This window comes from Tubulanus polymorphus, chromosome 4 (assembly GCF_964204645.1).
Source record: "Tubulanus polymorphus chromosome 4, tnTubPoly1.2, whole genome shotgun sequence".
NCBI lineage: Eukaryota > Metazoa > Nemertea > Palaeonemertea > Tubulaniformes > Tubulanidae > Tubulanus > Tubulanus polymorphus.
In genome coordinates this window covers 19631051-19689978 of record NC_134028.1, presented here as the reverse complement: position 1 = coordinate 19689978, position 58928 = coordinate 19631051, and the positions used below count along the sequence as shown (strand labels likewise).

Here is a 58928-nt window from a genome sequence, read left to right as displayed (position 1 = left end):
GACGGAACTGAGCCGTGATGGAATTCTGGGCCTGGATGGAACTGCGTCAATGTGAAACTCGGTCTGGATGGAACATAGTCGTTTCTGTACACCCTCATTAGCTGTTAAATGATTTTTATTTAAATTTCATCTAGTGTCGAGCTCAACTTTTCGGTACAACTAAATCCACACGATTCATACAGGAAGAGGATGAGGTTGATAGTGATAGATTAAAATCAATTGTCCAAGAAATGGCGTCACAGAAAAACAGGTACAAATATCACATACAAACCTCGCTCGTAAATCTGATGCTTAATTAAGCAATAACATTTATTAAATCGATTTATAGATTACGAGGTTTACAACGATTACTAGAGAAACAAGGGCTCATTATTCAACAATTAGGTCGTAAATTCGAACTGGAGACGAGGGATGTGCAACAAGATCGCGCGGAGAAGGATTCGTACATTCTCTCAGAAATAGGATTCGATCCAAAACCCTCCCCGTCTGACAGAAAACCCTTGATGCGAGCATTAGTTGATGTTTAGATTGCAGCAGCAGTCGATGCTGTTTGTTTTTAAAATGATTTCTATCCCGGGTATGTTTTTAATCGTAGATTTTAGAATAAATTTTTACCAGATAAGAAGAAAAATAGATAAGATTCGGTCGTTATTGTGGTCATAGATTGAGGAAACATCTGAAAGAAACGTCGAATATCTTGGTTGGAAGGATAAGACGACAAGACCCGTAACTTTAAGTCGATTTATTTATCAATAGAACAGAAAGAGCCCGAGTGAACTGTTGCACATGATGATTGATTTCTTGAAAAACTGTGGCACATAAGGACATGATTTTTTAAATCCACGGCCAGGGTGAATCGGAAGCCACAGGAACTTGTAGAATAAAACCTCCCAAACGAGGCATCAATGAGGCGTGGGTGCTGTAACGTTGCCACTTCTTGGATCAATGTAAACTTCACGAATCGAGCCAGTAAACCAGTCAACTCAACATTAAGAGTATGTGAATAACTTTTAATTCTTATCACTTTTTACTATAGCTTACAAAATACGTCTCTTAGAATCTTAGAACTAAGAATTTGCGAATTGAATTCATTACCTATAGTGTAATTCGTGTGATACCGAAGATTCTATTGTTATAGCACACTGCGTCCATAGTTTCTTTCAGCCACTGTCATTAGTGTTACTATGGATACATATCTTGATTGAATTTGTAATTAAACTGATTAAACTGTTTAGTCAGATCAAAGACAATTGCCGAGATGTCGAGATCAATTCTATGCAGCTCCGATATTGCTAAAATATATAAAAAAGCATGGAAAATTAAAGTACCATGGTCAGAAATTGTCAACGAACAGGAACTAGAATGGTTAAGGATCTAATGTCTATTTATTAATTGATGAGACCTGTTTTTCTTGGATATTTTGCTTACTTTTTGGGGTACATACCTCATTTATGTCTTAACAGAATGCCAAAAATCGCGGACAACAACTGAATATCCGATATATTTCCAGTTCTGTACCAATTAGATGGATTGGCAAAAAGACTCCTTAAGTCCAGTTGAATGAGAGAGAAAATCCTCCATTTTGTCAAATTTCTTGGATTTGAACATTGTTACCATGCCTACGCCACCCTGATTTAGTTGTTGAGACCCCACAAGAAAAATAACTTCATGTCGTAGGCATGGTGACAATGTAAAAATTCAAGAAATTTCACAAAATGGAGGATTTTCTCTCTCATTCAACTGGACTTAAGGAGTCTTTTTGCCAATCCATCTAAATGGTACAGAACTGGAAATATATCGGATATTCAGTTGTTGTCCGCGATTTTTGGCATTCTGTTAAGACATAAATGAGGTATGTACCCCAAAAAGTAAGCAAAATATCCAAGAAAAACAGGTCTCATTCATTAATAAATAGACATTAGGCTACTAACCTACTCAAGGGCAAAAAAACTGTCCACTCGATCTTTTAGTTGGGGCATTGCTACTAATAACAGCAAGTCTGACAGTGACAGGGCCTGGATGTGTAGCTGAAACGGAAGACGGTGATTTTACATCAACCCTAAACACGTTTATTGCATGTCTTTGCTGGTGTGGAAGAGGTAAATCGCGAGCATTTGATGAGATCGTAATACCAGCCAATAGGGTTTATGCAAAAAAGTGATAATCATTGTTGATCGGTAAATACACCTCCGCTGGAATACAAAACCATCAAAAAGAAAACCGAGGGTATGGCTTGATAAGCGAGGACGAAGGTGCGAAGCTGATGGCCGAAATTAATACGAAACAACGTAATGACGAATCAGAAAGGAGTTTTCTTAATAAAGTATATTTTATGGGGTGGACATTGCGATGCATCAACATTGTCAACAGGAACAAGAGGGCAAGATCTATGCTTGTGTTCATTCAACCAGAACCCATGTTTTAGGAAATGATTAACGGGGCAAGTCAACAATGTGGTGAAACGGATTCTGGGATAGGTTCTTGTTCATCGTCTCCAAACCAATGATCCAACCGTCGAGCGTTTGTAAAGATATTTATAAACTGTTGTCACAATCAGGATTAGAAAGTTTCATTCCCATATTCGAGGCAATTTAGAATGATTTCAAATTCTAAGGAAACGGTTTTAAAACATTCCCCAGAGGCAACAACCGCGTTCAACAAAATTCGTGGCGAATTTGTAATGTATATGAACCGAATGTACGATTCACACTCGAGTGACGGTATGTATCTTAAAACCTCTTCATGTAGAAGGTTTGAAAAAATCATTGATAAAGAAAGTTTATATATAAATTACCACTATTTGTTCATTTGAATTCAGTTTGCATAATGACAGAATTCTCAAAAAATTTAACTCAGGATTTCAAGTCTCCTGCTATTTCAAAATAACCATTATTAAAATACGGGTTCGTGTCTTCAGTTGCACTCAAAATCATGTTTGTTCCAGATGAAAATATTGAAGAAACGAGTCTCGTAAGTTCAAAAGATGCTATGCACATTCTAAGGATTGCAGTCATCTTAAGTATCCAAAGTCAATACCTACATCACTTTTTAACGGACAAAGAAAATGAATTCCGATTCAATAAAACGATTGGATTAGAATCCGCCAGTAATAGGGAATAAGTTGTTTCATACCAAAGGTCGAAAGGTCAAGCTCATAAAAAATGAAAAAATAAATTCTCGCAAGCTCGAATTTATTTTTTCATTTTTTATGAGCACCTTCAACCTTTGATGTGAAACAACTTATTCCCTATTACTCTTAAAATATTCATATTGAGTAAAGTGTTAGCATAATAATCTAGAAAAATAAGATCAAATATAGATTTTGAATAATAAAAAATCAATTTTCAATATAAAAAGTGTGAGTAAAGCGTGAGTAAAGTGCAAACATAAAATGTGTGAGAAAAAGTAACGAGTAATTAACGAGTTGCTAGAATTAAAATCAATTTTTAAACATAAAAAGTGTGAGTAAAGTGTGAGTGTTTTAAAACAGTGAATATTTATATTTATATATGTTAAATTCTTATTTTCAGTATAAAAACAACGAGTAATTAACGAGTAAAATAATTCATATTTAAAACAGTGAATATTTATATTTATATATGTTAGATTCTTATTTTTAAACATAAAAGTAACGAGTAATTAACGAGTGAAATAATTCATATTTAAAACAGTGAATATTTATATTTATATGTGTTAAATTCTTGATTTTTAATATAAAAAGTAATGAGTAATTAACGAGTGAAATTATTCATATTTAAAACATTGAATATTTATATTTGAATGAGTTTTAACAAAAATTTTGTTATAAAAATGAAGAAAGAAGAAGAACCCAACTTTAAAATCGAAATCAATGAAACCAATAAATCATTTTCACAGTTTAACATTAAGAATTATATTTCAGCAACAAATTTAGTGTCCGCAAGACATTATAAAATTGAAAATATTACTGTAATTAATCAAATATTATCAAATGAAACATATTCAATTACTGAACTAATTGATACTTTTAATAACGGCGCTAAAAATCCTAAAATATTCAATACAGTTTTTAATTATAAAGGAACTTTAGATGAAAACATAATTAATATTCTTAAAACTCCTTTCAATGAAAGAAAAAGTAATATAATACTTTCTAAAGATTACAATGATTTGATTTTGATTTATGTGATCTTAAATATTTGCCTATTACTTCCGTCATCGCCGCCAAAACGTTATATCATGTAATTGTTCAACAAAAAGATGTGATTTTACAGGTAGGCCTAAATTAAAATTTATTTTCTTTTAAACATACAAATACAGTAGAATATAACCTGGTAACCTTCATTTGACATGAAAACATGAACAAATTTATGATTATTTTAGGCAGTTAAAAGCTTTTCAAGAAATGACACAAAAACCATCAAAATGAACAAACCAATAAAGAGTTTCGACGCAAAAGTCTGGAGAGTTGCTATTCATTCCCGTGGGCCACTGGTTACTCTCCGTACGATCCAGAAAAATCTTGCCGACGAGCAGTCACAGCTTCAAATGTTCAATGTAAGTTAGGCCGACTCAATTTTTCCATTCTTTTTAGTTGCCCTATAGGCCCTATGACAGAAAAATGCCCAAAAATGTCTCCATTTGAGTGTCCAAATCTATACCTACACACAAATTCATCAATATAAATTCCAATTCTTTGGTGGACAACGCCCTTTATTTTCTTGATCCTACCTTTCATCATACCCCACATACCTTCAATGCCATTCGAGCAAACATTTTCGACAGATTTGAACTCTTTGGAATGATTAACAACACCACGGTTATACGTTTCATTTAACGTCGAATATGCCGACCAACCATCTGAATAAATTGTGCAGCCACTTGCAACGTGCTTCTTTATAATCGGCAATAAAGTTTCACGATTTCTACGGTTCACATGAAATTACAACATTCCGTGTTCCACGTTCAATGATTCCAAACACCCATGTGTCCTATTTTCCGTTTCCTTTGTTTGCGTCTTCTTCCGAAAAGTGATTCATCAATTTCTGAAATTGATTTTGCGACATCACCTTTTATGATGACAGGATTACGCCTTAGAAAATCGCTACAAACTTCACGCAACCTGTCATACCATTTCATGATGGTCTTCACGTTCAACTTAGGTTCCAATTTCTGCACTTGAAAAATCTGTAGATCAATTGCAAATCCATACACGATCAACAGAGCAGAACACAACGACAGTTTGGATCCCTGTAGAAATTATGAAATAATATTTCATAATAGACTATGCAGCCTAATACACGCTAACCCGGCCCCTAGATCTCAGCCCCTATCTATAAGTGTAATTCACGGGCACACCCGGTCCCTCGACCCCAGCCACTTTATATAAGTGTAATACACGGGCACACCCGGCCCCTCGATCCCAGCCCCTTTATACAAGTGTAATACACGGACACACCCGCCCCCTCGATCCCAGCCACTTTATATAAGTGTAATACACGGACACACCCGGCCCCTCGATCCCAGCCACTTTATATAAGTGTTATACACGGGCACACCCGGCCCCTCGATACCAGCCACTTAATATAAGTGTAATACACGGACACACCCGGCCCCTCGATACCAGCCACTTTATATAAGTGTAATACACGGGCACTCCCGGCCCCTCGATACCAGCCACTTTATATAAGTGTAATACACGGACACACCCGGCCCCTCGATACCAGCCACTTTATATAAGTGTAATACACGGGCACTCCCGGCCCCTCGATCCCAGCCACTTTATATAAGTGTAATACACGGACACACCCGGCCCCTCGATCTCAGCCACTTTATATAAGTGTAATACACGGACACACCCGGCCCCTCGATCCCAGCCACTTTATACAAGTGTAATACACGGACACACCCGGCCCCTCGATCTCAGCCACTTTATATAAGTGTAATACACGGACACACCCCGCCCCTCGATCCCAGCCACTTTATATAAGTGTAATACACGGGCACTCCCGGCCCCTCGATCCCGGCCACTTTATATAAGTGTAATCGGCTAAACTCGTCCGATAAAAAGGATAATTTCTATAACATCAAAAGAATATTCATTAATTGGCTGGCTTATATATAATGGAATGCAAATTCAACAAAAGCCACCACATGCACATTTATCTGATATACTTCGTCTCTCTATTCCAGTAAGTCTGCAGGAGCTGAGCAGGAAAAACCTGGGTCACTTGAAAACACTAAAACAAGCAGGAGCTGGAAGATCAACACTATTTTTCTTCAAGAAATTGCCAGACGCACTTTTCGAAAAAGACAGTCTGTTCAGATGCACAGACACAACTTTAGACGTATATTGGGCAAAGTTTAATGATACGAGTAGTATGTCCGAGGCCATGAAAATGTTAACGCAGGTCGACGACACGGATGAGACGGATGAATCTTGAACCTGATCAAGTAACCGTAATTGCTTACCTAAAATATGTGAAGATTATCCAATGATTTGATAACTTATTATGGGTGGTCGCTCTTCGTCGATATTATGGCCGATATTATTTATAATCGTTTCAATTCATAGACTTATACTAAAAGCATTTATACAATGACAAAACTGGAAAACCTTTTAAACGTGTGAAACCCAAAGATACATAATTCGCCGAACATTCAGTATGTTATTGCTATTAATCATAAGTTATAAGCCAATGTCAGTTTGTCGGTATGTCGGTTTGTCGGTATGTCGGTTCGTCGGTTCGTCGGTATGTCGGTATGTTCGCGCGTCCCTATGGCGTAATGTCGTAAGATTCAATCAGTCCAATATTGGCGGATTAATTCCAAATACCAGTCCAATGTGATAAGTCTCTGCTGGAACTATTTAATGCTTTAATGGACTTGAGCCAAACGTTTTAACCGGGTTTACCTGCAATACAATAAGAATTAGACAACGTTTTTCAATCGGCCAGTAGGGGCGCAGTAGTGCCATCTGCTTTTATCTAAGTGCAAAAGTTTAGTTGAATCTCTTAAAATCTTGCCAAGGTTGCCAAAGTACTTTTAACATCATCAACATGCAACTTATGGAACTTAAGAAATACAAATACAAACAATACTAAAAGTTAAAGCACCTACGTAGTAATGAGGTTTAAGTGCTGCCATTAAGGATGTCTCATGATTTTGATAATTGATTGAAAATACATGTGTATATTTTTGTTGTTTTTCTTTTTAAAAAACTTGATATTTCATATATCTGTTGTCCCGATAATTAAACTAAAACCAAACTAAAACCAAAACTAATATTAAAGCTAAAGCTAAAATTGTTTACTGTCGGGGTTTCGAACCTGATACGCGTGACTGATACATTTACGTTGATGCATTATATCACAATAAGTCCCTATGAATTAAGTCGATATGAACAGGCACTATGAGACTAATCAATAACAGTTAACTTGAACTGACTAGTATCGGATTCAAACCAAACCGGCGGTTTCTAATTTGTTGGAATGGGACCAAATTTCTATTTCAATGGAATAGGGAAGTATCCAGTTACCAGGCTCCATTTTGAGGTGGTCCCGCATTGTTGGACATAATTTAACATTTTTAAACTAAAACCTCTAGCGCGATGAATTGTTGTCCATCCCTCTATTGGCACAAAAACTTATTAATCGTTAGAAAGGTGACAATTTCTATTTTCTGATGGTTTTTATTTTATATTTCCCGGCTGCAACAATCGAACACCATTACAGTTTAAAAAGATTAACGTCACTTTTAGGAAGGTGCCTAAAAAATATAGGTAATTTCGTGTCATTGGCTGTAACTTTTTCATTTATTGTGATACAATTTATGATTTTTCACTGAAAATACTGTTTTATCTGAGGATATTGTTGATACTATATTCGTAAAAATATCTTCTTAGAAACACGCGTGGCCACCGGTTGATTCAAGAGCAAAGAGCGCGCGAGTGGCTGACCGTCGATTTTCTGCATACGCTGCATTCTCCAAAAAAAGCTGTTTTTTGTGTCCCTCAAAATGGAAATTAAATAATTGAATATCGACACCAGAAAAACTCATGTTCAGTAAGTATTTTTACCTGTGCAAGATCGGTATATTATCCAATGTATATACGTCATCACTCCATACATGGATTGGAGGAATGTTGTGACGTATGAATACGTCACAATCTATGAATTCCAAGCCATGTGTGGAAAAGGGCCTGCACACGTTACTAAAGAGAAAAATATTTTAAAAATGGAGCGTTTATAGTTTAGGGAGTTTTCGAAAGCTTAAGATGTTTAAGAGAGAGAAGGAGGCTGGAGAAAAGAGATGGGAGGTTTTAGAAATGAGGGAGCTCGAGGAAGGAAGATTGTACACATCTGGTTAGGAGAGAATATATATGAATAGATAACTTAAGGAGTCGTTCAAATTATATACGGGAGCATTATAAAAAGCAAGAACCAGGACTGAAGATCCGGCCTAGAACACAGTAACCCCTCACAAAATCACGGGTAGAGATTCGCAACCACAACAGTGGTGCATTATCTAGTGGAGATAATCAGTGTTAGAACAATATGCATTATATGCAAGATGAGTGCTTTGACCCTGACCGACCACCATACAGATTTAAGGCTGGCTTTTGTTGACAAGCAATGCGACGCCTACCGACTCCTACCGACGCAACTGAGAGCAACCGCGATCGCAGCCCAGCTTATGTCGACTGCGCTCCGATTCGCAGCAACTTAGGTCGACTAAAGATATATCGATTACTTCACGCCCCGCTACGCGGCCCAATCAGCAATCGATATATTTTTTAATTTTATTCCAATTATTATTAAAAATTGGTAATATTTTCATGTTTTTCTAAATTCCCAACCTTTAAACCTCGAATATAGAACAAGAACAAGACTTATCCAATAATTACATATATGATATGTTATATATAACAATTTATTATTTTAACAGTCTAACAATTTAACATTTTAACAGTCTAACAATGTAACGTTTTAGCAGTCTAACAATTTAACATTTTAACAGTCTAACAATGTAACATTTTAACAATCTTACGATTTAACATTTTAACAGTCTAACAATTTAACATTTTAACAGTCTAACAATTTAACATTTTAATAGTCTAACAATTTAACATTTCAACAGTCTAACAATTTAACATTTGAACAATTTAACAGTTATTCGTTAACTAATTTCAAAATATTAAACTATTATATATTTGAAACATACACCTTAATCTTATTTCAATATAGAATTATTATTCTTTCCATAATTGATACGTTTGATAATTTGATAATTGTTTGATAATGCTTTGATTTATGTGATCTTAAATATTTACTTCCGCAATAACAATACACTTTTCATTAGGATTAAACTTTTTAAATTCATTATCTAAATCACATTCAATACCAATATTTGATGAATTTTCAATGTAAATAATTTGTTTATCATCAAAATTAAAATAATATAATTGTCATTTTTCAATTCTTTAGTTTATTATATCATTATAAACTTTAGAAAGTATTAAATCATCATTTCATCCATTAAAAGGAGTTTCAAGAATATTTATCATTATTTCATCTAAATTACCTTTATGACATAAAACTGTATTAAATGTTCTAGGATTTTCAGCGCTATTATCTAAAGTGTCTATTCGTTGAGTAATTAAATATGTTTCATTCGATAATATTTGATTAATCATAGTAATATCATCAATTTTATTTTGTCATCCATACACTAAATTTGTTGCTGAGATATAATTTTCAAAAATATATCGATTACTTCACGCCCCGCTACGCGGCCCGCTCAGCAATTGATATATTTGTTCAATGAATCTAATTTTGAATTTATCTAATTACTTACGAGATCCTCCCAGTTGTTCCCCTGCTATGTCGGTTACGATTACTGGCAACTGCAACGGCTCAGATGTGATAAGCATTTTTGAGAATAAATTTGAATTATTTTGAATTATTGGGAAATATATTTCTTTTAGATCTTTATTTTTCTGATTCTGTTTTGAATACAATGTGCTAGCGACATCATATAAAGATGGCCACCCACACCATGATTCTACCAATTTCGTTTCTCCTCCTTGGTCCAGTCATCTGCCATGATGAAGGTTTGGTTTACTTTTTGAACTACTAGAATTTGAAAGTTTATGACTGATTACGAACGACGCTAACTAGCGGTCATAATTTGTACTGTGTAATATGCGGTCTCTTATTGGCTAGAACCCCTACGCTCAGTTCCGTCGCGTTGCATATGAGCTGTCGGTTGCGAGAAACTGTTCGCCTACCGTAGGCCCGAGAAGAACATGGCCAACTAGCCGGATACGGCTTGCGACGAGTCAGTAGGCGTCGGGTCGCCGTCGCAAGCCGGCTTATGTCGAACCGATAGAGCAGAAACTGGCGGCCTCTCGCTAGCGGCCGCTAGTTGCCGCTTATCGGCGATAAAATATCCAGCTGCGTCGGTAGGCGTCGCGTTGCTTGTCGACATAAGCCAGCCTTTAGATGTACACCTCCACGTTGCCGTTATGTAATCTCAAAACCCATAACTTAAGTTATTATCGTGATAATAACTTGTCAAGAATAATTGATAAAATTAATGATGAAACATAGGCTGTAGTTATCGCAATCTATGAGAAACAGATGTTGGTAATCGGAGATAACATTTTCTCGGAGGTCAATATAAGCAAACACCAGAGGCGCGTTCGGAGTAACAAGTCTCGGGAGCCAAAGGTAAGTGCCGTTTTTGGTCATTGTCAAGTCAGGGAGTATGACTTACTTAGTTTTTGTGATATACCAGGGGCCAGTTGCACAGTCGTGACTTATGTCAAAAAGTGGTCTTAAATCTTAAGACTGGTCTGTTTATGTGTATGTGATATCCCCAATAAGCGTACAAATATATTTTAGAGCGAAGAGTTTCAGCGAACTCAAATTCATTTAATTTCTTGAATTGCCTAATAAAATTAGCTTTATGATATTATTGAAATAGCTTTATTTTGTTTAATAGATAAAAGATTTGTATATTAAATGAGTATAGAAAGTACTTAAGTTTCAACGATACATATCAGAATCCTTTGAAATGTAATTTCGAATCAATTATCGAAGAACTGCCGATACCGATAGAATGAAGGATTCGTCTGAAAGCGGCCTGATTTTAATAATACACGTATAAGGTGTCGGTTTAACATACATCACTAATTCATTGATTCATTGATGTTGAAAGTCACCTGATATTTCATAAAATTAATTCCTGAATTGCGTTTTCATACCAGGACACATTTGTTCCTCTATAAATGGGAGACAGAAAGATCTTCTTGGCATCAATAAATAACCGAATAAAACCATAAAAAACAACATGAAATAAAGAATTAGTTGATGTTTCAAAAGAAATTGAACATAACATAATGAAATTAGAACAAAAATAAAAACTAAATATGGTGAAAAATAAGAACAAATTTAAGTTATTGTAATGTAAACACACCACCAGTATTTAGAGTATTTCTACCCAATAAATGGACTACATTGAAAAATGATGAATTATAAAGTAACCTTTTTATGCATTTTGTTTTCATCGATAGTTAGTACAGCGTATTAGTAATGCAATTATTGAACATTTTAATGCTTCATGGTGAACTGGAACCATTCACAAACTGATTAGGCATGTGACCCTGAAGACTATATATTCTCCACTCTGGACACTGAACTGAACGGACGTACGTCAGCATCGCTCCTAAACGTTAAATGAAAAGAAAATCAAAAAGCTCTGCTGGATCTCGAGGATCGGAAGGTGCTTCACCGCCAAGCAAAACAACAAAAAGGTGGAGGAGACGAAAGTGACGAAAACAACTCTTCTGAGGGTGCAGAGGAACAGGATACGTTGAGTGAAGGTTTTGACTCTACCACAGAAGTGACAAGTACGATCTACTAAAAGAAATCCGACAAATAAAGAAAGGCCAAGAGGATCTAGGTAGCTATGTGCGATCTGAAATATCTAAGCTAAAGCGAGAGTTACTAAAACAGGTGCAAACAAAATGGATCAAAAAGCTAGACTGATCAGCGAGGAAATTGACAATCAATGTACAAATATAGGCAAGCTAGAATCACGTATAGTACATATCGAGCGAGCCAACACAATTCACCAGGCTGAACTTGATAAGCTGCGCGCTGTTGGAGCGGAACGGCCCAAAGACCAAAAGACCGCCGAACAAGATGACGTGTCAGTGGTCACTGAGGCAATAAGATACACCTCTCGCTTACGTCATAGACCGGGTCTTGTCAAAATCGCGGAAACAACTTAAACAACGTACTAACTTTATCAAAACTGCTTCTAAATACCTCTAAGCGAATTCGTTGTATCATGAATTCTGAATGTTTTTTCTATGTGTGTGTATTATCGTCTATGTATGTTAATCATTTGTTGATTAGCTGTTTATACGTAAATCGCATTAATTATTGTAATTTCTATACTTCGATTTTGTTTCTGTGCTCTAAGCAATTGCATTTTTGTCGAGCAATAAAACATGTTCTATTCTATTCTATGACATTTTAGACTGCATTTGTTTGAAATTGTGCAGTTAAGATGTTTTAGACAAGGAACATAAGCTAATGAACATGTCTTGCTTCTGCCCACCATTGGATCGAAACTCTGAAAAACCTCCCGCCCTCGTCTCCTTGGAAATATGATAATACAAGTTGATTTCCACTTTTTTATCTTAAAGAAGCTCATGATAAAAAAATTCGCCCTACCTCGTCATATCAAGAAAAGAGGTTTGAATGAGAAACAAGATATCAACTTTGAACGGCCTGAGTGGTTACTGCTTGGAACCACGGCACGCTCGCATTTTGAATTGTGAAAGCTCTTTGTTATCATCAAAGTTGTTTCGACTAAACATGGTTCTATCGGTACTTTCGTACACAGTAGCCCACATGGATCCACATCAAGTATAAGTATACCCCTAGGTGGTCCTCCATCAAAATACCCGTACGAACTGATGAGAGTAATTTCGAAGAAATCTTTGTACGCCTGCAAGTACAACATTTTAACCAGTAGTCGATCGCTGTTTATCAGCTATATTTAATATTGTTATTACCGTTAAGGTATTACAGATGAACAAATGTTTTTTTTTCTGGTGCTTACTCGGCCTTTGGTGCCTCTAATATTTGTCATTGTGTAGCGATGATCATTATCACTAGAGTTGCCATAATTCTTAAGTACTACCCTACACACAACCCTAATTAAGCCATAAGACCGTGGCTGCTTTCTCTGAGCAACGTTTTACTCGACAACCTATTGCCACAAATACCCTGAAAAAATTAAATTTTTCAATTTCAAAGGCGTTGGTTAATTTATTTATGATTAATTTTATTGTTTCTAACTTTGTAGACAATAGAAATTTGGTCCAAGGTAATTAACTTACTATTGAACTTTGGGTTCCTAATGTAGCCACCAGGGGCGGGTTGAAAACGACGTTAACGCGTTAAGAGCCTTCGTTTCTTAACTTGATTGCTTTTCTTAAAAAGGTCCTACATATTAATTTAGCTTCCTACAGTTATGTTACCCGTGGACTCCAGTCTCATAAGCAATGGATTTGAAAGGTCTAAAGTTGCGGCCTAACAAACGACCGGGCTTTCTACGGGTTATTCGCTAATAATAGATCACGTGTGTCTATCACTACAGATGAGTTATTTCCTAACGCTGTGTGCCACGCCATTGGTCGTGTCGTTTATGATGTCATGCGCATTATCGCAGGATAACGATAGTACGTTTTATGGTAATGGGACTGTGTTATCCATTGGATTTATTCAAATACCGCGATTTTAATTGTGAATATCTTCTAGTTAACTAAATCCAAAAATTTTATATTTCCAAAAATTCAGTTAAAGAATGCAAAACGACTACGATGGGTAGAGAATACAGGGGAACTTTGAATCAAGCGCGATCCGGAAAAACGTGTCAAGCCTGGAATTCTCGATCACCTCACAAACATGACCGTTACAATATGCTCTCCGACCGGAAAACGGCTGCGAATTATTGTAGGAACCCCGACAATACAACAGGAGGACCCTGGTGTTATACCACTGATCCCGCGGTACGTTGGGAATACTGCGACGTAAGAAGTTGTCCAGGTAAATATATCCTCTGTCATGAGGTCAGTAGTTTAAAGGTTTGCTATAAGTAAAGTTAACCATCAGGGGCAATAATACGGTAATGATCCTACAATACAGAAAAAAATAAGCCCGAAAGGTTTTCTCGAATTACGCTTTATTTGACATTTTACTGTATCCTATAAGTCAACTTCAGAAACTTTTCAGTATTCCCCAAAGTAGTGAAATGTTGGAATAATGTATAGCTCAAGAAAAGCTTTCGGACTTATTTCTCTTTTCTATTGTGAGATGTTTACTATCGCTCCAACACGGACACAGTGTTTGATCAGGATCATCAGGGGCCAGTTGCTAAGAATTTGATTGAAATTAACTGGGAATGAATGCCACAGCGACAATTGACACTGTAGTATAACTATTTGTTTACTCACAAACCTCTTTGATTCTGGCTTCTGATCATAATACGGTAAAATGTAGTTTCATTTTCACTACGTCAATTATCCACAGGTTAAGTTCAACTCACTTTTGGACAACTGACACCTGTTGTGGTTTTGACTTTCATTCGCAGGAACGTTGAATAATATAATAACTTAGTAATTCGATATTATATTCGTACCTGTGCATATTTTGTTACCACAATCAATTGCAAAATTGTAGCTGTTGAGATGTTCTATGATTGTGGTGAGTTTCCAGGTCATTGGTTTTTGTATATGGTCACCAGGGGAGTTGAACATTGGAATTGCTAGATTGTTGAGCATTTGAAACCACTTTCCAAGTGGGTATGGTGTACTTTCATACGCACATTATTATTCTGAAGACATTGCATGTGGCCAACCAATAACGACATCTGAAAGGAAGACAGCAAAACTTGTTTGCCTAGTTAAGAACTTTCGGACTTATTTTTCTTTTCTGTATTATGAGATGTTCACTATCGCTCCAACACGGACACAGTGTTTGGTCAGGATCATAAGGGGCAAGTTGCTAAGAATTTGATTGAAATTAACTGGGAATGAATGCCACAGCGACAATTGACACAGTAGTATAACTATGGTTTTACTCACAAAAACCTTTTTGAATCTGGCTTCTGATAATACTACGGTAACAATGTAGTTTCATTTTCACTACGTCAATTATCCACAGGTAAGCAAAGTTCAACTCATTTTTGGACAACTGACACCTGTTGTGGTTTTTACTTTCATTCGCACGGCGTTGAATAATACAATAACTTAGTATTTCGATATTATATTCGTACCTGTGCATATTTTGTTACCACGATCGATTGCGAAATTGTAGCTGCTGACATGTTCAATGATTGTGGTGAGTTTCCAGGTCATTGGTTTTTGTATATGGTCACCAGGGGCCGGTTGCATAGTCATGACTTAGATTTAAGACCAGTTTAAGACCAACTTAGTTCTATAGCCAATCTAACAACTTAAGACCAGTCTTAAGATTTAAGACCACTTTTGGACTTAAGTCACGACTGTGCAACTGGCCCCAGGGGAGTTGAACTGAGAATTGTTAGATTGTTGAGCATTTGAAACCACTTTCCAAGTATGTATGGTGTACCTGGACTCCTAGTTACTTTCATACGCACATTATTATTTTGAAGACATTGCATGTGGCCAACCAATAACGACATCTGAAAGCAAAACTGAACCTACAAACAAAATCCTCATTCTGTCATTTCCTCATGATAAGTGATTCATATGACAATGGAAGGTTCCTGTATGTCGATTTGTGCGTTTAAGAGATATTTTCGGATAATTCCCTGGCCACAACGGACAAACAAATGCGCTCTTGTTTAGTTAATGTAGTTGTATTTCTGAGTTAACATCCTACGCCGTGACAAATTTCAGTTAAAGAATGCAAAACGACTACGTTGGGTAGAGAATACAGGGGAACTTTGAATCAAGCGCGATCCGGAAAAACGTGTCAAGCCTGGAATTCTCGATCACCTCACAACCATGGCCGTTACAATATGCTCTCCGACCGGAATACGGCTGCGAATTATTGTAGGAACCCCGACAATACAACAGGAGGACCCTGGTGTTATACCACTGATCCAGCGGTACGTTGGGAATACTGCGACGTAAGAAGTTGTCCAGGTAAATATATTCTCTGTCATGAGGCCAGTAGCTAAAAAGTTTGCTGTAAGTATAGTTTATTGTCTGCGGCCATAATGCGGTAAATATCCCACAATACAGAAAAGAAATATTAATTCTCGAGTTTTCTCTTCATTTGACATTTTACTGTATCCTATTAGTCATCTTCAGGAACTTTTCAGTATTCCCCAAAGAAGTAAAATGTCGGAATAATGTAAAGCTCAAGAAAAGCTTCCAGACTTATTTTTTCTTTTCTGTATTGTGAGATGTCCACTATCGCTCCAACACGGACACAGTGTTTGGTCAGGATCATCAGGGGCAAGTTGCTAAGAATTTGATTGAAATTAACTGGGAATGAATGCCACAGCGACAATTGACACAGTAGTATAACTATGTTTTTACTCACAAAACCTTTTTGAATCAGGCTGCTGATGATACTACGGTAACAATTTAGTTTCATTTTCACTTCGTCAATTATCCACAGTTTAAGCAAAGTTCAACTCACTTTTGGAAAACTGACACCTGTTGTGGTTTTTACTTTCATACGCAGGGGCGTTGAATAATACAATAACTTAGTATTTCGATATTATATTCGTACCTGTGCATATTTTGTTACCACGATCGATTGCGAAATTGTAGCTGCTGACATGTTCTATGATTGTGGTGAGTTTCCAGGTCATTGGTTTTTGTATATGGTCACCAGGGGCCGGTTGCATAGTCATGACTTAGATTTAAGACCAGTTTAAGACCAACTTAGTTCTATAGCCAATCTAACAACTTAAGACCAGTCTTAAGATTTAAGACCACTTTTGGACTTAAGTCACGACTGTGCAACTGGCCCCAGGGGAGTTGAACTGAGAATTGTTAGATTGTTGAGCATTTGAAACCACTTTCCAAGTATGTATGGTGTCCCTGGACTCCTAGTTACTTTCATACGCACATTATTATTTTGATGACATTGCATGTGGCCAACCAATAACGACATCTGAAAGCAAAACTGAACCTACAAACAAAATCCTCATTCTGTCATTTCCTCATGATAAGTGATTCATATGACAATGAAAGGTTTCTGTATGTCGATTTGTGCGTTTAAGAGATATTTTCGGATAATTCCCTGGCCACAACGGACAAACAAATGCGCTCTTGTTTAGTTAATGTAGTTGTATTTCTGAGTTAACATCCTACGCCGTGACAAATTTCAGTTAAAGAATGCAAAACGACTACGTTGGGTAGAGAATACAGGGGAACTTTGAATCAAGCGTGATCCGGAAAAACGTGTCAAGCCTGGAATTCTCGATCACCTCACAACCATGGCCGTTACAATATGCTCTCCGACCGGAATACGGCTGCGAATTATTGTAGGAACCCCGACAATACAACAGGAGGACCCTGGTGTTACACCACTGATCCCGCGGTACGTTGGGAATACTGCGACGTAAGAAGTTGTCCAGGTAAATATATTCTCTGTCATGAGGCCAGTAGCTAAAAAGTTTGCTGTAAGTATAGTTTATTGTCTGCGGCCATAATGCGGTAAATATCCCACAATACAGAAAAGAAAAATTAATTCTCGAGTTTTCTCTTCATTTGACATTTTACTGTATCCTATTAGTCATCTTCAGGAACTTTTCAGTATTCCCCAAAGAAGTAAAATGTCGGAATAATGTATAGCTCAAGAAAAGCTTCCAGACTTATTTTTCTTTTCTGTATTGTGAGATGTTCACTATCGCTTTAACACGGACACAGTGTTTGGTCAGGATCATCAGGGGCAAGTTGCTAAGAATTTGATTGAGATTAACTGGGAATGAATGCCACAGCGACAATTGACACAGTAGTATAACTATGTTTTTACTCACAAAACCTTTTTGAATCAGGCTTCTGATAATACTACGGTAACAATTTAGTTTCATTTTCACTACGTCAATTATCCACAGTTTAAGCAACGTTCAACTCACTTTTGGACAACCGACACCTGTTGTGGTTTTTACTTTCATTCGCACGGCGTTAAATAATACAATAACTTAGTATTTCGATATTATATTCGTACCTGTGCATATTTTGTTACCACGATCAATTGCGAAATTGTAGCTGTTGAGATGTTCTATGATTGTGGTGAGTGTCCAGGTCATTGGTTTTTGTATATGGTCACCAGGGGAGTTGAACATTGGAATTGTTAGATTGTTGAGCATTTGAAACCACTTTCCAAGTGGGTATGGTGTCCCTGGACTCCTACTTACTTTCATACGCACACTATTATTCTGAAGACATTGCATGTGGCCAACCAATAACGACATCTGAAAGCAAGACAGCAAAACTTGTTTTGCCTACCACAACTGAACGTACGAACAACATCCTTATTTTATCATTTCCACACGATAAGTGATTCAAATGACAATTGAAGTTTCTGTTTGTCGATTTGTGCGTTAAAGAGATATTTTCGGATAATTAATTCACTGGCCACAACGGACAAACAAATGCACTCTCGTTTAGTTAATGTAGTTATATTTCTTAGTTAACATCCTACGCCGTGACAAATTTCAGTTAAAGAATGCAAAATGACAACGATGGGTAGAGAATACAGGGGAACTTTGAATCAAGTGCGATCCGGGAAAACGTGCCAAGCCTGGAATTCTCGATCACCTCACAAACATGGCCGTTACAATATGCTCTCCGACCGGAATACGGCTGCGAATTATTGTAGGAACCCCGACAATACAACAGGAGGACCCTGGTGTTATACCACTGATGCCGCGGTACGTTGGGAATACTGCGACGTAAAAATATGTCCAGGTAAGTATATTCTCTGTCATTGTCAAGGGAAACCTGGCACAACTGTGGAAGTCATGAGGCTAGTAGCTTAAAAGGTTGCTGAAAGTATAGTTAACTGTCTGCGGCCATAATGCGGTAAAGATCCTACAATACAGAAAAGAAATATTAATTCTCGAGTTTTCTCTTCATTTGACATTTTACTGTATCCTATTAGTCATCTTCAGGAACTTTTCAGTATTCCCCAAAGAAGTAAAATGTCGGAATAATGTAAAGCTCAAGAAAAGCTTCCAGACTTATTTTTCTTTTCTGTATTGTGAGATGTCCACTATCGCTCCAACACGGACACAGTGTTTGGTCAGGATCATCAGGGGCAAGTTGCTAAGAATTTGATTGAAATTAACTGGGAATGAATGCCACAGCGACAATTGACACAGTAGTATAACTATGTTTTTACTCACAAAACCTTTTTGAATCAGGCTTCTGATAATACTACGGTAACAATTTAGTTTTATTTTCACTTCGTCAATTATCCACAGTTTAAGCAAAGTTCAACTCACATTTGGACAACTGACACCTGTTGTGGTTTTTATTTTCATACGCAGGGGCGTTGAATAATACAATAACTTAGTATTTCGATATTATATTCGTACCTGTGCATATTTTGTTACCACGATCAATTGCGAAATTGTAGCTGCTGAGATGTTCGGCCCAAGTGTAGAATACGGAGTAATAGTGCAAAGGTGTAGGAACATATTCGATAGGTTGGTAGTGATTCGGTTCTTCATTATTTACATGGTATACTGGGTGACTGGAGGACCGGCCGAGTGGATGACTGGCCGACTGGACGACCGGCCGACTGGATGACTGGTTGACCGGATGACTGGCCGACTGGATGACTGGCCGACTGGACGATCTTCGTCTCCGGTCCAACTAACGCCGCAACCACGGATATCAGCGCGCTAAGGGACATAGTCATGTGACAGTTGCATGCTTTCTCCATTGCCTCCATGTACTCGTATAACTCCTTACTAAGCATTGTTTCCCAATCAAATTGAATTGAAAACGCTGCCTTGTACAGTTTCTGCACAGACTGCGGCGAAAATTTCGACATTACTGTGCATTGAATTCTGTCGACTGATTATAATGCCCTCGACACTAGAACGTGTCCTGGTAGCAAGGTCCCGATGAAATAAAACGAAATAACAACACATTACAGTTACAAATTGTAAATAAGAATTCACTATTGACGAATATGTGCATACATGTCATTCAATTGAATTGTTGTCACGCTATTGTGGGGGTACACAATACCAATATCCGTGAATATCTGACCATATATATCGCCATGTTCACCCCCGAATCTGAATCGATATGTGAACTCGTCTAAGTAGTTTCCCAACATAGATGATACACACCCTTTTCTGCCTACCACTTATTGTTTCACATTGCCCCAAACACCTTCGATCATATTGGTGGCGACACCCTCTTCGGACTTAAATGATTTTGTATGGTTCACGGTACCATGTTTGTAACCGACATTGTCAAGGCCTGCATATGATGCCCACATGTCCGAATAGATTGTGGCACCACGCGCTACTGTTCGCTGAATAATAGGGGTCAAAGTCGCTGCACTCCTATCGTTCACTATTTCCAGATGGATGTTACGGGTTCCACGCTCAACTAGCCCGAATACCCAACCATGTTTTTGCACGCTATGCCGCGGTGGTACTTGCGTTTCTTTCCAAATTGGCTCTCGTCGGTTTCGATGACGTCATCCTCGATTTCACCGCCCATAAGCACCGGCTTGCTTTTTACCGTTACGGATAAAACCTCCTGTAAACGATGAGACCACTCCATGATCGTTTTCAATCCAACATTCGGTAATAGTTCGTGGCACTAGTACTGTTGCAGGTCGAGCGCGAAACAATACACTATCATAACCAGATTTTGCAGTTTGACATTTGAATTCGAGAAAAATTAGCCTTTCCGGACAGATTGTTTACTGGCACATATTCCGCAAACCCAATTCGACAGGTTAACTTTCAGTTCATATCACAAGAGCAGTAAATGCAGTGAGAGCTGCGCTTCAAATTATATTGTTATCCTGAAGAAACTTGATCGTTTTATCCAAACTACCAGTTATTGTTTGGACGAATTCAACAACTCCAGGCGCAACAGGTCTGGAACTTTCCATGGCTATAACACAAATGCCTACTTGCTCATTCGACCAGTCGACCAGTCCCCAGATCACCCAGTCATCCAGTCATCTAGTCGGCCGGTCACCACGGTCATTCAGTCATCGAATCGACCAGTCGGCCAGTCGACCAGTCCTCCGATCATAGTTATCCAGTCGACCAGTCGGCCAGTCGACCAGTCCTCCAATCATACAGTCATCCAGTCGACCAGTCGGCCGGTCGCCCAGTCAGCTGGTCATTCAGTCGACCAGTCGTCCAGTCAGCCGGTCGTCCAGTCATCCAGTTGGCCGGTCGTCCAGTCATCCAGTCAACCAGTCATCCAGTCATCCAGTCATCCAGTCAACCAGTCATCCAGTCGACCGGTCGTCCAGTCATCCAATCAACCAGTCATTCAGTCATCTAGCGTATATACTCCTTTTCGCGGAGGGATATCAATATAGCATTTGTACTGGAACTACTTAACCGGATTCTACACTTGGGCCAGATGTTCTATGATTGTGGTGAGTTTCCAGGTCATTGGTTTTTGTATATGGTCACCAGGGGAGTTGACCATTGGAATTGTTAGATTGTTGAGCATTTGAAACCACTTTCCAAGTGGGTATGGTGTCCCTGGACTCCTACTTACTTTCATACGCACACTATTATTCTGAAGACATTGCATGTGGCCAACCAATAACGACATCTGAAAGCAAGACAGCAAAACTTGTTTTGCCTACCAAAACTGAACCTCTAAACAACATCCTCATTTTATCATTTCCACACGATAAGTGATTCCTATGACAATTGAAGTTTCTATATGTCGATTTGTGCGTTAAAGAGATATTTTCGGATAATTCACTGGCCACAACAGACAAACAAATGCACTCTCGTTTAGTTAATGTAGTTATATTTCTTAGTTAACATTCTACGCCGTGACAAATTTCAGTTAAAGAATGCAAAATGACTACGATGGGTAGAGAATACAGGGGAACTTTGAATCAAGTGCGATCCGGGAAAACGTGCCAAGCCTGGAATTCTCGATCACCTCACAAACATGACCGTTACAATATGCTCTCCGACCGGAATACGGCTGCGAATTATTGTAGGAACCCCGACAATACAACAGGAGGACCCTGGTGTTATACCACTGATGCCGCGGTACGTTGGGAATACTGCGACGTAAAAATATGTCCAGGTAAGTATATTGTCTGTCATTGTCAAGGGAAACCTGGCAGAACTGTGGAAATCATGAGGCTAGTAGCTTAAAAGTTTGCTGAAAGTATAGTTAACTGTCTGCGGCCATAATGCGGTAAAGATCCCACAATACAAAAAAGAAAAATTAATTCTCGAGTTTTCTCTTCATTTGACATTTTACTGTATCCTATTAGTCATCTTCAGGAACTTTTCAGTATTCCCCAAAGAAGTAAAATGTCGGAATAATGTATAGCTCAAGAAAAGCTTCCAGACTTATTTTTCTTTTCTGTATTGTGAGATGTTCACTATCGCTTTAACACGGACACAGTGTTTGGTCAGGATCATCAGGGGCAAGTTGCTAAGAATTTGATTGAGATTAACTGGGAATGAATGCCACAGCGACAATTGACACAGTAGTATAACTATGTTTTTACTCACAAAACCTTTTTGAATCAGGCTTCTGATAATACTACGGTAACAATTTAGTTTCATTTTCACTACGTCAATTATCCACAGTTTAAGCAACGTTCAACTCACTTTTGGACAACCGACACCTGTTGTGGTTTTTACTTTCATTCGCACGGCGTTAAATAATACAATAACTTAGTATTTCGATATTATATTCGTACCTGTGCATATTTTGTTACCACGATCAATTGCGAAATTGTAGCTGTTGAGATGTTCTATGATTGTGGTGAGTGTCCAGGTCATTGGTTTTTGTATATGGTCACCAGGGGAGTTGAACATTGGAATTGTTAGATTGTTGAGCATTTGAAACCAATTTCCAAGTGGGTATGGTGTCCCTGGACTCCTACTTACTTTCATACGCACACTATTATTCTGAAGACATTGCATGTGGCCAACCAATAACGACATCTGAAAGCAAGACAGCAAAACTTGTTTTGCCTACCACAACTGAACGTACGAACAACAGCCTTATTTTATCATTTCCACACGATAAGTGATTCAAATGACAATTGAAGTTTCTGTTTGTCGATTTGTGCGTTAAAGAGATATTTTCGGATAATTAATTCACTGGCCACAACGGACAAACAAATGCACTCTCGTTTAGTTAATGTAGTTATATTTCTTAGTTAACATCCTACGCCGTGACAAATTTCAGTTAAAGAATGCAAAATGACAACGATGGGTAGAGAATACAGGGGAACTTTGAATCAAGTGCGATCCGGGAAAACGTGCCAAGCCTGGAATTCTCGATCACCTCACAAACATGGCCGTTACAATATGCTCTCCGACCGGAATACGGCTGCGAATTATTGTAGGAACCCCGACAATACAACAGGAGGACCCTGGTGTTATACCACTGATGCCGCGGTACGTTGGGAATACTGCGACGTAAAAATATGTCCAGGTAAGTATATTCTCTGTCATTGTCAAGGGAAACCTGGCACAACTGTGGAAGTCATGAGGCTAGTAGCTTAAAAGGTTGCTGAAAGTATAGTTAACTGTCTGCGGCCATAATGCGGTAAAGATCCTACAATACAGAAAAGAAATATTAATTCTCGAGTTTTCTCTTCATTTGACATTTTACTGTATCCTATTAGTCATCTTCAGGAACTTTTCAGTATTCCCCAAAGAAGTAAAATGTCGGAATAATGTAAAGCTCAAGAAAAGCTTCCAGACTTATTTTTCTTTTCTGTATTGTGAGATGTCCACTATCGCTCCAACACGGACACAGTGTTTGGTCAGGATCATCAGGGGCAAGTTGCTAAGAATTTGATTGAAATTAACTGGGAATGAATGCCACAGCGACAATTGACACAGTAGTATAACTATGTTTTTACTCACAAAACCTTTTTGAATCAGGCTTCTGATAATACTACGGTAACAATTTAGTTTTATTTTCACTTCGTCAATTATCCACAGTTTAAGCAAAGTTCAACTCACATTTGGACAACTGACACCTGTTGTGGTTTTTATTTTCATACGCAGGGGCGTTGAATAATACAATAACTTAGTATTTCGATATTATATTCGTACCTGTGCATATTTTGTTACCACGATCGATTGCGAAATTGTAGCTGCTGACATGTTCAATGATTGTGGTGAGTTTCGAGGTCATTGGTTTTTGTATATGGTCACCAGGGGCCGGTTGCATAGTCATGACTTAGATTTAAGACCAGTTTAAGACCAACTTAGTTCTATAGCCAATCTAACAACTTAAGACCAGTCTTAAGATTTAAGACCACTTTTGGACTTAAGTCACGACTGTGCAACTGGCCCCAGGGGAGTTGAACTGAGAATTGTTAGATTGTTGAGCATTTGAAACCACTTTCCAAGTATGTATGGTGTCCCTGGACTCCTAGTTACTTTCATACGCACATTATTATTTTGAAGACATTGCATGTGGCCAACCAATAACGACATCTGAAAGCAAAACTGAACCTACAAACAAAATCCTCATTCTGTCATTTCCTCATGATAAGTGATTCATATGACAATGAAAGGTTTCTGTATGTCGATTTGTGCGTTTAAGAGATATTTTCGGATAATTCCCTGGCCACAACGGACAAACAAATGCGCTCTTGTTTAGTTAATGTAGTTGTATTTCTGAGTTAACATCCTACGCCGTGACAAATTTCAGTCAAAGAATGCAAAACGACTACGTTGGGTAGAGAATACAGGGGAACTTTGAATCAAGCGCGATCCGGAAAAACGTGTCAAGCCTGGAATTCTCGATCACCTCACAACCATGGCCGTTACAATATGCTCTCCGACCGGAATACGGCTGCGAATTATTGTAGGAACCCCGACAATACAACAGGAGGACCCTGGTGTTACACCACTGATCCCGCGGTACGTTGGGAATACTGCGACGTAAGAAGTTGTCCAGGTAAATATATTCTCTGTCATGAGGCCAGTAGCTAAAAAGTTTGCTGTAAGTATAGTTTATTGTCTGCGGCCATAATGCGGTAAATATCCCACAATACAGAAAAGAAATATTAATTCTCGAGTTTTCTCTTCATTTGACATTTTACTGTATCCTATTAGTCATCTTCAGGAACTTTTCAGTATTCCCCAAAGAAGTAAAATGTCGGAATAATGTAAAGCTCAAGAAAAGCTTCCAGACTTATTTTTCTTTTCTGTATTGTGAGATGTCCACTATCGCTCCAACACGGACACAGTGTTTGGTCAGGATCATCAGGGGCAAGTTGCTAAGAATTTGATTGAAATTAACTGGGAATGAATGCCACAGCGACAATTGACACAGTAGTATAACTATGTTTTTACTCACAAAACCTTTTTGAATCAGGCTTCTGATAATACTACGGTGACAATTTAGTTTCATTTTCACTTCGTCAATTATCCACAGTTTAAGCAAAGTTCAACTCACATTTGGACAACTGACACCTGTTGTGGTTTTTATTTCCATACGCAGGGGCGTTGAATAATACAATAACTTAGTATTTCGATATTATATTCGTACCTGTGCATATTTTGTTACCACGATCAATTGCGAAATTGTAGCTGCTGAGATGTTCGGCCCAAGTGTAGAATACGGAGTAATAGTGCAAAGGTGTAGGAACATATTCGATAGGTTGGTAGTGATTCGGTTCTTCATTATTTACATGGTATACTGGGTGACTGGAGGACCGGCCGAGTGGATGACTGGCCGACTGGACGACCGGCCGACTGGATGACTGGTTGACCGGATGACTGGCCGACTGGATGACTGGCCGACTGGACGATCTTCGTCTCCGGTCCAACTAACGCCGCAACCACGGATATCAGCGCGCTAAGGGACATAGTCATGTGACAGTTGCATGCTTTCTCCATTGCCTCCATGTACTCGTATAACTCCTTACTAAGCATTGTTTCCCAATCAAATTGAATTGAAAACGCTGCCTTGTACAGTTTCTGCACAGACTGCGGCGAAAATTTCGACATTACTGTGCATTGAATTCTGTCGACTGATTATAATGCCCTCGACACTAGAACGTGTCCTGGTAGCAAGGTCCCGATGAAATAAAACGAAATAACAACACATTACAGTTACAAATTGTAAATAAGAATTCACTATTGACGAATATGTGCATACATGTCATTCAATTGAATTGTTGTCACGCTATTGTTGGGGTACACAATACCAATATCCGTGAATATCTGACCATATATATCGCCATGTTCACCCCCGAATCTGAATCGATATGTGAACTCGTCTAAGTAGTTTCCCAACATAGATGATACACACCCTTTTCTGCCTACCACTTATTGTTTCACATTGCCCCAAACACCTTCGATCATATTGGTGGCGACACCCTCTTCGGACTTAAATGATTTTGTATGGTTCACGGTACCATGTTTGTAACCGACATTGTCAAGGCCTGCATATGATACCCACATGTCCGAATAGATTGTGGCACCACGCGCTACTGTTCGCTGAATAATAGGGGTCAAAGTCGCTGCACTCCTATCGTTCACTATTTCCAGATGGATGTTACGGGTTCCACGCTCAACTAGCCCGAATACCCAACCATGTTTTTTGCACGCTATGCCGCGGTGGTACTTGCGTTTCTTTCCAAATTGGCTCTCGTCGGTTTCGATGACGTCATCCTCGATTTCACCGCCCATAAGCACCGGCTTGCTTTTTACCGTTACGGATAAAACCTCCTGTAAACGATGAGACCACTCCATGATCGTTTTCAATCCAACATTCGGTAATAGTTTGTGGCACTAGTACTGTTGCAGGTCGAGCGCGAAACAATATTTTCATTTTCATTATTTTCATTTTCATTATTTTCATTATTTTCATTATTTTCATTATTTTCATTATTATTTTCATTATTATTTTCATTATTATTTTCATTATTTTCATTTTCATTATTTTCATTTTCATTATTTTCATTTTCATTATTTTCATTTTCATTATTTTCATTTTCATTTTCATTATTTTCATTTTCATTATTTTCATTTTCATTTTCATTATTTTCATTTTCATTATTTTCATTTCATTTTCATTTTCATTATTTTCATTTTCATTTTCATTATTTTCATTTTCATTATTTTCATTTTCATTTTCATTATTTTCATTTTCATTTTCATTATTTTCATTTTCATTATTTTCATTTTCATTTTCATTATTTTCATTTTCATTATTTTCGTTTTCATTATTTTCATTTTCATTTTCATTATTTTCATTTTCATTATTTTCATTTTCATTTTCATTATTTTCATTTTCATTGTTTTCATTTTCATTATTTTCATTTTTATTTTCATTATTTTCATTTTCATTATTTTCATTATTTTCATTATTTTCATTATTTTCATTTTCATTATTTTCATTTTCATTATTTTCATTTTCATTATTTTCATTTTCATTATTTTCATTTTCATTTTCATTATTTTCATTTTCATTATTTTCATTTCATTTTCATTTTCATTATTTTCATTTTCATTTTCATTATTTTCATTTTCATTATTTTCATTTTCATTTTCATTATTTTCATTTTCATTTTCATTATTTTCATTTTCATTATTTTCATTTTCATTTTCATTATTTTCATTTTCATTATTTTCGTTTTCATTATTTTCATTTTCATTTTCATTATTTTCATTTTCATTATTTTCATTTTCATTTTCATTATTTTCATTTTCATTGTTTTCATTTTCATTATTTTCATTTTTATTTTCATTATTTTCATTTTCATTATTTTCATTATTTTCATTATTTTCATTATTTTCATTATTTTCATTATTTTCATTATTTTCATTATTATCATTATTTTCATTATTATCATTATCATTATCTTTATTATCATTATTATTTATTATTATTATCATTTTTATTTTCATTTTCATTTTTATTTTCATTTTTATTTTCATTTTCATTTTTATTTTTATTATTATTATTATTTATTATTATTATTATTATTATTATTATTATTAATGTAGTTGTATTTCTGAGTTAATATCCTACGCCGTGACAAATTTCAGTGAAAGAATGCAAAACGACTACGTTGGGTACAGAATACAGGGGAACTTTGAATCAAGCGCGATCCGGGAAAACGTGCCAAGCCTGGAATTCTCGATCACCTCACAACCATGGCCGTTACAATATGCTCTCCGACCGGAATACGGCTGCGAATTATTGTAGGAACCCCGACAATACAACAGGAGGACCCTGGTGTTATACCACTGATCCAGCGGTACGTTGGGAATACTGCGACGTAAGAAGTTGTCCAGGTAAATGCGGCCATGAGGTCAGTAATTAGAAAGTTAAGTAAAGTCAACCGTTAGGGGCCATAACATGGTGATGATCCAACGATACAGTAAAGAGAAATAAATCGAACAGTTTTCTTGAGTAACAATTTATTCGACGTTTTACCGTATCATATGATCGTCATTAGGAAGTGTTCAGCATTTCTGAAGATGACTATTAGGATGTAGTTAAATGTCGGAATAATGTATAGCTCAAGGAAGGTAACCAGAGGCCAGTTGCTATGAAGTTGGTTGAAATTAACTAGTGAATGAATGCCAGAGTGACAACTGAAATTGTATACATTGTAGTGATCTACATTTTCAGCTCACCAACTTTTTGCATCTGGCTTCCGAGAATACCATGGTTACGATACGGTTTTATTTTCACTACATCAATTGTCCACTGGTTGAGTTCAACTCACTTTCGGACAACTGACAACTGTTGTGGTTTTTACTTTCATACGCACATTATTATTCTAAAGCAAGTTGCCAACCAATAACGACACCTGAAAGTAAGACAGTAGAACCTATTACGCCTACCACAACCTTACTGCACCTACAACAACATCCACATTTCATCATTTTACACGATAAGTGATTCATATGACAATGGAAGTTTCTGTATGTCGATTTGTGCGCATATAGAGATATCTTTGGGACAGGCGCAGAGTGCTACACGACACACACACAAGCTCGTACAGTACACTACTCAAGGTGATGCTGTAACGCGTGCGCGTTTGACATGAAAATAGCCTGAATAATCGTAGCAGAAGATGAGCGCTGTGTTTTCTGTTTGATAGAATTTGTAATAAATTGTAATTTCCTGTGACCTGAAAATATTAAGCAGCAAACTAAAAGTATAGGTCGAGGTCTGAATATTGTAGTCGTAAATTCCAGGATTTAAAACGATCTAATAACCGATTTCTTCTGTACCGGTATTTTAACTTCCGCGGCCAACATTGGAAGAGGTTTCCATGACCCAATATTCAGCCACCCTCTGATATGTGACATCATATGAATTTTAGGCCATCCCATATTAATGGTCTGTTTACCCGACCGACCCGACTTCAAAGGTACCGAGTGAAAACTTTTTTTCTGGGATTCATTGAAATAAATTTTATTTTTGATAAAAACGGCCGACCGACCCACTGCCTACGTATGAGCTACGTATTATATCGTGTGAAAACATGCCTTGTCAATGTGGCCTAATTCAAGTTTTCCAGGAAACTGGCAGTGTTCCAATAAGCTGCCATTCATTCTCATAGTGACTATATCAAAGCTGGTAACGTAAAACCGCGCACATATTCGATGTACTGTTTCATTTTTAACACAGAGATGACGCTCTGGACGAAGTTATAATTTTAGAATCATTCTCGAAATCTACGCTATTAGACAAATTTCCCGTGCACAACGTAGATGATTTTTGCGATATTGTTTCCATGTAAAAAGGTGATAAATTTGGTTTTTTTTTGCCCAAAAATTTAGCAAAAAATGTTTCCTTACCTACCGACTCATCCTGAAAAGTTGAGTCGGTGTTACGGCAAACAGACAATTATTTTGGGATGGCCTTATTTGAATATTTTTTCATATTGTGAAATATAATATAATATTTTTTGAAAATATAAAATAATTTCCCTGCTACGCCTACCTGTACCCTACAAACTTTTGGACGTGGACCGTAACCAAATGTATATCTTTGGTATAATTTGACTACAAAATAATTCTTTTAGAAAGATAAAATACAATATAAACTTGTGGAACTTTGAAGTCACGTATTAAAAAGATCTTTCAAGCAATGCCCTTACTCCAAACAACCTCTAGCTTTCAAGGTAAACCACACTTTGCCCATGGGCAATTTATTTTACCTGCGACGAAAACCACTGGGAAAATCTTTATCTCACGTATAGATAACTCCTACAGTAGAATTATATACGATAACATTTATTGAAACGAAACCACAACGGCTGTTGACTAACTACAGCCATCATCAGGAATGACCAATAGAGAAGAAGAAGTAACGAAGCATATAAACTCGCAATACATTAGCATAAGCGCCAGAAACAAGAATAGACAAAACTAGTATATAATAAGAATGGGGTACCGTAGAACATAAACGAATCCAGTTATGGATTTTATGTAACTATGCATCATCAGTAGGTGTAATACACTCTGACATACGTTTGGTAACAAAAGGTGTTTGACATATTTATTGAATGTGTTTTTTTCTTTGTTACAGAATAAAAACTGCTACAATACGATACCTTACAATACACCCGTGCCTGAAGACTGTGTAGAAATCTATAACTCTAATGGAATGACATAATGACTTTGATAATCTATCATCCTAGATATACACGGAGGGCTCGGAAACTATTTCTTTTAAAACATAAACTAATCTTGACCCGTGTGTCTCATTTATAGCCACGCTTTGGGTCCTCTGAAATAATGCTTTATACGTAGTATCTAACTGGATTTATACAAAGTGAATAAAACTACACAGGCTTTCTGCTGCAAAAATGTCGTCCGTACTTTTTATTTGTACAACACATTTCTAAAAGAAACGTTTTCTAGCTTCACTGTGTTGATACAAAACACAAATACATACAGGGTTTCTGAGCAACGCAACATTTATTCAACAAATTCTACGTTGAATGGGTGTAAATGACTGTCAGGAAAATAACAATAACTGAAATGTACATGTATCTCACATTTACGCAACACTCACCAACCACCGATCGTTTGGCTGAGAGAAGGTTAAGGATGGACCAATGTTCTCCAACAGTGTTCGTTTGGTTGTTTATTCGTGTTTATTCATCTTGGGTGCATAAGCTCCCTGGTTTCGTTACTTTTGGTATAAATCCTCTCGGAGAAAATTACTAGTGTAGAACACATTACATCTATGAGTCCATCGTTTTAATCTTCACAAAATCTCCCTTTCTTCACTACTCACTGTCTCCCAAAACTAGACTGAAACTACTCTCTCTCCAAAAACTAAAAACCATCCCTTTTCGTATCGTTTTAACTGACGAGTCCTCACGTTTTAACTGACGTGTCCTCACTTCTATATAGCCTGGCATCAAAATTTGTGACGTAGTTACTCTTCACAACATGCCACCGAACTGTGTATGACATTTCCACGTACCTACACTCGTCACACGTTACGAGTACTAGATATAATACTTGGATTTAGCCATAGCTCAAGGCCGCGCTATATGGAGTTTCCCTGCGTAGATAGATACGTCACTTTCACCTATCCTCTATTCTATACATTATTTGTGACGAAAGCATCTACGTAAATAGGAAGTCTGGTAACAGCATGAACTTGGGCATCCGTTCATATCCCCAAACTGCCACCCAATACCAGGCACAGTGGTTATTTTTCATCTAATATAGGGATTTTCCCTGTCATTTAGGGAACATCTCAAAATTTCAAATAGTTGCGGCAATTAGAATAACTGTCTTATTCCATAATAACTATCGCAATTTTGATATGCTCCCTTATTTGATCGGTAGATTTGGTTTGATCCGTGTTGGTGTCCCTAACAAACCAACCCCACCTGCTGGGAACGAAACACAGGGTTTTACTTAGAAATCGGAAATCGAAGTACAGATATAGTTGTGTGGTCGGCGGTCGAATTTTAATCGAAGTATATGATTTACGGAAATTTCTGTGCCACAGAGGTTATTCGCAGAAAGATAGCAGGTTGAGATGCAGCAGCAGCTATCCGTCGTGCCCAGGCATCCTCGCTTCCACCAGCCCCCTGGCCTCAGGAAGCGTGATTTCATTACTGACGCTGTTGCGCATGACGTCATATATCGATTTGCGAAATACTTCCTTGTTCGGTAAAACGTTCGCTGATTGGGTCCATTTAACGGGAAAACCAACTGAACGCAGTCTCAAATGTTTTGTGACTTTCTCAAAATGTATCAAAAATTTAACTAATTTTTAGTTCATAAGTCCTCAAATATTCATAAATGAACAGTTAAAAATTGTTGAAACATGTCGACTCTGCCGTAAAATCAACCTATTAACAGTCCGGAATTTGGGATAATATCGGGCTTTAGAGAACATAATGCCCCCGAGGTCTTCACATTTACAGAAAAGATTACGTAAGTGATTCACGCGCAGCTCGCGATAGGCGCACAATAGAAATCTGAGCCGCGCGTTCTTTGAGTGTCACCAATTAAGAGGACCGCTATTGTGAAAATTGACTGCGGGAGGAATATTCCTCCCAATGTCAATCGATGGAAACTTGACCATGGGGTCCGATATTCAAAGAATTGACTTTGGGAGGAATATTCCTCCCAAGGTCAAACGAAGAGAATTTGACCTTCAGGTCTGATATTCAAAGTATCGACGTCGGGAGGATTGTTCCTCCCTATGTCAAACCATGGACGTATAATCTAGTTTATACGTCCATGGTCAAACGAAGGAAAATGGACCTGGTCTGATATTCGAAATATTGTCATTTGTCCATTGAAGGAAAACGAACCCGAGTCTTAGATTCAAAGTATATTGACTTAGGGAGGAATTTTTCCTCCCACCACTAAATGCTGTAACCTGAAATTTTAGAAAGATAGGTGTTTTGGGTGTAATTAGTTTTTTTAAAGCCATAAAGCCGGTAGATTTATGAATTTCGAGTGATACGATACACAGTGTTCGAGGTAATGAGACGGTATGAGACATAGGCCTACATACAATTTTAGAAAACTAAATAGATTTTTTATTTTCTTTGTCTAACAGTAAATTGCTATAACTTTGTTGACAATCAACTGTAATCAGATTGTAATCAGGCCCTTCTCGATAAACATGTAGAGGGGAAATCGTAATTAAAACACGTGCATAACATAGAAATTAAGTTTTGATTATACAGGGAATATATATGTTTATATGTTTTCCTCTCGAAGTTTACGTACAGCTTAGAATTTTAAATTTTTGGGCAAAATTAATAACTGATGATAAATTATCGTCAAAGGTTTACAGTTGTGTTTATAATAGCTATATTGATGGTCAAGCTAACTCTTGGATGGATTCTGTGAAGAACATTTTGCTCCGAAATGGGCTCGGATATATTTGGGAAAATCAAATTATTCCAAACGTGAATTACTTGAGTCTGATTCTTAAACAGAGATTGCAGGATCAGTTTATGCAAGTCTGGCATGCAAAACTTACTGATTCCACTATGGCTGTTACGTATCTAACAATCAAATGCCGTTTCGAAATGGAAAAGTATCTAACTGAATTAACCCCTAGGGACCGGTTAACTTTATGTAGATTTAGATGCTCAGCTCACAGGCTACCGGTGGAAGTTGGGCGGTGGCGTGGAATTGCCCGTGCCAATAGGCTATGCCAAAAGTGTGATTTAGTGGCGGTGGGGGATGAATATCACTTTTTACTCGTCTGCCCGTACTTCCAGGAATCCAGAGCTAGATATATCCCGGAGCGTTATTGGAGATTCCCCAATAACGTAAAGTTGTATGATTTGTTTAACTCAAATTGCCAAACTCTTAAAAAATTGGCGTTGTATATACGCAAATGTTTAATACATTTCTAATGTTAAATGTTGCAATGTCTATTGTAAATTAATTTTGTGCTCTGTGCAATTGTATAATTGTGGAGTAAATAAACTTAACTTTATTAGGACTGCTTACAAATTTTCACTAGACTGCGATAAATCTAAATAGCTTAATACGGCACGAGTTTAGCTAATTTACGGGTTTAAAGGTTCATTTTCAGAGTCAATGTACGTAATTTGATAAATGCATTCTTTAAATGGAAATTCTATAGTAATCGATACAAATCATTTATATTAAGTGTTTTGTGTTAATTAAGAATGGTCATTCAAGGATTAAAGATCGTTATGAAGCTGATACATTTCATTCGTGTGGATTCTTCTCTCATCACTAGTGTTAATAGGAGATTCGCGTGTCACGCATGATAAAAAAAAATTATTCGAGTCGTATTTCTTTCATTTACGGTAGCAAATTAGCCATCGTCATAGTGAGCATTATTCTCATTTATACGTAAAAGTGTATTCGGTGTGAGGGTTTGTTTCTTTCTTCACTCCTTTATATACAATTCAGAAATAGGAGTTGATAAGGAGGTTTTTACTCCTAACCGAACTCAGTTCCCATTCAGTTCAGTTCAAGTTTATATGCATGGAGATCTATGAAATAAGGGAAAATACAATCCAGCCTACTAGCCACTGAACGTTAGCTCCCAGAAAACGTCAGGAATTTGCAGAGAGAAAACATTATGTTACAAAAATATCGGATAAAATTCATTCTAAACATGCGTTACTAAGCCCAGAACTCCAGATATCGGGATGTTAAGTCTAAGGCAGATTTCTCCCTTTGTGACACAACCATTTAATTACTGATGTGACCATTATGTTTAAACACCTCTCACAATCAAGCTTAAGATTAAGTGGCCTGCGGTATGAATGATTTAGTATTGATTCATATAGGAAGCATTATAGTCTTTACATTGAAATTAGTTGATAGAATGCATCTTACTTTTTCTCGACTTAGAAATTATTATTTGATCGACATACCACGGATTCGGAAACTAGTTGATTAAAAGCACAAACGCATATAGTCGCTATCCTGGTAATTAAATCGACTTAAAAATCGATTGATTGTTATTGATATGATGAAAGTTGAAAAAGAAAATCAACGTTTTTATGAGATATATGTTTCGTTGTTCGTGATATTCAGCATACACCAATGTCCAGTAAAATTTAACAATTCAAAGTTACTACAAAACTTGCAAATTCTAATGTTTATTTAGCGGCAATTTTCCCCCTGCCATTTTTCCAACGTTTATCCAAAGATTGAAATACTTCATTAATACTAAACTAATACTAAAAGTTATCGCACTGGTAAAATAATATTTCAAATTTCAAACAGTATTTCAAAGATATTTCAAATAAAAAGTTTCAATAATTTATCGCATCGCACAGCAAAATCCGTGAAATACATTTTTGATTTACGGGTGCCTCATAGGCCTGTCATCGCTTGTACAATGAATTCTCTTTAATTGAGCAATATTTACTTAGGACTTAATCACTGACTTTCTATAGATAATGAGCTATACAAAGCCTAAACCGATAAAATTCAGTGGCTTGTTATTGTCAGTTTGCTTGTATACCAAGCTTCGCTAACATAAACGATGATGTTGCCCTTTTAACTGAAATCTTGACGTATCAAACCATAAATAAATAAAACTGCAAAAATTGCTTCAATCGTTTTTACGCATGAGGAATCGATCTTGATTTGAAAGGCACTTGTTGACGTGTGGGGAAAAATTGAAAATTTTCACAGAAATCCTTTAAAACGATTCCAGTTATTTTGGACTTAATTTTGCAATACAAACGAAAACATACCAGCGGCAGCAAATCATAAGCTCTTTAATGGGTCTTCTAAGGGGATTTTTACCGGGGAATTTCGACCATTACCGTGTAGACGAGCCGGTAACAAAAACCTTTGGAAACAACAAATTATTCGCTTGTATGAATTTACGCCACTTTTGATAGGATTGCCTAATCAAATATTTCAATCATGAAGATGGCGAGTTGACTGAGCCCGAGGCGCAAGTCGATAGTAGTTATATAGAAACAACAAACGTAATGTATTTTCCTTAAAAGTGTTTCATCTATAGAGATTTAATACAACTTGTCAACAGTTCAATTTCTATAATGCGATGACCTATGTATGAAAATATGTTTTCTGTTTGTTTTACGCGTGATCCAGGGGGATAATACCTTCGCCCAAACGTTCTACACACACATGATACAGTTTAATGAATCCGAAATATTTCCAGGCCTAGAGTTCATGCTGAAGGATGAAGACTAAGAATATCTTAGCAATATAATTTTTAGAAAGAGATTTTTGTCCACTGAAGTTTAGAATAGCACGCCGGACTCTTTGTTAGGATCGACCACAGTTCTATAGTGAATTGATTACAAGTAGTTAATTTAGCAAAACAAAGTAAATTGTACATTACAGTGCATTGCTAAGGGTTAGTTGTAAAAAACCCCAGAATGTTGGAAAAATGGCCAAGGAAAAATGGCCAGGAAAGAATGGCCAAGGAAAAACTGGCCAAGGTAATTTGTCTAGGAAAAAATGGCCACGGAAAAAAATGCCAAGGAAAATTTATGAGAACTACTGCCAATGTTAATAAAACATAAAGCTTTCAATATAATGACATCACATATTTTTCATGGGGCTTAAAACAATTAAAATCGGTATTAATGAGTTCAGAAATGTGATGAACTTGCATTTCATTTCATTGCATATAATGAATATATCAAGAACTATCATGCAAGTGGTCAATGAATAAACTTACTAGTGATTAACTTAAACTTAATAAAATAACTAAGTCAATAATTCAAAACATCTAAGTAAGCGAGTAAAAATCCCCTCGGTAAAAATCCCCAATTCTTCAAATTAGGTAATCCCCTCCCTTTGAAGGGATTATAAGTAGATACAATCTTAAGGTCAATTAATTCGTATTATTGATACACGTATATCCAATTTATTCATATTTTACTGTCGAACACCGTAAGGATATCAATATACCCATACAAACTATGCTATTTAAATTAAAACATACTACAAATTAACGTTTCATTGATACTAAATTAGTACATATACATGTAGTTATTGCACAGCTTAGTAAAGTGGTTCATCGCGCATTTCAAATATATTACACTAGCTTGAATCTAAAATATTTAATATCAAAAGTACGTTATTTCTAATAATTCATGGCATCGCACAGCTGAAATTCAAAAATAGTCCAGTTCGAATCTTAAGATATTACAAATAAAAGTTTATTACTCTTATTAATTCTTACAATTTATTTTATCCGTAAGAATTTATCGCAACGAAAGATTTCATTTAAAAGTTCAAACATATTTCAGTCTCATTGCAAATTCGAGAAACATCGTGCTTTGACATGTTCTTGACAATCACCAAGTATGAATATTTGGGGGATTTTTACCTAGGGTATGTTTACCCAGGGTTTAGATTTTTTAGATTTCTACATAGGAAATCTTTACCAGGGGATCTTTTTTGAACGGATGAAGGTATTTTGAAGGAGATATTCTGGGGGATTTTTAATTGTCATATCTAGCTACAGTAGATACTTTGATTATTCGCTATGTTACTTATTACATATCACACAAATCCGCGTATACGCTAGAATCAATACTGTTAGCAAAAATCACTAAGAATCGCAATTTGCTCATTTTGTGATATTTTTGAAATCGTCCAATTTTATTGCAGAGATTCCCCGATATATCACGAGTAATGAAACAGATATCACGTTTAAACGTAGATTTTTCTTTTATTTTGAAATCCATAGAGCAAACATTGGAACCTAATGTTATTGAACATAAAGCTCCCAACCCTCCCTGCATTTATACATCGAGAAATCCAACTCGACTTTAATAGGCTTTTTATCATGGTGTAATATAGCTTGTGCAACAGGACGTCACTGATTCATTACGTTAATTGTGAGGTGTTTATACATAATAGTTTCGTGAACAATTCATATGGTGGGATCATAATCGGGAAAGATCTGCCTTAAAGAATTCATCGCCTTAGGGAGTTTGAGCTTCTCGATAAAATTCCCCAAAAATAATTCAAAATCGCCCTATCCAATATCTAAAGGCCATTCAAAGCAATATATTTTGTCAATTCTTTTTGAATTTATCCATAATCAATAACATATTCTTAATAGTAATGATTTTATTATTAGGAATCTGATCTAATATATTTCTAGTTGTAAAACGTAGCTGTCGGATTTACGAGCAATTATCACATTAATGAGATGATCGCTCGTAGGTCGGATGGATGGACATATTAGTGTGTACCGGTTTACAGTGTCTTAAATCAAAGATTCCATTTGATATCTGTCGTATTTCTATGAAAGAGTACAAACAGAAATATAAACCCTATACAGGGTACAAATCAGAAGTTAAAACTAGGACAATTGCTAATTTGCAAACATAAAGGGAAAGATTTCTCTCAACAATCATGACCCACATAAGCCGCGATCACACGGAGACGATTTGGCCCGGGCCAAATTAGCACCGATCAGGCTCGGGCCAAATTTGGTAATTAGAGAGTGCGTTCACACGTAAACCATTCACTCGATACTAAACAATGCTCAAACAAAGCGAAGAGGATCATTTACGGTTGCTAGTTGCAATTCAAACGCAGTCATTTGTCTGGGCCAAACAGGCTCGGGCCCATTGGCACCCGTGTGAACAGTTGGTCCGGCCCAAATTTGGCCCTGGCCTAAAAAAATACACGTGTGATCGCGGTTATAGAGACGATTTGTCGGGGCTAAATTGGCTCGAATCAGGTCCGACTTAAATTTTACGCATGGCTTACCAAAGAGCGCGCAGATTTTCATGTTCAAATTCATTTGACATTCAAATTCAAACCCATTCATTCGTAACTAAACAATGCTTAAACCATGGAATCTAAAACGAGTCCATACTTAAACCAAGCGAAGTGACTGACTTCCAGAACCAGTTTAAATCAACACGCTTAATTTGACTTAGGTCTGGTCCGTCGTTTTTGGTCGGGCGATTAGGCACGGGTCCATTTTGCACCCATTACTGTTTTTTTTCGCCAGATCTCTCCGTCCCTACACCTTTTAACTTGATTTTTATCATCCACGTATTTAAATTTCGATTCTTTCAGCTTGTGTTAATTTTATACTCATGCAAAGCACACTGATTACAATTTGCAGCAGTGCGCTATATAATGAAATAAGTAATATTGATTGTTAATATCAATATTAAGTGTGAATTTGCAGTTGAAAAATAATTGATTTGATTAACAGTATAATTTGATCTAGACCTCCCAGCGTCAATCAATGAAGAAAAAATTTAACTAGTCAAAGACTCAAGATCAAGTAAAGAAAAAGGAAGATGCATTCTGACAACTGATTGCGATGTGAAGACTATATAAGCCTTATTATTAGAACCTGCACTACAGCTATTCAACTTTCTATAAATCATTCGTCGCAGACCCTCAAATACAGTGTACATTATCACTAAAATTGCCTAAATATGTCTGGTGTCGTCGCTATAGTAAACTACTTATTAAAACAATTATTACACCAATATAATTAATATATACACCTATCATTCTAAAAGTTCAGGTTTTAGCGTTTAGTCGTTTGGAAGAACATTCATCCCAAAGTCTATATTTCGAATAACAGACCAGGTCCAGTTTCCTTCGTTTGACATTCGGAGGAACATTCCTCCCGAAGTCGATACTTTGAATATCAGACCTGAAGGTCAAATTCTCTTCGTTTGACCTTGGGAGGAATATTCCTCCCAAAGTCAATTCTTTGAATATCGGACCCCATGGTCAAGTTTCCATCGATTGACATTGGGAGGAATATTCCTCCCGCAGTCAATTTTCACAATAGCGGTCCTCTTAATTGGTGACACTCAAAGAACGCGCGGCTCAGATTTCTATTGTGCGCCTATCGCGAGCTGCGCGTGAATCACTTACGTAATCTTTTCTGTAAATGTGAAGACCTCGGGGGCATTATGTTCTCTAAAGCCCAATATTATCCCAAATTCCGGACTGTTAATAGGTTGATTTTACAGCAGAGTCGACATGTTTCAACAATTTTTAACTGTTCATTTATGAATATTTGAGGACTTATGAACTAAAAATTAGTTAAATTTATGATACATTTTGAGAAAGTCACAAAACATTTGAGACTGCGTTACTGAAGCCTAATGTCGTTTGTTACAAGCGCTGTGATTGGCACGACCGGATTCTGGTCGGCTAGGAACGACTCCCACGACTCGAGAGGTATATATATATATACGTACGAACGTACATACATACATACATACACGCATACACGCATAAAATAAATGCGCCCACCGCAATAAATCGACAGTTCGGCAGTCGTGATGAATTCGCGGGAGGCATCCGCGAGTTAATCTAATTGAAGTAACTATCGAAACTTTGAGATGCTCCCTTAGCTTTATTCGTGATGCCAGGTTAGTTTCGATAGGGCTCTTCTGGGTAAAAAATTGATGAGTTTAAATTCGAAGCTGTGGCTTCTTGACGGGCTGTCCCTATGGGCGACGATTCCCTAAACAAAATCAGCTTTTCATCTATTCGTCTGTCCTTCGATAAAATGTCTTAGTATACCGTCAAAATGTCATAGTGTAACGTCAAATTATCTAATCTCGACTAAATGACACATGTGGGCGGCACTGTAAGTAATAGGGATAATAGGCTTTCATACCAAAGGTCGAAGGGTCGAGTGAGTAAAAAAATGAAAATAACAATAATTTACAGTTGAATTAGTCGCGCAAACTCCTAATTCAACTGTAAATTATTGTTATTTTCATTTTTTACTCACTCGCCCCATCAACCTTTAACCTGAAAGCCTATTATCCCTATTACTCTTAAAATAATCATATATATATGAATAACATTTAAATTGATAGATTATTCAATATAAAAGTGTAAGCTCTTATTGAATAGATATATAGATATATTTACAACATTATTTCAATATTCATATTTGTATGAGTTAGATTTTTAAACATTAAAAGTGTTAGTAAAGTGTGATTGAAATAATACATGATATAAATCATTGAACTTCTAAAATAAATTTTAAAAAAAAATTTGATATTAAAATGGAAGCAAATAAGTACTACTGTCCAACATGTAATATCAATATAGATAAATCCCAAAAAGCAAGACACAATAAAACTAAAACACATTTAGAGAATAAATTGAAACTAGAATATGAAGATGATATATTAGAAACTAAATTAGATGAATTAAAGAATGAAAAAGAAACATATAAATGTGGTACATGTAATCAATCATTCAGTGATAAAAGATATTATAAAGAACATTTAAAATCTAAAAGTCATATTAGAAATATGAATAATGATATTTTAGGTGAAGATTATTTTGATGAAGATAATGATAATAAACAGAAGACAATTAAAAACATAAAAAATAAATTAAACAATAAAAGACCATACATGGAAGATGTAAGAAATTATATTAATTTATTGGATAATAAAAAAGATATAGAGATAACCGAAGCATTTAAAAGTGATATTGGCCCAGAAGCTATCGAGTTTAAATTTCATAAAGGAAAAACGTTAGAAGAAAATAAAAAACATTTAGAAAATATGAAAGAAATAATAAAAATAATAACTGATGTTGAATACCCTAAAATTAGTATATCAGTTAAAGTTAAATTCATAAAATCTGAAGATAAACCAATATATAATATAAATTCTCATTCACAACATATTATATCTAAACAACATATATATGATAAATTAGATAAATGTTATAATGAAGTAAAAACTAAAATAGAAGAGAAATATTTTGAAGGATCTGGTTTAATATTTGATGAAATAATATTTATGACTTTACATGTTTATAACACAAAATATAATAAGTTAACTAAATCAAAACCAATTGATGAAAATAATGTATCATATTATAAAGAACCAGATATTGAAGCATCGAGTTATATTAAACTACCATTTAAAACTAATGCTGTAATAAATGTACAAAATGAAGATGATAAATGTTTTCTATGGGCTATAATAAGTTGTTTACATCCTGCAACTTATAATATTTGTAGATTAACTCATTATAAACCATTTGAAAATAATTATAAGATAGATAAGTATACTGTTATAATTAAAAACATCCCAAAAATAGAAAGAGATAATAATATAAAGATAAATGTATTTGATTTAATCAAATTACCAAATACAAAAGGAAACAACATAAAACATTATACATTAGAACCTTTATATCTATCAAAAGATTATGATTCAAATCATGTTATAGAAATACTATATTATGAGAATCATTATATGTGGATTAAACAAATAGATTTTTTCTTAAGAACAGAATATGATCACCATAATAAAATATATCTATGTAGAAAATGTTTACATAAATTCAGTAATGAAAGTACATTATTAAATCATAAACAATTATGTGAAAATCATGATTATTGTAAATTAGTTTTACCAAATGAAAAGGATAAAATATTAGAATTCAAAAAATATTATTACAAAAATAAAGTACCATTTGTAATATATGGAGATTTTGAATCATTAAATAAAGAATTAACTGATCAAGATAGAAAAGAAATATATTATAAAAGAAAGAAATTAAATTCTAATGAAAATGATTTTTCAGATGAACCGCCAATAACAAATACTATTAAAAAGATTCATCAATCAGCTGCTGCTTTCGGGTTATATATTAAATCTGATTATCCAGAACTAATTGAAAGTGAATATTATGATTATAGAAATGAAAATGTTATCAATCATTTTTGTGACTTATTAATTGAATATGAAATAAGATTTAATGAAAAGTTAAATAAGAATATAGAAATTATAATGACAGAAGAAGATAAAGAAGCATTTGAGTTTGCAGATAAATGTTCTTATTGTGAAAAGATATTTAATTATAAAGATAAAAAAGTAAGAGACCATGATCATTTGAATGGAAAGTTTAGAGGCGCTGCACATGAGAATTGTAACTTACAAGCTAAGAAAATTAATTTTGTACCAGTTATATTTCATAATCTGTCAGGATATGATGCACATTTATTTATCAAACAGTTATGTCATAAAATAGAAGAAATTAATAATGAAATAGAAAGATTAAATTCAAATAGATCAAAAGATAAAATACCAACTTATAAATTTAGAATGTTAGCTAAAACATCTGAGAATTATATATCATTCCAATTTGGTTGCCTAAGATTTATAGATTCATATAGATTTTTAAATAGTTCATTAGATAACTTATCAAAATCATTAGTTGATGATGAATTAAAAATATTAAAACAACACTACCCAAATAATGATGATTTTCAATTAATGAGATATAAAGGCGCAATTCCGTATTCATTTTATAAATCACATAATGATTTCATTATAACTGAATTATTGAAAGAACAATTCTATGATGAATTAAAAAATGAATATGTTAAAGATGAAGTCTATAATAGAACATTGAATATTTGGAATCATTTCAAAATAGAAAATCATGGGCAATTAGTAGATTTATATCTAAAATCAGATGTATTATTATTAACCGATATATTCGAAAGGTTTAGAGATGTAAACCTAAAATATTTCAACATTGATCCATGTCATTGTTATTCATCACCAGGTTTAACATGGGATTGTGGATTAAAATTTACAGATATAAAAATGGATTTGTTAACAAATATAGATCAATTATTATTATTTGAAAAATCTATAAGAGGAGGAGTTTATGGTGTATTAGGGGATAGATATTTCAATGTAAATGATAACCCTGGATATAAGTTATTATATATAGATGCAAATAATCTATATGGTTGGGCAATGATGGAACCACAACCTTATGGAGTATTTGAAATAAGTGAAGTTTTACAGAATGAAAATAATGATAAATTTGATTGGAAGAAAAGAATTCTAGATATTGCAGATGATTCACATACTGGTTACTTCTTTGTTGTAGATTTAGAATATCCCGAAGATAAAAAATTTAAATCTAGAAATCTAGCATACTGTCCCGAACATAAAACCGTAACTCATGAAGAATTATCAAATTACCAAAAAAGAATTAAACCCGATAATCATATTCATACAGAAAAGTTAATGGTAACTCAGGAAGATAAATCTAATTATGTAGTACATTATAGAATGTTAAAGTTTTATTTGAATCAAGGAATGATTCTAAAAAAAGTACATAGATATATTTCATTCAGTCAATCTAAGTGGTTAGAAAAATATATAGATTTTAACACCAAACAGAGAACTGAAGCTAAAACTGATTTTGAGAAAGATTTCTTCAAACTAATGAATTATGCATTCTATGGTAAGACTTGTGAAAATATTAGAAATAGAAATGATATTGAGTTAGTTAGTAATGGTAAAAGAATTAGAACATTTACAAACATATCCTAAGTTCATTGGTAACAGAATATTTGATGAAAATTTAGCCGCAGTTAAGATGAGAAGATTTTCAATGAAATTTAATAAAACCAATCTATGTTGGAGCATCAGTTTTAGAATTATCACAATTACTAATGTATGAATTCTATTATAATGTATTACAACCACTTTTTGGAGAAAAACATACAGAAATATTATATTTTGATACCGATTCTTACATATTAAAGATAAAAACTGATAACATAACAGATGATTTAAAAACATTGAAACATCATTTTGATTTCAGTAATTATCCTAAAGATCATGAATTGTTTAGCAATGATAATAAAAAAGTTCCCGGTAAATTCAAAGATGAATTAGGTGGTGAAGAAATGATAGAGTTCATAGGTATTGGATCTAAAATGTATTCATATAAAACTAAAGAACATGAAGCTAAAAAGTTAAAAGGAATAACCAAAAGTGTAGTAGAAAAGAATATTCATTTCAAAGATTACATCAATTGTATATTCAATGAAGAAGTTAGAAAACATAAGATGAGATGTTTAAGATCTGAAGATCATGAAATGTTTATTGAAGAAATTGAAAAGATAGGTCTAAACCCATTTGATGATAAAAGATATATTTTAGATGATGGAATTCATACAGTTGCTTATGGATGTAATTTAGATGAATACTTAAAATTTAAAAGAGAAGAAACAAAAGAGAACGAGATAATGAAAAGAATTCTAACGTGTTAATCAAATTTTAATAAAAATGTGTATTATAAATGGAGAGTAAACAAGCGCACAGTGAGAACAACAAATCATTTCTAGATAGAATAAAAGATACTAAAAATGTAAAATCTGTAGATTATAAATTTAAGAAGTTAAAAGAATTAATAATCCATAAGAAATATCTAATTACAAATATTGATAGAGTTACTAACAAATATGGAGATAAATTAGTTATACACTTAGAATATGAAGGATTAAAAGGAAATACATATAAATTCAGAACATATTTACCAGATAGATTTCATAGATTATCAAGTGAAGATTTAGAAGAATTATGTTCTGGAGATTTCTATTTCATATACAAAGGTAAGAATGAAAAAGGGCACCATGAAATAGATTTCGAATAAGAAAATATGTAAAATAAATGGTAGAATTAAAAGAATACAGAATATTTGTTGATTCTAGAAGGCCTACAAATTATAAATCTCATAATTTACTAGTACAATTAGATAGAGAATTCAAGAATTGTGTAGATTTAAAATTAGTTAATATAAGTTTATGTAATTCTTTTTATAACATATCGGATAAAACTTTTGAACATAGAGGGTTTATGATTTATATGAGAAATAAAGATAAATGGTTTCATATATTTTTAAAACCAGGATTATATAATTTAGAATCATTAGCGCAGGAAATTAATAGAAGAGCTCGGTTGAAAATCGGGGGCACTTCTGTATTTGAAATTAAATTTAATAAAATTGATAGTACTAATAAAATTAGAATAAAGATATCTAATGAACAACATAAATTTATGGTAAACAAACCACTGGCTAAAATGTTAGGAATTAAACCGCTTACAGTTACTGGAAACGCAGAAGGCAGCTCAAATATAATACCTTTTACACACTTTTATATTTATTGCAATTTAATCGAGCCTACAAAAACTTTCGAAGCAACTAAAGAAACAATTTTTAGTTCTAGTATACTAAATATTTTACCGCTAAAAAATGTTAAACAATTTGGAACTCAAGTAAATTATAATTTAACAGAATGTGATTTCAAACCATGCATTCCTAAATTTAATAATTTTAAATTAGAAATAAGAAATCATAATGGATATGTAATTGATTTGAATAACTTTCCTGTGATATATGAATTAGTTATAAGATGTAGAGAGTAATTTTTTCACTATATAAATGAATATAACTGTTGGACCGAGTATATGTTTTGGGTTTGATTTTAAACATGAGAAAGAAATGAAATTTAACATTAATGATGTAATTACACATATCAAAAATATTGTATTTTCTAATGAAACAACATTTGAGTATGAAACAACAATAGATAAAGAAACTTTAAATGTAGAAAAGATTACTGATTTAATTAGAGAATCTTTAAGATTTATGAATTAGAAGATTTTATGAATTAGATGAAGATTTTATTATAGATGATATTAAAAAAAATAATAATTGAAATAAATACAAATGAAACTAGTAATGAAATAAATGTTGAATTAATCATCACTAAGATAACTAAATATTTTGATGATAGTAATTTTTTTGATGAATAAATGAGTGATAATAAGTGGATAATAACTGGATTATATAATGGAGCATTACTATCAGTTGGAACTGTTGGTTATTCCATGGTATTAAAAAAAGTATTCAAAATGGGAAGTGTTAATGTTGATAGATTTGATATAAATGATATTTTAAAATTAACATTAGCAGTTACTTTATCTAATTTAACTATTGATTATTTAGAAAAACAAAAATATATTCCTCCCATATAAATGCATAATTATTTTACTAAATAAATGGCTTCTGCAGTTATAACTATTATAGGATCGGCAATTGTTAACCCCTTAGCATTTACTGGTGGTGGTTATTTATTTAAGCATATTGATAAAAATGGTTCATTAACAGAACAAAAAAGACATAACTTAGCATTAGAGAAATACAATAAAGCAGCAGAAGAATATAGAGAAAAGAGACAAAACTATGTGGATTATATTAACAAAGAATTATATGATCAGAAGATCTCACATAGAGATTTTCAATCAGTTGATGATGCAATGAGTTTATATAACGCAGTAACAAATAAAGAAAAATTACATCTATACAAACCTAAATTATCAGATTATTATACCCCAAGTAATCAACAGAAGAAATATGAAATAATATGGATTTTAGGCGGAACAGTTATTGTTATATTTGTAGCGTATAAGTTTACTAATTAGTAATTTTTTTTGCTAAATAAATGGATGATAAAGTTGATAATATTGATATGATTCATCATGATATCAGTAAAACTAAATTAAAAATATATTTAGAAAAACAAATATTAGAATTTGAAAATGACTTAAAAGTTAAAAAGAAAAAATATTTAAAAAGTAAAATTATATATTATTTCATTATCAGTGGTTCGGTTACAATTAGTTCTGTAATAACGTTTCTAGCAATATTCAGTCCATTAACACCTTTAGCTATATCAATTGGCGTATTAGGATTAAGTTCAAGTGTTTTAACCGGTATAAGTTCAAAATTAAATATAAAAAGTAATAAAGAAAAAATTAAAACTAATATAAAAGAAATTAATAAATTGAAAAATACACTAGATTATATAATAAGTTTAAATGGTCATATAACAGTTGAAGAACAAGATAAAATATAGCTGCAAAGCAGCGATAACGGGTTTTCTGAGCAGGCGTGCTATTCATAGTTTGAAAAGTGGTTACGGAAACGACTCGTCAGCTTGATGAGTTGTATGTATTATGATTGTGCGCCACCTGCATCTTCCGAAATAATGTTCATATAATTATTTGAAGGGAGGATTGAAATCAATTATCAACGTACATCTGAATATGTTATAGTCCTTAGTAACTTTCTGTTGCAGAGGGCATAGAAAAGATTTTGAAATTATTTAATTAAAATATAAATGTTATTTACGAAAAATTAACTATTATGGTCAGTACAAATTGAAAATTCATAGTGTATTTTTAAGAACAAGCTTACATAGCTTACAGAATACATCACGTACATTTGAATTTTATAAGTGATGGGTAAAAATCAACGTGTGACAGAAAAAAATTTAGTTAATTATTTAACAATATCGAAATATGTGCTCTCTTTTTAAACTAATGGAGTGATACGCAATTAATCACATGGCCTGTATTAAAAGATAGAACATACAAGTTGGATATTTATAAGTCGAAACATGTGAACAGAAACTAAAACTTTGATGTCAGTGACCAGTATCGAATTACACAACGACAATTGGCTTAAAACTCAACAAACATTATTAAAGAATGTTTCAAACAAAATGCTTTATATAACAACATGAATACACTTGTTTTACAAAACAAGAAAGTACATTTTGAACTTTTGAATGGTCGAATCCCATTTATTCACAGTAACCTGTGATGTGGCGATCCTCGGAGCCATCATTCTTGATGACGTCACTAACAAGTGGTCACGGCCGTCGCGTGCACTCATTTCTTTGAAAATCTAGCTTCCTCGCGGAGCGGGACCTGGTGACGCTGCGCCCCGCCCCCTTCGCGCTGAGAAATATCTTATTCCCAGTCAGCAAAGACAGGTTCTAAAGATCATAGAGTGCATCGCTGGAGGGTTTCCGATCTAATTTGAATTGGTGCGGTGGCGCTCTCAAAGCGGAAGTTTTTGTGAACTTTTCAGTCGGCGACGGACGTTTATCGTTGTAAGTGATGTAATATGTAAAAAAATGCAGGGAAACCTATCTCAATTTGTTTTTAGCGATGCAGCGAAACTAATAAGGAACATTTTGATATATAACATGACTATAGTACACTATCCGATGGAATAATAAGCTCCACTCGACAAACTCGTTCCCGTGCATTTTTATCTCTCTCTTTCACACACACAGCCCCTCTACCATCAATGCCTAACCCCTGTTCGACCAACTGTGGGCGTTTTCCTTTGAAACATAAGCCTAATTGTAAAAGATAAGCATTAATCTATGTTAATGCTGCATCTTTATCATGAAACCTAAGAAAGGTTATTCTATTATTTAGGAATCATGCTTTTTTGACGAAGAAATTGATTCTAGGCTATAAATTTTACGACTCAAACGAATCTTTTCCTTAACAAAGCCGCTTTTAGTTTGATGCAAAATGAAATTTGCTTTTAAAATGTGTAACTAGGCCTAATCAAAAGGATATTTCAAAAGCAAACTTTGCCGGGCCAAGAGCCATATTGAATTCAATTTTTTCCGAACCATTATGCCTCTTTCATCATAACATTATTTATCCTATTTCAAGATCTTAGGCCTACAAGTAGAGAGAGGGCCTACGTTGGGTTCAAATCGGAATTTTAAGATTTATTTCATTTAATTCCAGGTTTTCACTGTAGATTATCAAAGACATGTGGCGTTGTGGGAGTTCATAGTTGTTTGATGATCCATCATTTGTAAGTGTAAGGCTATTTGAGGGAATCGAAACCGACATTTTGTAAATTTTGTAGCTTTATTACCGTTTAATTCCAGATTATCATGACACGTTTCATTTTGGGGGTTTGTCAGCGAGTTGGTATGCTGTCGACAGAAGTAGTTTGATAATTCGTTTCATGTAAGTAAACAGCTATTTGAAGGATTCGAAACCGAAATCTGTATTGTGAATTTTTTAGTTGTATTTTGTTTGATTCTAGGTGAATAGGACATGATTCATTTTGGGAGTTTGTCCCCGAGTTTGTATACTGTCAAATGAAGTTTCTTCGTCAATTTGTCGTATGTAAGTATCAATCTATAGGTTATATAGGCCCTATTAGGTGTTCGATACAGAAATTTGGTGAATTCCTCAGATTTATTTTAATTTATTCCAGGTTGTCATCAGAAAAATATGTACTTTATTTCATAGGTTGGTCTTTGATTGAAAACTAAAAATGGATGATAGTTCTAAATTTGATGTTGATTCACATGACCAATCTAGTAAGTATGGCTCACTCGTCTTTTAGAATAAGAGACCTATTGCATTAATCCTTCAATTCAAGTTGCTATACAACCTTTTATACAGATATTTACCTTATCAATATAAACATGTATTTGCCATTAGCCATACAATTCAGTAAAACTTTTCCCGTCCAGATTTTGAAACATCATTTGACTCAATTTTTCCTCCTAGAAAATTGCTTTAGCTCATTCCAATGTTCGCAGTAAAAGTGAATGTAGCATGTATGATTCCCATCCATCAATTTTGTCTTGTTTCGTATTTTTAGCGAAAATCTCGAAAAAGTCTGACGTCGAGGCAGGTGGTGGCCAGACAAAGACATATTCTTGGGAAATATTTAAAGGCGCATGGCAAACACACTTATTGTTCAATTTTTTCCTATCCTTATTTTGAAATTGAAGTATTGTAATAAACTATTGATTTATTTTTGTTGATCAACGCAACTAGTTTTGTTGTTTTCTTTCTTAATTTACATTTGAATTGGATGGACATGTTGCGTAGAAGTCAGTTTGTCATCGAAGCAATACAGTCTAACTTGTTGACGTCTCCGATGCAGCGGGGCAGGGCGGTCATTATATTGTGGACTTGTCCAACTTACACTTACACAGCCCAACGTGTTTCAGTGTGTAAACTCCGTCGTACTCGGCATTATAAGACAGTGAGGAATTGAGTTTTAGTCACACGAACCCTCGGCTTGATTCGACCAAAAAGACCTTAACTGACTTCACAGAATTTGATTATGAGTCAAGGATTTTCTAAATTTCTGAATGCTTTCTCTGGTATTAAGATCAATTCAAATTCAATCTTCAAAATATTTTATTGAAAGAAATTCTACTGAAGACAGATTTTGAAATGAAGGATATATCCAGGCAAATAATTATAGCAAAATCAACTGATGATCATCAAGGTGAAGTTTTCATTCATCTTCGGCTAATTTGTCTACCCCTGATGATTGAAGCATTTTGGTAACTCGCGCCAATTAGTCAGCCACAGTCGATTTTCATGCCATCTGACCTCTTTCCATCTGTAATTAAGCAATCAAATGTAAGAATTACTTAGGTAAGGAGCGAAATAATATATAGGTATCTTAGGAGACTATTTGAAATCATGAGTTTGTTGTGAAAATCTATTACTACAGTCTCGTAGAGCATAGACACCAAGCCACGTGGCATTGGTATTTTAAGGGCTATTCAGTTTACTCCAAAACAAGTCAATGATTAACATTAAAAAAGCTTCATATCAAGGGTATGTCGACTCGTGACGCCCATGAATTATCATCCCATAATTACAATGAAGCCAATTCTGCATGTACGTTAGCACGACTGTTTACTAATCCAAATATTGCATTACAAAAAAAAAATTACGCAAAACGTCAAGTACTTACAGCATCTGAGACAGTTGCGCTTAAGTTAGCGTGTTAAGTTACGTCTTTGGCTGTCAATGTCGAAAAAGCCTAATTTGAAACATACATTTGCGCACTGTGGTTTAATATTCCTGCAAGTATCCGCAAAGGAATTGATGACCGTAGTGACTAGTTCATTCCACGAATAATAGCTGGAAAGAAAGTAATCAAAATAAATTGTCATGCACATTCAGTGTAAACCAGGCCATAACTAGCTGCTATTAAGGCATTCCACTGACTGGCTCTACCATTATATTTAGGGCCTAAATCTATTCTAGGCGCATCCCCCAAAAAAGCTAGGCATTAAGTAAGTAGCCAACAATGATCATTGCTTCACCGAGTAGGCCTACTCATTTGCTACCATACTCATATTATTAAAGAAATCATTTAATACATTCCCTGGTTAACGGATTCTCACCTTAAAATACATAAACTCCGCTGTCGTTGTCATCGATCCGAGTCGTCAACTGAACGCGGAAGTAAAATTCCGTGCGAAAATTCCTACAACCCATATCACGTTGATTTGACCCCGAAATCTTCAGGAAATGTAGCCAACGTAAATTGATTTACGAATAGAATTAATCAATTTCATTTTAGAAATCATGGTTTCGTGAAATTCATTAAAGTCCTAAAACTCGCGATAAATTTAAGCCGAAAATGATTTCAACCATCCACCATGTTGTTTCATTAATAAAACAATTATTGCGCGCCGGCGCTGTACTGTGATAATGCATGGTTTCACTAGGATTCGAACCCTCGACCTCTCAGTTGGGAGTCAAACACCTTATCCACCATGCCACAGAGGACAGGACGCTGTTTTTATCGTTAGTGGGAGTACCGTACAGGGCGAGTCGCGATTGCTACTATCATCCGGTGTTATCTTTCAGCAGGGAAGTGTGGTGATCATCACACTTCCCTGCTTTCAGTAAGTAATTTTAAGTTTAAAATAGGACGGAGAGTGCATAGGTATAATCTACGCGGAGCGAATGCGTGTTATATTACTATCAGAATTCTACATTTCAATTAGAAGCAGTTAGTTGTCGAATCTGATAGAAGATGAATTTTATGTGCGAAAAAAAAGTGGAAAATATGTAAATAATAATAATAACAATCAACAGAATTACAAAAGGGTTTTCGACGAAAGTCAGAAAACCCTAATTATTAAAAGAATTAGTTAATTATTAATTTTTCAGTTATATAAATGGCAGATAGTTTTCCAAAAGCTTTCCAATATAATAAATCAATTAAATATAATATTCCAGCAATAGATTTTGATAAAGATATTACATATAGAAATGAAGTTTTAAATTCATTAATTGATTTATATATTTATGTTACTGAAAGTAATAATTTTCATGTAAACATGGAAAATATATTTCATGTGTATACAATTAATTTCAAAAATTTAAATGAGGCAAAACAATGGTTATTAAAATCTAATATGAAGTATTGGCAGAACCAATTAAATTTTGCTGTTTATTGCGCAACAACAGGATGTGGAATTAGTTGGAATGATCATTTAAACAAACCAAGTTTACCATTGATGTTATCACTTTTTAGATTTCATACATATTTTCAAATAAAATTAATATTAGATGAATTAGAATGTCCTTTACCAGGTACAAAATATTTTAAAGAATTGAATAATAATATTAATTTTTCTAAGTTTTATAAAATATGTAATGAATTTAATATTAATTCAAATAAAGATTTTAGATCAAAAATTGGAACAATGGGTGGATTAGGAATATTATCTACTAAAGAATTTGGAAAAATAATGACAAATTCAGATATAAGAACACTAAATTGGAAAGAATTACCAAAATATTATAATAATATACAACAACAAAATAATAATGGTTGGGTTAATTTCATTTTAGAAAATAGTGAAGGTTTTACTAAAGCCGGAATACAAAGAATAAATCAATCAATTAGAACTTATTTGATATGTATTTCAGGTGCGCAAGTTGAAACAAGATCCCCAATAGTTGGAAATGATAACCCTTCATTCGATGCACAGAAACAATTCAAAGTATTATTTGAAGATTCCATTCATAATGATAAAAATAGATCGATTCCAGAAAACATTGTAAGATATCAAAATTATTTAGATAAATCACATATTAGATTAAATTATTGTATAGGCCCTAATTTATTAATTATTTCTAATGATTTAGTATTAAAGATGGGAAATGTAATTGGTTATAATAATCTAATTAAAACTGCAACAATAAATAATTCATTTGGATTAAATGATATAAATAAAAAGATTATTACTGCTCCAAAATTAATGGAAGGTGAAAAAAATAAAAAACACATTCAATCAACAGAAACTAAAACTAATAATGTTAAATTAAATAATGATTCTAAAATAAAAGATTACAATACATCAGAAAATATTAAAACTGATAATATTCAACATGATATTATTAAACTAAATGATGATAATAAATCCCATGAAAATGCTAAATTAGCTTTAACTTGTATAGGAATTGTAATCGGAGGAATATTATATTTTAAATTTTAATTTTTTTATTATATAAATGGCAAAAGTAGATATTCCATTGGATCCTTTAGATGAACCTGATATAATTGATGAACAGCCACCTGATTTTAGTGAAACAAGTTTTAATGATAATAATGAGCCAGAATATAATACTAATTTACCAGAAGTTGTTCCTGGTTCTAAAGCCCCATCAACAGATGAATATTATAGAGGAGCTAAATCGAGAATAGATATTCAAAATGAAGTACCAGAATTAGAAAAAAAAATTAAATTATGAAAATTTAAAAGATTTAAACCAATATTAAAAAGATCTGGTTTCAATATAACAAATAAAGGTATGGATAAATTAGTAAAAGATTTAAAATATTTAAATGGTGATTATTATTGGAAATTGAAAGGCGACTATTATTTTAAGATTTCATATCTTAAAAGTAACGATAAAATAATAACACAATCAACTTTTAATTTATTTAAACCAGATAGAATTAAGAAAATCATTAATGATGTTATAAATGATGTTACACAAGAAGAAAGAGATGATAATATAAAAGAATTTTAAAAAAGAAATGATTATTTTTAGAAGATAATTAATGAAAAGTTAAGACAAAAAAAAATTCCTAAAGAAGTTATTAATTCCAAAACTAGTAAACCTAATTCAAGAGAAGTTCAAACTGAAAAACTTTTACCAAATGGATTACTTGATGCAACAGATCAAGAATTAGAAAATTTAGATATATTTTCTGATGAAGCAATTAGAGAAATTATTAGTATAAGAAATGAAGCTGATAAAATTGCACATAATAAAAGTATAAGAGATATTAAAATTAGTACTTAAGAAAAAGAATTAACTGATAAAAATAAAGATATAGAACAACTAAAGTATGATTTAGACCATCAAGCAATTAATGAAATGGAATATAGGCAAAAAGAATTACGTTTAGAAAAAGAAATTGATAATTTAAAAGATAATTTAGAAGTACTGAAAGGTGAAAGAGATATATTATTAAAATCATATGATTATAATATTAATAGATTAAAAGTTATTTTAAAAGATTTGTTGATTGAACCAAATTCTGACATATCACTAAAAGATAGAATAAAATTATTATTTAAGTTTGAAGGAATAACAATTCTTTCAATTCTAACAGCTGTAACTATGTTATTTACAACAATAGGTTTAGCTATATCAAATTCACTGAAATCTACTCCTACTCCCAATAAACCAGATAAACCCCCGAATGATAATAATTCTATACAAGATAAAGTTAAGGATGGTTTAAAGAAATTAGCAAAATATTTATGGGAACTATCTAAAAAATCTGCTGCAGCATTGCCAGGAGTTTTTGCATCAATTGTTGGTTTTATATTGAAATCTGCAGGAAACATTATTAACTTTGCTGCTGAACATATTATTTTATTTTTAATTACAGTTGTAAGTGCTATTATTTTTGGGTTAGTGAATATGATATCAAAAAATAAATAATTAATTTTTTGTTAAATAAATGAGTGTGAGTTATATCAATCCTTCTAAGAATCATAGAATATCTAATGCTATTAAAGCAGAAAGATCACATCATATAATTACTCATAACCCTTCTAATATTAATCCTGATGAAACTTTATATGTTAGAATTCCTCGATTAACACAAAATACGTTTTATGTTCCAAATAGTATTTATTTATCAGCCGATATAAAAGTAATCGGTAATAATAATAATTATGTTGTTGATAATGTTAGGAGATATATGATTAAAAAATTAACAATAAAGATTGGTCCAGAAACAGTTTTCTCATTAGATGATTATAATTTATTTATGCATTATAAAGATTTAGGGTTAACTAAAGAAAATAGAAATAATATGATATTTCAAGGAATCCAATCAGAAAACCAAAATAAATTAAGATCAGAAGCACATAATGCAATATTAACTAATGCTATAGATAAATTGATAAAAAGCATATATGGAAGCAAATATAAAATTCCATTAGACTTTTAATTGATAAATAACAATGCACCTTTATATAAATACGCAATTCAAGAAGACGTTATATTTGAGATAACATTTGCTCCTGTTAATGAAATTGTAATATCTAGCGTTAATAAAGATATGAGTTATAAATTATAGAATATATGTTTAGAATATGATACAGTAACTGATGAAAATATTTCAAGTATAATTCAAACTAAATACAATCAAGGATTTTCATTATTATATGATTATATTGATAAATTTAAAACTGTAACTATTAATGCAAATGATGAAATTATTAATGAGAATATTAACTTCCCAAGAAGATCTATTAAAGGTATATTAATATTTTTTACCATTGCAACATATACTAATGGCGCAATAAATGTTGATAATTATTATAATCCTGAAATAACAAAAGTAGAAATAACTATCGAAGGAATAGCAAATAAAATATTTTGTCAAGGAATGAGAATGATTGATCAGTGGCAAATTTTCAAACGCTCCATCAAATTGGAATAAACATATGAATACAAAGGTACATATAAATAATGTTATAGAACGTGTTGGTTTAAGAGAATTTATAGAACACCCATTTAGATATGTTACAAAATTTGTTTCAAATAAAAAAGTAAATGGTAAAGAATTATATAAAGATTTATTATTAGCAACGCCTAATAAAGATGAATTAGATTTAACCGATGCTAATGAAATATTAGGAGCAAACACTAATAAAGATAATAATGAAGATGGTGCCGTATGGCACCCACATGGTGATATAGTTACAGATAAGCATATTGATATTAAAGATTCTATGAAACATAAAGTAGAAAATAATGATAAATTTGATTGGATGAATAAGCATAACAATGAAACAACTATTGATGATGCGGTAAAAAGGGTGAAGAATAAGTATAAAAATAATGAAGAATTAGAAGAAGATTCGGTAGAGAAATTGAATAAATTGTTAGGGTCTGATAGTGAAAGTGATTAAGATATTAATTATATTTAACTCAAATAATAATAAAGGTTGAAAATTGTATAAAATAATAGTAAATAAAAAAGGGGGTTTTAAGTATTTAAGGTATCTAATACATATCTAATACAATCTAATACAATCTAATACATAAAATATCTTATTTTATAAACTGATATTCATATGGAAATTGAAACCTCAGTAATAATAAATAACCTTTATTATTTTCAAACTTATTCATATATTAGTTGAAAAAATAAAAATAAATTGGTTGAAAATTGTACAAAAAATATTTATTTTAAAAAAGGGGGTTTTAAGTATTTAAGGTATCTAATAGGGTATTAGGTATTAGGGTATCTAATAGGGTATCAGGTATTAGGGTATTAGGGTATCTGATACATAGATATATAAATAGTTATTTTATAAATTTATATTCATAGGGAAATTGAAGTCTCAGTAATAATTTTGAACCTTTATTATTCTTTAATTTATTCATATATTCATCATGCAACTCAGTAGGTATAATTTGATTTTCTTCCAATGATTGTTGCATAGATTTTTTATCTTTGTTATAAGATAAAACTAGAAATCTTATATTCTCCCTAAAGTCTTTAACAATTGAATTATATTTTTGATTTAAAACCCATGTTGTTATCCCAACATGTCTTCCAGAGAAAGCTAGATAACATAACTCACTTTCTCTCACTTTTGAATCATGTAAATTTGCGCAATCATCTATGATAAATAATGTATTTGATCCTTTATAAGTATCAATTGCTATTTTAATACAATTATCTAAATTTTCTTTTACTGTTTTAGGATCTAATATAATAAACTTTTTCATCTTAACTATATCTCTATTATATGTTTTATTCATTTCATAAGTAGGACAGAATAATATTATATTATCAAAATGATTCTTATAAACAGATTCTAACAAGTCTAATATGAAATGTGTTACAATTGGTTACTCCAGTAACTAACATATTATGCGGTTCAAATATAAATAAATCTTTATTCATTTATTCTTTTAATTTTACTAGATAAAATCCATTCATTAAATTTATCATCGTATCCTTTATATTTCACCAAAGAATACTTTTTTACTTTAAGAGTTTTTGTTTTCAATACTTTTTGTATTTTGTATTCTATTTCATCTGGATTTGGTACAAGTGATAATTCTTGTTCATAGAAATAACCTAATATTTCTTCATGCTTTAGATCTTCTAGTTTATGAACAAACGGTTTAGTTAATATTATCTTTTTAATCTTAAATATTTCTTCTGTAAAATTAGGGGTATAACCTTTATAAAATGTTTTTCTATATTTAGATATTCTTACGTGTTGTCCAATTTTAAATTTAGGTTCACCGAAATCATGTGTAACAAATGCTCCATATAAATTATTCCAAACTATTTCTGAATTATCTTCTTTTCTAGCTTGTATAGGTTTCATATTTATAGAACTATGTTTAGAATTATTATAACCTTTCACCAAATCATCTAACACATCGATATATTTATATGTTTCATTTGCAGTAAAATATTTCCACATTCTAGTTTTCAATGTTTTATTAAATCTTTCTAAAATAGATGCTTTTTTATCTGAATGTGTTGAAAAATAATCTACATCGTTATCAGATAATAGTTTTTTGAAATGTTTGTTATAAAATTCCTTACCTTCATCAAATTGTATCTTATCTGGAATAGCTTCTTTAAATATAGATTTAAAAGCATTTGTCACTTCTATTCCAGTTTTATTTTTGATTGGAATTGACCATGCGTATCTACTGAATATATCTATAACATTTAATATCCAGAAATATCCTTTGTTGTATTCCTCTAAGTTCTTCATGTCAATTAAA

General features: G+C 33.8%; 3 protein-coding genes and 1 long non-coding RNA gene across 5 annotated transcripts in view; all 4 read left to right on the top strand.

Annotated features, from left to right (window-relative positions):
• Positions 1 to 606, top strand: part of LOC141904378 (uncharacterized) — a 15892-nt gene extending 15286 nt beyond the window's left edge. Inside the window, exons 25-26 of the mRNA XM_074792962.1 lie at positions 135 to 250; positions 329 to 606. Of these exons, the coding sequence (XP_074649063.1) occupies positions 135 to 250; positions 329 to 527 (315 nt within the window). The 3' untranslated portion in view covers positions 528 to 606. The remainder of the gene's footprint in view (positions 1 to 134; positions 251 to 328) is intronic.
• A 12961-nt stretch (positions 607 to 13567) lies between these two features.
• Positions 13568 to 17497, top strand: LOC141904795 (plasminogen-like). 2 transcript variants are annotated; one of them, XM_074793471.1, is made up of 4 exons: positions 13568 to 13735; positions 13854 to 14102; positions 15935 to 16183; positions 17383 to 17497. In XM_074793471.1, exons 1-4 carry the CDS (start codon positions 13654 to 13656, stop codon positions 17442 to 17444), a joined length of 642 nt encoding a protein of 213 aa, XP_074649572.1. In that variant the 5' UTR covers positions 13568 to 13653; the 3' UTR covers positions 17445 to 17497. The 2 variants fall into 2 exon arrangements, with proteins under 2 accessions (XP_074649572.1, XP_074649570.1); XM_074793469.1 differs by having other exon boundaries at positions 13568 to 13747.
• A 7-nt stretch (positions 17498 to 17504) lies between these two features.
• On the top strand, positions 17505 to 30789 carry LOC141904794 (plasminogen-like). The gene is made up of 7 exons (XM_074793468.1): positions 17505 to 17631; positions 18719 to 18967; positions 22067 to 22315; positions 23438 to 23686; positions 24920 to 25168; positions 28270 to 28518; positions 30770 to 30789. Exons 1-7 carry the CDS (start codon positions 17505 to 17507, stop codon positions 30772 to 30774), a joined length of 1377 nt encoding a protein of 458 aa, XP_074649569.1. The 3' UTR covers positions 30775 to 30789.
• Positions 30790 to 49373: 18584 nt separating this feature from the next.
• On the top strand, positions 49374 to 50557 carry LOC141904796 (uncharacterized). The gene is made up of 5 exons (XR_012619206.1): positions 49374 to 49674; positions 49751 to 49832; positions 49912 to 49994; positions 50121 to 50191; positions 50479 to 50557. It is a non-coding gene; the product is annotated as an uncharacterized LOC141904796 (long non-coding RNA).
• The last annotated feature ends 8371 nt before the right edge of the window (positions 50558 to 58928 follow it).

What these genes read in the sequence shown, in the direction of transcription:
- LOC141904794 (XM_074793468.1), top strand. Translation starts at nt 17,505, where the DNA reads ATGCTCTCCGACCGGAATACGGCTGCGAATTATTGTAGGAACCCCGAC. An exon ending in CGACGTAAGAAGTTGTCCAG is followed by an intron (nt 17,632 to 18,718) that starts GTAAATATATTC and finishes GACAAATTTCAG; the next exon opens with TTAAAGAATGCAAAATGACA. An exon ending in CGACGTAAAAATATGTCCAG is followed by an intron (nt 23,687 to 24,919) that starts GTAAGTATATTC and finishes GACAAATTTCAG; the next exon opens with TCAAAGAATGCAAAACGACT.
- LOC141904795 (XM_074793469.1), top strand. Translation starts at nt 13,654, where the DNA reads ATGAGTTATTTCCTAACGCTGTGTGCCACGCCATTGGTCGTGTCGTTT. An exon ending in TAACGATAGTACGTTTTATG is followed by an intron (nt 13,748 to 13,853) that starts GTAATGGGACTG and finishes CCAAAAATTCAG; the next exon opens with TTAAAGAATGCAAAACGACT. An exon ending in CGACGTAAGAAGTTGTCCAG is followed by an intron (nt 16,184 to 17,382) that starts GTAAATATATTC and finishes GACAAATTTCAG; the next exon opens with TTAAAGAATGCAAAACGACT.